This window comes from Triticum aestivum, chromosome 3D (genome assembly GCF_018294505.1).
Source record: "Triticum aestivum cultivar Chinese Spring chromosome 3D, IWGSC CS RefSeq v2.1, whole genome shotgun sequence".
Lineage (NCBI taxonomy): Eukaryota > Viridiplantae > Streptophyta > Magnoliopsida > Poales > Poaceae > Triticum > Triticum aestivum.
The window spans coordinates 562339952-562410201 of NC_057802.1; the positions used below are offsets into that span (position 1 = coordinate 562339952).

At 45.8% G+C, this 70250-nt stretch overlaps 4 protein-coding genes and 1 long non-coding RNA gene across 11 annotated transcripts; 3 read left to right on the forward strand and 2 right to left on the reverse strand.

Moving 5' to 3' along the window:
- The first annotated feature begins 28058 nt into the window (after positions 1-28058).
- Positions 28059-32431, forward strand: LOC123080500 (uncharacterized). Of its 3 annotated transcripts, none has more exons than XM_044503429.1 (4): positions 28059-28347; positions 29062-29164; positions 29251-31734; positions 31852-32431. In XM_044503429.1, the coding sequence occupies exons 3-4, from the start codon at positions 31480-31482 to the stop codon at positions 32251-32253; spliced, it is 657 nt and encodes a 218-aa protein (XP_044359364.1). In that variant the 5' UTR covers positions 28059-28347; positions 29062-29164; positions 29251-31479; the 3' UTR covers positions 32254-32431. The 3 variants fall into 3 exon arrangements, with proteins under 3 accessions (XP_044359364.1, XP_044359366.1, XP_044359363.1); XM_044503431.1 differs by having other exon boundaries at positions 29104-29164; XM_044503428.1 differs by having other exon boundaries at positions 29062-31734.
- Positions 32432-32785: 354 nt separating this feature from the next.
- Positions 32786-36414, forward strand: LOC123080502 (uncharacterized). The gene is made up of 10 exons (XM_044503432.1): positions 32786-32936; positions 33050-33844; positions 33964-34116; positions 34224-34469; positions 34571-34784; positions 34882-34968; positions 35092-35439; positions 35600-35794; positions 35911-36009; positions 36158-36414. The coding sequence occupies exons 1-7, from the start codon at positions 32934-32936 to the stop codon at positions 35268-35270; spliced, it is 1677 nt and encodes a 558-aa protein (XP_044359367.1). The 5' UTR covers positions 32786-32933; the 3' UTR covers positions 35271-35439; positions 35600-35794; positions 35911-36009; positions 36158-36414.
- A 132-nt stretch (positions 36415-36546) lies between these two features.
- LOC123080504 (uncharacterized) lies at positions 36547-43088 on the forward strand. 3 transcript variants are annotated; one of them, XR_006438454.1, is made up of 7 exons: positions 36547-36625; positions 36757-36893; positions 39766-40583; positions 40782-40847; positions 40934-40987; positions 41179-41729; positions 42686-43088. It is a non-coding gene; the product is annotated as an uncharacterized lncRNA (long non-coding RNA). The 3 variants fall into 3 exon arrangements; XR_006438455.1 differs by lacking the exon at positions 41179-41729; XR_006438453.1 differs by lacking the exon at positions 42686-43088 and having other exon boundaries at positions 41179-42102.
- Positions 39981-44020, reverse strand: LOC123080503 (uncharacterized). 2 transcript variants are annotated; one of them, XM_044503434.1, is made up of 14 exons: positions 43880-44020; positions 43561-43732; positions 43114-43407; positions 42879-43013; positions 42296-42757; positions 42131-42205; positions 41860-42048; positions 41583-41753; positions 41449-41508; positions 41067-41333; positions 40901-40975; positions 40666-40827; positions 40340-40561; positions 39981-40219 (listed from the first exon to the last, which is right to left on the reverse strand). In XM_044503434.1, the coding sequence occupies exons 5-14, from the start codon at positions 42576-42578 to the stop codon at positions 40200-40202; spliced, it is 1524 nt and encodes a 507-aa protein (XP_044359369.1). In that variant the 5' UTR covers positions 42579-42757; positions 42879-43013; positions 43114-43407; positions 43561-43732; positions 43880-44020; the 3' UTR covers positions 39981-40199. The 2 variants fall into 2 exon arrangements, with proteins under 2 accessions (XP_044359369.1, XP_044359368.1); XM_044503433.1 differs by lacking the exon at positions 39981-40219 and having other exon boundaries at positions 40302-40561.
- A 2192-nt stretch (positions 44021-46212) lies between these two features.
- LOC123080505 (protein FAR1-RELATED SEQUENCE 5) lies at positions 46213-50231 on the reverse strand. 2 transcript variants are annotated; one of them, XM_044503435.1, is made up of 6 exons: positions 50004-50231; positions 49648-49902; positions 48229-48881; positions 47600-48057; positions 47213-47500; positions 46213-47115 (listed from the first exon to the last, which is right to left on the reverse strand). In XM_044503435.1, the coding sequence occupies exons 1-6, from the start codon at positions 50051-50053 to the stop codon at positions 46453-46455; spliced, it is 2367 nt and encodes a 788-aa protein (XP_044359370.1). In that variant the 5' UTR covers positions 50054-50231; the 3' UTR covers positions 46213-46452. The 2 variants fall into 2 exon arrangements, with proteins under 2 accessions (XP_044359370.1, XP_044359371.1); XM_044503436.1 differs by lacking the exon at positions 50004-50231 and adding an exon at positions 48995-49259.
- Positions 50232-70250: the final 20019 nt, after the last annotated feature.

Sequence of the window (70250 nt, forward strand, 5' to 3'; positions counted from 1 at the left end):
TCATCATCATCATATCATTAACAACTTATCATCATAATACATCATTGTCATATAACACCTCCTCATGATCATCGTTTTCATCAATGAGACATCACATAGCAAGTTGGTCACTAGTCATAATCACAACTACTCCTCGTCATGAACTCTAACACATTGTACCACATAATAAACATATTGTACCTCATAGGACCTACTACATTCTCTTAGGACCTACTATATTCTCTAAGATAAATAGCAAAAAACAAGATAGCCCCTGACTCTCCATTATGGAGAATGGAGATTATCATGTCTCCAATTCAGAGCCATCGGTGTAGTGGGTTTTGTCTACCATCTTCCGCACATTCTTTGAAGAATGAAAATAAGCTGTCAATGTAAATAAGCTGTCAACTATTTTGAAATTAACAAATTTAAATTAGTTAATAACTATGTTTGAGAAACTCACATAGCGGTAGAATCGGAAGCGTATCAACAAGGACCCAAATGTCCATATTGTCTTGCTCGATGTCAGGATCACCAAGATCCATGGTGACAATCATATCCTCATAAAAACCATACATTTTGCAAAGTGCTTTCCAATTTTGGCAACCAAAATGGGCTACGCTCTGAGAATTGTACAGATTTACTTCAAAATCCATATCATGATGGGTCCTTAGGTGTATTTTCTTTGTTTCAAAATTTTCATGGTCTTCAAAACCCATCCTCTCTAAGACATAGCGTCTTGCATGGCATGGGATAAACTAGTCGAATTGTAAAAGATGAAAATTAGACGTTGAAATAGTTGAAGTCGTGCTTAATTATGAAAAAACACTTGTCGTCGTTGCGTACCGTTTCAACATCGAAGGTCTCCTCGAGCTTAATGCTGAAGCGCCAATCTTCGTCCAGGTGAGGCCTGTCGCACAGACCTCGATCATCGTGGCACCAGCTGCACTCCGCCGGGAGACTTTCGTCGTCCGAGTACGACATATCCTACGTTCATAATTCAAAGATTAAACTTGTAGAATTAATTATATGTACTAAAAACCTAAATTAGATCATTATTATTCATCACTGCTTGACTATCGGTCTGTCGAAATGTCGTTTAATTATTTTTCCAGAAAATCTAGGCCACTCGATATTTCCTACATATTCTAGCACAAGTCATGCCAGAATTCACGGTAAAATCCGGCATGACCTTTGCTAAAAAAGGACATATCGAGCGCCTGAAATTTGCCGGAATGGAAATTAACCAACACTCCGGCAAAACATAGGCCACTCGGAGGTGTAACCTGAACATGACCGGCCACTTGGGCAACCACATATCCTATTTGAGCAACACAAGATATATATGTTTTTGTCTACATCATATCTTATATGACTCATATTGACATGGAGATTTGGCTGGTCTCACCTCGAGGTCGGAGGGGGTCGGTGACGGGGACGACGGCGGGGATGATGGAGGGGCTCCTTGATTTCTGCAAAAACAAAAACCCTATAAGTTATCACTTACTAAAAATACATTATACCTTAGTTCTTTCTAAAAATAAAATAGTTCAACTAGTTATATTAATTTTCTTAATAAAAATACATGAGTTCTATTAATTCAACTAGTTCAACTAGTTTATTAATTTACTTACTAAACTAGTTCAACTAAAACTAAACTAGTTCAACTAGTTTATTAATTTACTTACTAATTATTTTAAACACTTACTAAAAACAGTAAAAAAACTACATTATACAATAGTAAAAAACATCTACTATTAACCATACAACCCTAGTTAACTAGTACCATCACTACTACTAATTAACATCTACTACTACTAAAAATCATTATCGATGAACCCTAAATTAACATCTACTACTACTAAAAAACATCTACTAACTAAGCAGAGAGAGAGAGAGGGGGTGGGGGAGGGATGGGGGGCTTACACAAAGAGGGGAGAGACGGTGTCGTGGAGGTGCTCGGCGACGGAGGTAGGGGCGGCGAGGGCGGGCTCGGGATCGGGAGGCGGCGGTCCTGGGCGGGCTCGGGCGGCGGCGGTGAGGTCGAGGGCGGCGACGGTGAGGTCGAGAGTGGCGGCGGGCGGCGGCGGTGAGGTCGAGGGCGGCGACGGTGAGGTCGAGAGTGGCGGCGGGCGGCGGCGGTGAGGGCAGGCTCGGGCTCGGGCGGCGGCGACAGAGGAGTAGGGGAACAGGGGGAAGGAGGACTTAGCAAAATTTTGAGCCCGTGGGTGGTTAAGTCGAACTAGCGCGGGGACCGGCGCTACAGCTAACCCGTAGCAGTAGCGCGTGCACACCCGCGCTACTGCTATACAAGTGTAGCAGCAGCGCGCTTCGTGGAAGCTCGCTACTGCTAATAGCTCTAGCGCGCTTTGCCCGGACGCGCTACTGCTACTGTGGCGTTGCTGTTAACTTTTCTCCACTCGCTACTGCTAATTTTAGTAGTTTTTGTTTTTTTCTGCATATTTGTTTTGTATTTGAACAGGCTTTATACAAGAATCTTTAGCAGATACAAATGTCATCATGGTACACATACAAATGGCTGCGAGATCACAAATGTAATCATAGCATATACATACAAATAGTCTCATCATAATCATCATCCAACACAAAGTGGTATCTCGTCATCATCTCGAAAATAGCGATACATGCAAGTCTCGAATACTTGCAACTACAACGTCATCCATCTAAACAATGGTATACGCGAGAAGAGCTATCACTATGAGTGAGAGCGAGACTATGCAATACATGAGGCGGTGGTTACGAGTCCTCTCTCGCGCTAGCGTGAACCTCAAGTAACTAGCTTCTCCTTCTTGTCTGCTTTTGAAGCCTTTATGGCTGGCGCCCGAGACCCCATTCACTTGCGCCTGGCACTCAGGCCACTCGTTGTACACCCCCGGAACCTTCCCTCTGTACACGACATAGCACCGCCATCTCGCCATCAAGAAACTAGGTACCTGTTAGAGATGCATGCTCATCAAGAGGATGTACAATCATATGCAACAAAATATATTAGAGCAACACGAGAAAGAAAGGGTTAATTAGCAACTAGATGCAACATACAGTACGCAAACTAATTAACTAGAGGTACGCAGGTCATCGTACCCAAACAAACCAAGTAGTGTTACGCAAGTTCGGCAGGGATCGTGGACATCACAAAGTTTCATCGCTACAAAAAGTATACAAGTTCAACCGACACATATCATCATCATCATCGGCATCGTAAATCACTGGAAGTTCCATCCTTCCATATCATCGAGGATGGACCCTAGCTTCTTGAACGGTGTGAGGTCTTGACGTTGCATGCCTATGCGAGTTCAGACGTCAGCTCGCGATATAGGGCCGTTGTCACGCCCAATATGCGATACTATCCTAAAGAGACTCGAAGGTCCCACCAAGGATAGAACCGCATATTGACACGCTTTTGCAAGGTGGATGTCATTACATCAACATTACATAGTATATGGGGATACATACAAGACATACAAATGCCGCAAGAATACATCAATACATCATACATAAGATCCACATCCGACTACGGATGAAACAGAAACAGAAGCTCAAACGACATCCACCCTGCTAGCCCAGGCTGCCGACCTGGAACCTATCCCCTGATCGAAGAAGAAGCAGAAGAAGAACTCCAAAACAAGTAACATCGCTCTCGCGTCATGATCATCGCAAAACCTGTACCTGCAACTGTTGTTGTAGTAATCTGTGAGCCACGAGGACTCAGCAATCCCATTACCATGGGTATCAAGACTAGCAAAGCTTGATGGGTAAGGAAAAAGGGTAAAGTGGTGAGGTTGCAGCAGCGACTAAGCATATATGGTGGCTAACATACGCAAATAAGAGCGAGAAGAGAAGCAACGGAACGGTCGTTAACTCGTAATGATCAAGAAGTGATCCTGAACTCCTACTTATGTCAAACATAACCCAGAAACCGTGTTCACTTCCCGGACTCCGCCGAAAAGAGACCATCACGGCTACACACGCGGTTGATGTGTTTTAGTTAAGTCAAGTGTCAAGTTCTCTACAACCGGACATTAACAAATTCCCATCTGCCACATAACCGCGGGCACGGCTCTCGAAAGTTTATACCCTGCAGGGGTGTCCCAACTTAGCCCATTATAAGCTCTCACGGTCAATGAAGGATATTCCTTCTCCCGGGAAGACCCGATCAGTCTCGGAATCCCGGTTTACAAGACATTTCGACAATGGTAAAACAAGACCAGCAAAGCCGCCAGATGTGCCGACAATCCCGATAGGAGCTGCACATATCTCGTTCTCAGGGCAACACCGGATAAGTCAAGCTACGAGTAAAACTAGGCCTCGAGTTTCCCCGAGGTGGCCCCGCAGGCTGCTCGGTTCGGACCAACACTTAGAGAAGCACAGGCCGGGGGGGGGGGGGTTAAATAAAGATGACCCTCGGGAGCGCGACTCCCAAGGGAAAAGAAGTAGGTGATAGTCAAATGGTAAAACCAAGGTTGGGCCTTGCTGGAGGAGTTTTATTCAAAGCGAACCGTCAAGGGGTCCCCATAACACCCAACCGCGTTAGGAACGCAAAATCAAGGAACATAACACCGGTATGACGGAAACTAGGGCGGCAAGAGTGGAACAAAACACCAGGCATAAGGCCGAGCCTTCCACCCTTTACCAAGTATATAGATGCATTAATTAAATAAGAGATATTGTGATATCCCAACATAAACATAATCCAACATGGAGCAATCTTCATCTTCACCTGCAACTAGCAACGCTATAAGATGGGCTGAACAAAAGCGGTAACATAGCCAAACAACGGTTTGCTAGGAAGGGTGACAAAGGTTAGAGGCTGACATGGCAATTTGGGAGGCTTGATAAACAGGTGATAGGTAGCACATCATAACGATAGAACGAAGCAACTAGCATAGCAATGATAGTAATGAGATCCAAGGTGACGGTCATCTTGCCTGAAATCCCGCTAGGAAGAAGAATGAACCCATGAAGAAGATGAAGCCACGAAGACGAACCAAGCGTAGACGAACGAATCCTCACTATCGCAACGAAACGGGAACTATCGAGAAGAAGCACACAACATGGTAAACGCACCACACATGAACAAGGCATGATGCTCAATCAAGTATGATGCATGACAAGGCTACATGAGGCTACTCATGGCAAGAGATGATGCATACAAGAGCAACACATCAAAGCAAGTTTAAATGAGGCCGGGAACAACATATAACAATTCCGGTAAGTCCTCATATGCAAATTTCGAAATTTGGTCCAGACCTGAATAAACCTTATGTTTAAGTTGTTAAACAGCAAGTTAAGATGCACCAAGATGATCTACATGAAATTCTAGTCAAGTTACATATAAAGTTCATTAGATTCGGAGCTACGGCCTAGAAGATATGAGCAAACCAAGTTCATAGCATTGATGCAAAATGCATGCAAACATCAAGCACACACTCCAAAAAAAGGATGCAACATGATAATATGAAACTACATGCAATTCTAAGCAAGTTACATATAGAACATGCTCAAAACGGAGCAACGGTGCAACACATACACACAATATAAGATATAGCAACAATCTGTCCCAAAACAGCAACTATGCATCTTGCAAGCATCATGCAAATATGCTACAGCACCACAATATGAAAACAAAAGGCATAGACATGATGTACAGGTAAAGCATGACAAAACATGAACAATGTGCTATCTCCAGAAACCACTGAAACATGCTCAAAAGGACATGACAAGATTGCAAATAATAACAGTTTTACAGACTTGGCAGAATTCCAGGACATGGCAGGAATAACATCAGGTTGCAAAGTTTAGAGCTATCAAACAACCTGCTACAGGAACATATCATAGCAAACAAAGGCATGACATGAATCTACTAATTGCATATAACAAAAGTTTCTTACTGATCACGAGCCAAAAAGGCACAGAAGATATGATGGCACTCATGTAAACATAGCAAGTTTCATAAACAGATACAAACTTAGCAGAAAAACTGAGCATGGCATAAACAGAATTATGAAGGCATCTTTGCGAGCTCAAATCACTCATCAAAAAGCATTTCATGGCATGTGAAGGCATCCAATAGTAATATGGAATAATTATGAAGCTAAGCATGGCAAGAGCAAGTTCATAGGGTGCCTGGATCACTAGCAAAACACATGTCAAAACTGAACTTCATGTTAACAGCCTGACAGCAACATTATTTAGTAATTTGAGAGCATGATAACAGCAAGCTACAGCAGGCTATAAATGCAACCAAGGGAATGGATGGATACATCATAACATTTATAACAAAAGACTCTTAGTGAACATCTCCATATTATGCATAGAACTCATGGGGACAGCAGGTTTACAAGGCATCACGATGCTACAGCTATAGACTTAGCAGAAATGACCAAGTCACAGAAATCAACAACATCACGGAGGCTATTTGCAAGCTTGTAAAAACCTACACATGGCATATCATGAAGAGTGGATTGCACCACAGAAAATATGGCATGTTGTAGCTCATAACATATGTAGACATCATGCTCAAAAGAAAATCACACAAAAAGATACAAAAATGACAAATGAGCAAGTTCTGTTAAACTACAGCAGAACAACATCATATTGCAGTCTTGCAACGATGATAAGGACATCAAGATGGACTCAAACAAGCATGGCACAATGGAATGAAATGAAGAGCATCTCATGGTGAACATTTTCATATATTATGCATGCAAAACGAATCTACGGTCAGAGAGTTATGGCATGTTGAAAAGGGCACCAGAATGCTAAAAATCTGGGACTTAGCAGAATTTTACCCCGCGAAAAAAAAACTGGAAGGTCGGGGTTGGCTCCTTCTCTCGTACAGAACCACTCTGGCGGAAGTCAACGGCGATGGTGGGGCGACGTGGGACTCCGGCGAGGGTCGGGGAGGCCGTGAATGGGTAGATCGGGCGCGGGGCAACCCATTCCCGGCGATGGGGCGGCTTGGGGTGGCGCGAGTGCGTAGATCGAGGCAGCCATCCATGGCGGCCTGCAGAGCTCGGGACAGAGAGAGAGATCGTGAGGGAGAGGGAGAAGCACCGGATGGAAGGAGGGAGGAGAGGCAGGGGCGGCACGACCTGGATGTGGTGCTCGCCGGCGGCGGAGGCAACTCCGGCGAGCGGTGCGGCGCCGGCAGGGCGCGGCGACGGGAGACGCGGGAGCACTCGGGCGCAGGCGGCGGGGCGAAGAGCGCTCGGGGAGGGGCGGTTGCGGGCGGCTCGGGCGGATCCGGGCCCGGCGCGGCCCGACGCGGGCTCCAGACGGGCTTCGCGGGCCGGCGGTGGTGGGAGGCGCGGGGTTGGCTGCGGCGGCGGGGCGGACGTGTCCGGCGAGGGGGCGGACATGTCCGGCGGCGCGAGTGGAGCGGGGCTAGGGTTTGGACCCGAAAATGGAGGGGGAGGGGGCGTTTTTATAGGTAGAGGGAGCTAGGGGGGTCCAAATGGGGTGCGGTTTTCGCCCACACGATCGTCATCGAACGACCGAGAGCATGGAGGGGTTTTTGCTGGGTTAGTGGGCTGTGGTGGAGGGGTGCTGGGCTGCAAAGAGAGAGGGGTTTCGGGCCACGCGGTTAACCGTTGGGGCATCAAACGACCTGCAAATGGAACGAAATTTTACGGGCGGTCTACCGGTGATATACCAAGGCCACTCGGCAAAACGCGGCCCATTCCGAGAACGTTTTTCTCCCACTCACAAAACAAGGTCTGAGAGGGGCGACGGGCGCGAGGGAGAGTGTCGGATCGCGAAACGGACAACCGGGGAAAGGACCGGATGCAAGTTTTGAAAAACATGCAGATGAAATGTAGATGATGACATGGCAAAATGCAACACGCAAGCAAATGACATGACAACTACGACGAATAACTGGAAGACACCTGTCGCATCGAATCCGGGGCGTTACAGCCATGGTGGAACATCCCCTTCTCATCGACGACTTCTTTCATGATGATCGTCGCAATATCCCTTTGGATGCGAAAGAAGTCATCTCTAAGTTTATAATCCGCTTCTCCATGAGATTCTAGCCACTTGTGGATATGATCATCATTTCTGCTTGTCATGTGAAGCTTCTGGTGATCCATGTTGAACTCAATCATGAGATGGAGGATGTAGAATTCATCCTTCTTGCTTGGTTTTGGGACATGGATGCAACAGAAGTTAGTTTTATGCGCGAAACCCATCTTCTTGTTCCTTTGTTTCCTGATCTGCATGTGGCCACCTCTAATGCTGAAGCCTTGGAGAGCATCATCTAGAATATTCATTATGTGGGTGTAGTCCTTCTTCTCGTAGTCTCTGGAAGGGTCGAAATATACGGCGTGGGAGACTCACGGGTAAAGAACGATAAGGACAGCGCGCCCGTTGCTGCAGGGAAAAGACACCTCAAATTATTCTCCATATGAGCGAGAAGGAATGATTGAAATGTATGAAAGGGTTGTCCGGAACTGACTTACTTTGGATGATAAGCCAGGAGGACAATTTCCTGGTCCTTATTCTGTACCATGAAGTTTTGGAGGTAGTCCCTAGCAGTTTCACGCTCAAAGTCGCCGAGACTCAAGAAAGACTCGTGCATGTAGTACGGATCCGCCACACAGATTTGCGAGACTTCTTCTCTCTTCATGACGGAGCTCATATGTAGCGCAAAAAGGCGGACGATTGTAAAATCGAGCCGCCTTGTCAGAAACATCTCAAAGATATGGTCAAACTGTAGGAAGAACACCTCCGCAGGCCGTGTGTCAACGTAGCACTTCCCCTCAGGCACACGAGCCGCGTATGTCGGATATCCTGGATCCTTCGAGGCTAGTAGGCTTTTCTCAGTCGACAGCACATGGTCGTGCAGTCTCCTGAGATCCCCTGATAGTGCCTCCAGCGGTTTCGACGGTAGCATCGTCTTGCCCGTGAGATGGAACATGGCCGCACCTTTCACGGGTACACGCTCTTCATAATCCATCATCTGGCTGCTATGTTCTCTGGCTTGTTTGGAGGCAGCTATCTTCCCCGATCTCTTCCTCTCCTTTTTCTTGGGCACACCTTCCAGACCCTTCCTTAACCCCTGCCCCAGTGTTCCCGAGCTAAGCACTGTACGACCCTCGGCTAGTGGAGCCTGTGTTGAGGCGGCATCTTCAGGCGTGTCCTGTGAGGATTTCATGAAGATAGACTTTTTGCAATCCCTGCTATGACCTTCCTGCCCGGGCAGATCATCCATATCCTCATTAGCATGCTGATAGCCCGATTCGTCATATGGTTGACTCATCATATCTATGTCACAGTCATACGCGTTTGTATTGAGGAAACCCATTGGGTCGACCTCCGTCTCATCATCCATTCTATGTTCTACAGGACCGATTACATCAGCCAGTACTATTGCACCCCCTTCATCACGTCGTCCGCCGCTCTCACCCGACACTACAGGAGCTGGTAATTGCGTAGGCGGGGTGGTGGTCTCCGCACATGGTTGTTGATGTGTGGTTATTGGTGTGCTCTCGGCCGGCTCTAGACGAATAAGATTCTTCGGCCATAGCAGCACCCAACCCTTGCAGCTTCCAATCCGCGGCGGGGTCTCGTCATCCTCTCCCACAGGCTGTACTGGAGGACGCAAATGCTCGTGCCCCAATTTCACACTGGACAAGTTAACTCTGAAGTGCCTAGCGGGGATCGGGTGGTTGTGGAACGTGGGTTGCAAGGGGTTCATTATCATCCCCTTTCCCACGTCCACCTTCTGGCCTTTGATCAAGTAGAGTATGGTGCACGGGGTTTCTTCGGCCTGCAAACACATGTCTGTGGCGTAAAACATCCGAAAGGCAACGAAAATGGAATATATATATATATATATATATATATATATATATATATATATATGTTGGTGCGACATGTAATTACCGTGAGGGCGTCGAGCTCAGCCAAAGACGAAGGCCCACCTAGCGCGCCAGAGACTAAGGATGGGCTGCTATGAGCGGGAGCGACTGCGAGAGGATCCCCGGTTGCGTGAGCAAGTGATGGTGCGGTGGTGTTGTTGTTCACGGAGTTGCTCCCGACGAAACTGGGCAACGGGAAATCATGTGCCGTCTTGTCTGGATTTTTCTTCGTCCAGTTGATGATAGCTGGAACCAAGTTAGTAGCAAAATCATTTCTGCAGGCAGTTACAGCTGCATTGACTGCCTGCTGTAGCAACTCATTTTTCTCCTCAGCTGTTTTTTTTCGCATCCTCAGCTGCTTCTTTCTCGACCGCAAGCTTCACCTTCTCATCGATGTCCGCCTGACTAAACTTATTTTTCAGCTTCTTGGCCTCCGGGCCCTCGTTGTAAAACACCTTCCACGTGGCGCCGTCTCCAGCGCCGTGCACACGACCATATTGCGGCCGCTGGCCCAAAGGGAGTCCCTTAAGTTCGTACAAGGCCCGGTTGAGAGGGGTGTCCCATTTGGGCCTCATCAGAGAAGTAGGGCTTTCGGTTGCAAGCTGGTGTTGCTTCTCTTGCAGAAGGAGCGTGAACCGTTTAGGAATGTGTAGTCGACTAGATCTGAAGCTAAATGTAAGGTGGTAAAAGAATAATTACCGGTAGTCTAATCAATTTCCTCGTGATCTGGTCCGTGTAAAAAACCTTCTTTTCCTTGTCCCACTTGTAGAGGGCCCTGATGAAGTCACACTCCAAGGGGTTGGTGAACTTCGCGAAGGGGTCTGGGATACCCGCGGCTTCACGTTCCGCGTCCTCCTTATCCCATATGGGCCTTTTACCGAGGTAGCCACGGCTTCCGAGGCGGTGCTTCCCCGTGTTCCTTTGCTGAAGGCTCTTGAATTTCGCAGCCTTAGACTTGGCTGCCTCGGTAGCGCAAGTGTCCTTGAACTTTTCGAACTCCTCTTCCGTAAGTGTCGGATTTTCCTCCAGAATCTTGGACAGGGGTTCCTCAGCCTCAATAGCTCGTTTCACCCTCCCTTTCCAGGAGGCCAAATCATTACTGAACATGCCCATGGCGTGATTGTTAATCTTTTTCATCTTCAGATCATCCCATGGTTCTTCTATGTTATCATCCTGGTCGGGGAACTTGAATCTCTTGTGCAACTTCGTCAGGAGCAACTGCGTCAAATGTTCTTTACTCCTTAAGTCATCGTCGTTGATGCTCGCGCATTCCCGTAGGATGCATCCTACTTGGTTCCCATAGCACTTGCGAGGTTCTTCCGGCTCTAATGGCTCAAACTTGCCAGGTGCCATCTTTGTGATCACCAGTCGTCCAATCCCTAGTTTGTTAGGTTTTTGTATCCTCTGCTTCTTCTGCTTCTTCCTTTCGGTAGCGGCATCGGCGCCGGTACCTTCCCCGCCGATATCTTCCTCGCCGGTACCTTCCCCGCCGATATCTTCCTCACCGGTACCTTCCCCACCGGTCTCGGCGCCGCCATGGGTCTCGGCGCCGCCATCGGTGCCGGCACCGTCGGTGTCGATGTCGGCGTCAGTACCATCATCGAGGGCGACCTGCAAACCTTGACTTTGCATTTTCTTAGCAGTCAAAAAGTCGAGGTACTCTTGTTCACCCTCATAATCCAGCTCGTCTGCATCTTGGTCAGAAGGCCCAGTTTCTTCATTGTTCGACATGTTTCCTATGATTAAGTCTCCTCGTTTAATTCTAAAACTATGAAAAAAATGAGAAATGACATAAAAAAGAAATCTATGTTTGCCGGAATGTCGTTTCCCAGCACTCGATATGCCTACTATCTAGCACAAATCATGCCAAAATTCACGGAAAATTTCGGCATGACCTTTGCTAAAAAATGGACATATCGAGCGCCAGAAATTCACCGGAACGGAAATGAATCAACATTCCGGCGTAACATAGGCCACGCGGATCATTTACCCTGCACATAATCATCATGTCCAAATGACATGTCCAAATTTCCAAATATGACATGTCCAAAACATCACATGTCCACTTCAAATTTGCATATAAAAGGAAGAAAAATATAGAATTTGAAGAAAAACCTAGCTAAATACATAACTAAATATATAACCTAATTAACCATCTGCCCTAACTAAAACCTAACTAAATTAACCAAAAAACCTAGCTACCAGAGAGAGGAGGAGAGCTGGGGGGCTTACAGAGGGTGCAGGCCCGACGACGGCCGAGGTTGGGAGGGGTGAGGGTCGGGGTCGAGCGCCGGGGCTGGAGCCGGGGTTGGGGTCGGGGCCGGGGCCGTGGGCGAGCGCCGGGGTCGGGGCCGTGGGTGAGCGCCGGGGTTGGGGTCGGGGGCCGGAGCCGGCGCCGGGGTCGATCGGCGTCGAGGTCGGGGGCAAGCGTAGAGGCGTGGCGAGGGCTCCGGCGGCGCGTCGGGGGAAGAGAGAGTGTGGGGATTTGGCGGAAAAGAGGCGGGATGAAGAGAGGAGTGGGGATTTTCGGGGTTAAGTGGGCATAGTAGTAGCGCGTTTAGGCGAAACGCGCTATAGCTACTCTAGGTAGCTATAGCGATTTCGTGTAGAAACCGCTACTGCTACCTTGACTAGCTGTAGCTCTTTTCTCAAAAAAGCGCTGCTGCTATAACCAGTACCTATATAACAGTTTTCCTGTTTGTTTCCTTCTATTTTCTTTTCCTTTATTTTCTCTCACTTTTTTTCCGAGAGCAGTTAACGAAGGGAATTGAAGGCGATATATATTGCATCATTTGACGGTTAAATATGTATACAAAATAGGAACATATATATTACATCATTGGACCCATGCATAATAATGGCTAAGTGTGTATACAAAATAGGAACATATATATTACATCATTTGACCGATAACATACGGTTCCTCAGCGTTGACGTTTTCGTTTTTGAGTCAGCTTCTTTCCCTTCTTGTTCGTTGAAGAATAATTGAGCCCCTCATTGTGACTTTGCCTTTTCCATGGAGTATGATTTTTCTTAGGTAATGTAGTATTGATTCTTTCTTTTGACGTATACTTCAGCATCATCATCATCTTCCCTCATTGGGTTGCCGTACTGATCGTAGTCTTCCTCATTGGCGACTCCATCCATTCCAATGATGTTCCTTTTGCCTCTCCTCACGACAACACGACTGGGATTGCGCGGGTCGGTTATGAAGAAGTATTGTGTCACGTGCTTAGCGTGTACCCATGGCTCATTTTTTGCGATAGCGTTCACGGTAGCGCTCTTGGCGTCGGGTATAGTCATGGTAGTGAAATTCCAGTTTTCTCTTTCGACATTCTTAGCCCATCTGACATGGAACATCGTCGTGTTGTGCAGTCCAGAGTAGTCAAGCTCCTAGATCTCCTCGACCCTTCCGTAAAGTCTTTCAGTTGCGCCGTTGTCGCTGCCGGTCATGCATTCCATCGTCACCCCTGAGTTCTGATCATCACTGTCCATATCTTTGGCCTCCGTGTAGAACGTGTATCCGTTGATATCGTATGCCTGATAGGTTAGGAGGTTGGGCGAGGGGCCATGTGCTAAGGCGTATATGAGCAATCCGTCCTTAGAGCCCTCCTCCGGGGGATTAGCAATAATATGCTCTTTGAACCAATGCAGGAAAGTGGAGTTCTGCTCTCTAGTAACTTCGGCGTCCGTCCTGCATACCCCCCGGTCACGATACTTCTTTGCGATAATTTCTTTGTGCAGTGCCACGAAAGGATCTACCTCGTCTAGGTGTTGTAGCACTACCAAGTTTGCTATGTCAAAGTCGATGCATCGATCTGAGTATGCCACGTGCAGTTCCCTGCGACCGTTGGAGTGACCTTCTCCTTCGAGCCTCCCATCGTGCTTGTTAACGGGCAAACCAACACTAACATCAGGCGGCTGGTCTACGCCATATAGAAAATTCTCGTAGAAAGAGATGCACTCTTGTGTCAGATAGCCCTGGATGATGCTTCCATCCGGACGGGACATGTTACGAACGAATCCTGTGATGATCCCATTCATGCATCCTCTCAAACGGCATCATGTTGTGCAGAAATGACGGCCCCAAGTCTATTATGTCGTCCACAATATGGACACACAGATGCACCATCACGTCAAAGAACGCGGGCGGGAAGTACATCTCAAGATCATTCAGTATCACAACGATCTCTTCCTGTAGCCTCGGAGCTGCTTCGGACTGATCGACTTTCGAGAGATGACGTCGAAAAAGTTGCAGAGACCAATAAACGTGTCACGGATGGGCTTGTCCATTATCCCTCTAAGGGCAACTGGTAGTATCTGCATCATCATCACATGACAGTCATGGGACTTCATCCCGCTGAACATTTTCTTGTCCGTGTCTAGATATCTGCTTATCTTTCCACAGTAACCGGAACTAACTTTGACTCCGGTAAGGCACTTAAAGAATTGATCGATCTCAGCCTGACTTAAGGTGAAGCAAGAAGGGGGGCAATAATCCTCTTTCTTTATTTTCTTGCCCTTCTTCTCCCGCGCCTCTGTCTCCGTCTCTGTCTCGTCTGACTGTTTACGGGGCGGCATGTGCAGATCTTCCCTGATATTCAAATCTTGCAAGTCTTTTCTTGCCTTCGGCCCATCCTTGGTCTTATCCGGCATGTTCATCAGTGTCGCGAGCAAACTCTCAAGGACATTCTTACAGATGTGCATTTGATCAAGGCAATGAGGTGTATCGAGTTTGTGCCAGTACTCCAAGTCCCAGAACACAGGCCTCGTCTTCCATACCTTCAGCAGCGGCTCTGGCGCCTTTTTCATCGTCTTTCCCGGCGCGGGGCACTCCTTCCAGTTTTTCAACAACTCATCGATTTCGGCACCGCTCCGCTTACCTGGAGGTCCTCGATGCTCAGCGTGACCATTGAATAGATCTCCACGGTTTCTCCATGAGTCGTCCTGTTCGAGCCATCTTCGATGCCCCATGTACACGATTTTCCCAGACCCGCCATCATTCCTTGACGTTAGCTGCCGAGACGTCGTATCATCCATGCACTGCGTGCATCCGCAATATCCATGGCACACCTGGCCTGCGACATATCCATAACCGCGATAGTCGTGCACCGTCGTGATCAGCGCGGCTCTCATGTAGAAATACTCGCCTTTGCTGGCATCCCATGTCTTGGCCGGTGTTTTCCATAAAGTGTCTAACTCCTCTTGAAGTAGCCCCAGATACAAATTAATATTATTTCCTGGTTGTTTCGACCCTTGAATAAGCATGCTCATGTGAATGTACTTCGACTTCATGCACAACCAGGGGGAGGTTGTACATCCATACAAACACGGGCCATGTGCTATGGTTGGTGTTCTGGTTGCCAAACGGATTCATGCCATCGGTACACGCGCCGAGCACGATGTTCCTTGCATCACATTTGAAATACCGATAGAAGCTGTTCAACGCTCTCCACTGGCTTCCATCCTTGACGTGTCTCCGCTGCGGATCATCTCCATCGTCGGGCTTCTTCCTCTCTGCGTGCCAGCGCATTAGCTTTGCTTCCTTGGGATCTACGAAATACCGCTGGAGACGGGGAGTGATCGGTAAGTACCATACAACTTTCTGGGGACATTTCTTCCCGGCCTTCTTGTATCGAGAAGCATTGCACACCGGACAGCTTGTTTTTTCCGCGTGCTCCTTCCGATAAATTATGCAATCGTTGATGCATGCATGGTATCTAACATGCGGCAGATCAAGAGGGCACACGATCTTCTTGGCCTCATCAACACTATTAGGACATAGATTCCCCGCGGGAAGAACATCCTTTAGGTACTTGAGATGCTCATCGAGGCTAGTGTCGGTCCATTTTTTTTAGCCTTCGTCTTCAGGAGTTGGAGCGTGAAACTCAAGCGGGTCACCTCAGGATTGCAACCATCATACAATGGAGTGTTCGAGTCTACCACCAGTTGCTCCAGCTTAGCCTCCTCTCTAGAAGCAGCTCTCTCAGTACTCGTCTCCTTGCGAAGTAGTGCTTGAACATGAGGGCCCCGCACGATTGAACTTAGTACCGACGAACTCTGCTGCGTGGAGTCCACGTTCTCTCCGCCGCCATGTCCGGCACCTTCTACTCCACCATGTTCGGCCCCTTCTCCGCCGCCATGTCCGGCCTCTTCCCCTCCGCCATTATCGATCATCTCTTCGTCTTGCCCCGTGTCGTCATTGCCTGCCCCGTCGGCGTCCTCAGCATCGTCATCCTCATCTTCAATTATCCACCAAGTATAGCCATCCATGAAACCAGTCATGAGCAGGTGCGCTTCGACATGACCATCGTCATAAGGGTCGAGCCAAACTATTCCTTTGCATTTTTGACACGGACATAAAACCTATGTCCGGTTATTTTCTTTCATGTCCTGCATCGCCGACCGCAACCACCTGTCCACCATCGTTCCACTGACCATCATGAACGTCTGCACGGTAATAATAAACAAATTGATTATAAAAATGCGTGCATGCATCAAAGTCATACAAAAATTCGGCATGACCTTCCCTAAAAATAGGACATATATAGATCTAGAGTTTGCCCGGAATTCACCGAAACGGAACTAAATCGACATTTCGGCAAAACATAGGCAACTCAAAAGCACAATTTGGCGTCAACACATGCCACACACACAATTTCCATCATATTGACCAATTATCATATCACACACACATACACATATTTCCATTTTGCAAAAGCATGAAATTTTAATCATCTCTATCTCGAGATCAAGCACACGGTGGAGATGATGATGTAGGGAGATCAAAAGTGCACAAAGCTCTTCTTGACAAGATAGATCTAGTTAGGGGGCAAATAGGTCACTTAACTAAATGCTACATCTACCTAGCTAGCTAATTTGGGAGGAGACAACTTCAACTATTGGAGGGGGAAGGAAAAAGAGAAAGGAGATGCATTAATGGAGGTGGTGTAGTTAGCTAGGAGTAATGAAGAGAGAGAAAGGTAGGTTGAAGAGGGAGAGTAATGGGGGGAGAAGTATTGAGGAAGAAGAAGAGTGAGAGAGGGAGGATGTGGGAGGTAGGGGAAAGGGAGGAGAGGAGATGGGGGAGGGGAGGACGGGTGGGAAAAGGTGGTGGGGTGCTGCGTCTTAGCAGTAGCGTGGGAGGAAAAACGCGCTACTGCTACGAGCGTAGCAGCGACACGCTTTTCTCACACGCGCTACTGCTAAACGGGCCAACCGTGTGGACAATTTCAAAATTAGCAGCAGCGACGTGACTAAAAAGCGCGCTACTACTATTGCATTAGCAGTAGGGCGCATCGTGACGCCGCGTTGCTGGTAAACTTAGGTTGTTGTGTACGGTCGGTGGATTTTTGTAGCAGCGCGGTTTAGACATCACGCGCTACTGCTAAATTTACATCAGTAGCGCACTTTTCCTAACCTTGCTACTGCTAATTAGCAGTAGCACCTCTTTTTGTGCCGCGCTGCTGCTAAGATTCTGTGTATAAGGTTTTCCCTAGTAGTGTATAGCGCGTTTTAGAAACAAACGCTACTGCTAAAGGAAGCAGTTATTTCTTTTGTTTATCCCAATATCAGTACCGCTTTGTCCTGGAAAAACGCTATAAGTCTAAGCATGTAAAAACATCAAAAATATACATTGGTCATCATTGATCTTTTTGTGTAGAATCTAAATAGTCAACATGAATCCTCACTGTACCTGTATAGGTACAGGCGAGGATTCATATTGCAGCCACAAATCCTACACATATAGTTCAATGAAGACCAAGTGCTCGAGATAGTTCGAGAAGTAACGTATTTAAGGTGGTAAACACCTTGTTCGCTTAGCAGTATGGGACTAAACTTAATTAGTTGCGGTGATACTTAGCAGCAGCGAGTTTTGAAGAAAAACGTTGCTACTGAGTACTTTAGCAGTAGCGCGTCCAGGAGAAGGGCGCTACTGCTATATCTAGCCTGGAGGCAATGCCGTGGCAATTATAGTAGTAGCGCTTGTTTCACCTAGAGCGCTACTGCTATGTGGGTGTTAGTAGCGCGGTTTACTGGAGCTCGCTACTGCTAATTAGCAGTAGCGTTTGTTTTTAAACCACGCTGCTGCTAAGATTCTGTGTATAAGGTTTTCCCTCATAGTGTAGTGCTGCCAGAAGCATGAATGAGGACTGGTATCCATCTTCAGAAGAGGATGATACAGGCTTTGAAGCTGATGATGATGGCAATGAACCAATGACCTTTGTAATCCCCTCTGGTAGAAGGAGCAGAGCTAAGAAAAGACCACCCAGGGTCTGGTATGATGAGGAGAGGCTGCATCCAGAGCAGCAATTCCAGCTCAGGCTTTGTTTCAGAGATGTTTACCAGTTTAGAGAGGCTCTTGTGAGTTTGCATGTGAAACAACTCAGAAGATACAAATATGACAGAAATTGTAGTGATAGGATAATAGTGTGCTGTGATGGAGAGGGATGTCAGTTCCATATGGTTACAGCAAAGATCAATAATGATCCCACTTTCTGCATTAAGAAGATGATATTGGAGCACACATGTCCCACCCAATTTGAGAAGACAAGGATTAGCTCAATGTGGCTTGGCAACAAAATGCTTGAAACTATCAGATCAGACCCCAACACAACTGTACCTGCTATAGTTGATAAGGCAAAGAGGCAGTTTGGTGTTGAGGTGCCCAAGATGATGGCATGGAGAGCAAAGAGGAAAGCAAAGGAGATTGTGCTTGGAGATCACAAGAGGCAATACAAGAGGCTGAGAGATTATTTGGAGACTGTGAAAGCTACAAATCCTGGATCAAGATGCATTGTCAGTATTGTGAGTGGAAAAACAAGAGAAAATCCAACTGCAGGACCAAGGTTTCATGGTCTTTTTTTCTGTTTGAATGCATGTGTTGAGGGATTTTTGAATGGATGCAGGCCATTCATAGGCCTAGATGTTTGTTTCATTAAGTTAACTAGTGGGGCACAAATACTAGCTGCTACTGGAAGGGATGCAAACAACAATATGTATCCCATAGCATTTGGAGTGGTTGGAGTTGAAGACACACCAAATTGGTCCTGGTTTTTGACTCAACTCAAGTATGCCCTATGAGGGAAGGAAGAGGGAAAATTTGGGAAGTACACATTCATGTCTGATAGACAGAAGGTGAGTTCATCTACATCTTCACTTGTCCCTAAATTAGTAGTATATCCTCTTCATTAATTTGTTGTGCATTTAGTTTAATTAGTTCATTAATTTGTTCTGCATTCAGTTTAATTACTTCACTAATTTGTTCTGCATGTAGTCTAATTAGTTCAGCACTTAGTATAATTAGTTCATTAATTTGTTTTGCATTCAGATTAATTACTTCATTAATCTGTTCTGCATTTAGTCTAATTAGTTCAGCACTTAGTATAATTAGTTCAATAATTTGTTGGGGGAGTCAGTTTAATTAGTTCATTCATTAGTTCTGCATTCAGTGTGATTAGTTCATTAATTAGTTTAGCACTTAGCCTAGTTGGTATGTGTCAAGGGGTAACGTGTCTTGTCGACAATTAGGTCAAGAGGGTCTAGGGTGGCCCAAAAGGGCCAACATAGCCTAACCAACCTTTCGTTGACCCCACCTACCCTAGTTGGTATGTGTCGAGGGGTAACGCGTCTTGTCGACAATTAATTCAAGAGGGTCTAGGGTGGCCCAAAAGGGCCAACATAGCCTAACCAACCTTTCATTGATCCCACCTACCCTAGTTGGCATGTGTCGAGTGGTAACGCGTCTTGTCAACAATTATGTCAAGATAGCTTAGGGTGACACAAAAGGGCCAACCTAGCCCAAGCAACCTTTCTTTGAACCCACCTACCCTAGTTGGCATGTGTCGAGTCGTAACGCATCTTGTCGACACTTCGGTCAAGATAGCCTAGGGTGACCCAAAAGGGCCAACCTAGCCCAAGCAACCTTTCTTTGAACCCACCTACCCTAGTTGGCATGTGTCGAGTGGTAACGCATCTTATCGACACTTCGTTCAAGATAGCCTAGGGTGACCCAAAAGGGCCAACCTAGCCCAAGCAACCTTTCTTTGAACCTACCTACCCTAGTTGGCATGTGTCGAGTGGTAACGCCTCTTGTCGACACTTCGGTCAAGATAGCCCAGGGTGACCCTTATGGGTCACCATAGCCCAATCAACCTTTCTTTGAACCCACCTACCCTAGTTGGCATGTGTCGAGTGGTAACGCGTCTTGTCGACAATTATGTCAAGATAGCCTAGGGTGACCCAAAAGGGCCAACCTAGTCCAAGCAACCTTTCTTCGAACCCACCTACCCTACTTAGGTCAAGATAGCCTAGGTGACCCTTATGGGTCAACAATTAAATGCAAATAATAGTACTACAACAATTAAATTGAATTAAATCTAAATAATATACTACAACAGTTAAATTGAATTAAATCAAAATAATAGTAGTACAATAGTTAAATTGAACTAAATCAAAATAAATCAAAATAAATCAAAATAATTCTTTCATTTTAACAAATTCAAAATCCTTTGCAGGGTCTGTTGAATGCAGTCACAGCGGTCTTTCCAAACTGCCCTCATAGGTACTGCTTGAGGCACATTTATGCTAACTTTCAGAGAGCAGGATTTAGAGGAGAAGACTTGAAGAAATGCATGGATGCAGCTGCATATGCTTACACTGGACATGACTTTTAGTTGGCAATGGCGAGCATAAGGCTGAGTGCAAGGTTGCTTGGGAGTGGATGTCAAGGATTCCTCCAAAAGCTTGGTCAAGACATGCAATGGATACTAACTGCAAAATTGATCTGGTTGTTAATAACTTAAGTGAAGTTTTTAATAAGTACATACTTCATGTAAGAAACAAGCGAATTGTGACCATGATCAATGGGATCAAGGACAAATTTATGGTAAGGTATCAGAAAAAGAGAGAGGGTGGACTAGTTTCAAGATGGGAAATTGCACCAACTTATGCTGAGAAGTTAGAGATGAACAAGAGATATGCAAGGCACTGCAAATCATTGATAGCTGGACCAGGTCTTTTCCAAGTGAGTAGTGGGGACAAGACCTACTCTGTTGACACCTGAAAACATGTGGCTCTAAGAAGTGGGACATCTCTGGAATTCCTTGCAACCATGGTTGTTCTGCCATCTACAGGTCCAAACAACTACCAGAGGACCATGTAAATGTGTTCTTCAAAAAGGCTATGTACTTGGAGTCATACAGGCCCACAATTTACCAAGTTCCTGGTCTGATTGTTGGGTGAAAACGGCAACTCCTGACATTGACCCACCTCAGTTCAGAGAAGACAAGAAGGGACCAGCAGAAGAGAAAAGGAAGAAAGGCATGTTTGAGCCTCCTCAAGCAAAGCAGACATCAAGGATGGCTACAATAACTTGTAGTAACTGCAAGTTGCAGGGCCACAAATACACAAGTTGTGCAAAGCCATTGAGGCCAGATCTGCAAATTAGGAAGAACAAACACATGGTATGTTCTTTTTGATTTCCTTCTCTGTCTCACCATTCATTAAGTATCACTGAAATGTATCCAACAAAAATAATTGCAGGAAAACAGGACAGCCCATGCATGGCAGCAAGGTGGAAGCTCAACAGCTGGTACAACAACTCCTAGGGGTGCAAGCTCTACATATGCTTCAAGGGGTTCATCTGTTGCTGCTTCAAGGGGCAACTCTGCTAGAGCTGCTAGTTCATCTGCTAGAGCTGCTGGTTCATCTGCTAGAGCTGCTGGTTCATCTGCTAGAGCTGCAAAATCTTCTCCTTCTGGTGCTGGTACTGCTGCTGCAAGGAGAGGTGCAAAAACAGGTGCAAGAAGCTTCAATCCTCCAAGAACTACTGCAGAAGCTTCAACTAGCCAACCAACAGGAAATAGGTCCAAAAGGACAAGATACATGAGCAAAAGGATGGAGGGGCACTTCTATGCCAGTGGGAACTACTGAGAGTTCTTGTTTAACTATGTATCCAATTGCATGTGTGCTCCATCAGGCACTAGAGCACTTTATCTATGCCAAGACTACATTTGAACTTATGTAATGCTATGTTGAACCTATGTGTGGCACTAAGAACTACTGTTGTGTACTTCTATCTTGAACCTATGTATGGATCTTGGTTTTATGCTATGAGGAACTGCTACCTATAATTCTTGTGTACTGCTATGTTGGCTTGCATGATCATCATATATCTACCTATAATTCTGTGCTTGCACTGCTATATTTACTCTGTACTGCTATGTTGTTTGCTCTCCCTGATCATCACATTCTGTGCATAATAATAATGCCATAAGTTCCTGGTATACTCATGCCATAAGTTACTAGTATGTCAAATTATGTTGTGCACAATAATTTGACTATCACACTAGTTTCACCTGGAGTGATATAAATATAATAGAGTACTCAATATAATACAAGAGAGAGTACTGCAAATTAAGTACAAATTCATGCCATAAGTTCAAATTCTAGACTTACAGATAAACTGCATAATTCAGTACAAATTTAACCATTCAAACAGTGCAGTGCACTTCTAGTTAGGTTTGATTATTCAGTGCAACAGAGCACAAATACACCGGTACAATACCACATTACATAATTAAAATTCATCACATATATCCTTCAACTTCTTGATCTTGTCCTTGTAGCCATGCTTCTGTTTCAGCAAATCAGAAATGATGTACTCCAGCTTTTTCTTCTCTTCCTTTAGTTGGTCTCTCTCTGTGAGCACTTGGTCTCTCTCTACCACAAGCTTGTCCCTCTCCTTCTCTGCCTTTGCCCTGAGTAAGTGATGTAGATTTGTGCTACCATGGTCTGCCAGCTTCTTCTCCATCTCCTCTTTCAGATCACTAGGAGCCAACCTAGCATTGCCCAGCTGAGTAATAGCCTCCTCCTTGTCAGCCACCATCTTTGCAAAATCAAGTTTGAAAAATCTCAGCCCTTCCTCCATCTTCCTCTTTTCTCCAACAAATTTGAAATTGTGGTCACCAAGCTTAACATTGTCTCTCACCCTGTCCTCGTTTTCTTTGTCATACATGCTCCACAATTCAGTTAGGCAGAACTGCAAAGCCACTGACCACTCAGGGTCTATCCACTCCAGATAGTTGCATTTTAGTTCAGGCTAAAATTCAGAAAAAATATTGTCAATCATACTACAAAAGAGATGTTCTCAATAAGAAACTGTGATCATTTAAGAGCAGAAACAATTATGAAGCCTATGAAATTAATATGTGCTGTCAATAAGAAATTATTGCCAATTTTAACAGCATATTACCTAAATATATGTTGTCAATAATTATAAAAACAACTATATTATGTCCACCAAATTATTTAATATAGCATAATTTCCTACTGGCATTAACAATTTGTACACTACTAAATTATTTGGAGCAAATTACACTGGCAGAGCATAATTTCCTACTGCCAAAGCATCATTTCCTACTGTCAGAGCATAACCACCAAATTATATCCAACTGTGGGCAGTGATAATTCTTTACACTAATAAGCAGCAGAGCAAAATTCCCTTGTGGCAATTGAATGGAGCAGAAACTAACTATGATTAACTGTACTAAGCAACATACCTTCTGCTGAGCACAAGCAAGAAAACATCGGCCAGTGTCAGTAGATTGAAATGCTACTAGCCTGAGGCAAGGCTCTCGATGCAGACAGCGAGAGGAGAGCTCATGAGCAATGCCACTCCATTCATAGCATGGGGTAGTCCTAGGAAGCTAAAAACCCAAGAGATTGAACAAATCAGCGAGTTGGTAAGAAATCCCCAACTCAAGAACCCTAACCCTAACCCTAAATGCTGGAATCCCCAAATGAACGTACCTAGCTAGTCACTGACTCGTTGTCCGAAGACGAAGAGCTTGACCCCTCGCTCCAGGAAACCATGGCGGAGCGGCGGACGGCGGCGAGACGACGGTGGCGGCGCCGGCGGTCGTCGAGGTCGAGACAGAGCGGTCGGATGTGCTCTGGTGCGGTCTAGTCCGACCAGCGACCCGCGCGGCCAACTAATACACGGGCGCGGAAACGGCCGTCACCCTCCGTCTAACGGCGTCCGTCAGCCCGCGCCACGTAGACCCGACAGGTGGGTCCCACCTGTCGGTTTCGCTGTTTACGCGGCCAAATCGGCCCGTCGGTGCTCCGTGTTACCGGTTAGTCTCAGAGTTGGTGGTTTTTTGTGATATGGCTCAAATCTGGTACTGACCTGTTACCCTAGCCCCAAGTGTGGTGGTTTTAGGTAAATTACTCCTCAAGAGACTACCACAATTGAGGAGTTAGAACAAATCAACGTACGCCATCGTGTCCTTGGCCATGGCCCATGGCTAGCAAAAGCAGCTTCAAGTATAATAAGGCCCACTTCCTGGTGATGACTCGAGCAATTGCCTTTGAGATCTACAAGAATAAGTATCACTTGAAACTCCTGGCAACGAACGATGTGAAGTGAGAAAACAAACTAAGAAGAACATGAGTAACATTGGCATCAGGAACACACCAGCACCAGCTGGTCAGAAGATCGACTAGTTCATCCGTTGTCCCGCTGAAAAATTATCACTCGCACGCCTCCGATGCACTGCTTCAGCTGTTCTCCTGGTGGCACAGCATATATCAATAGAAACATCTTCAGGCAGGGTGCCCAAGTTAGTCCACAAAAGCCAAAGAGAACAAAAGAAACAAATAAAGAGGGCACATGCATCATTCATTCATGCACTTGTGCAGATGAGAATCCAATGTCCAGCCTGGATCGCCCAGAACTGTTGGATATACTCCATTGGCGATTTGGCGTCTATATTAAGCACCATGATAGTTTGACAAAAGATAGGGAGGTTGTTAGATAGTTTGACTATAATAATTAGGTACAAGGATTCCAACTACTCCGTAACTAGCAACTGAAAGTCTGCACAAGAAACCTTAATGGCAGGTGTACTTTTTCAACAGGAAACTACTGCTACTGAAACTAAAAATCGAAATGGCATCATGGAAGAACGGAAAGGTGCGACAGCACCCGGTAGCCCCGGCACCCTCTTATCCTGGTCGTACAGCGGTTTCATGATTCGTGCTACCTACTGTCCAGTTGCAGACAATTTGTAGGTCCAGATTAATTAACCGCTTTTGTTAAACAGACAAACAGCGACGGGTGAGAGGATGTAGCATGCAGCATGCAGAGATAGACCTGAGAGGACTAGGTATGCTAGTATAGGTCTACTCGGTCCAGTAGACGGGTGAAGTGACAACATATAGAAAGTATGACCTGACCATGCCGGTTGATGGGAGAGTGGGGGCCAGATTAGCTGTTTTCACGCCATGATGAGACAGAAAGATGCTAGCTTAATAAATATTATTCAAACATCCATCAGTGCACTGTTCAAACACATCTGGGTATCAAATAGAAGCCGAGTACTTTGAGTATGGAGTGGTGTTAGCCTAATCAAATTTAATTAGTTTTTGGTGGCTAAAATTTAAATGAGAACTTGTGAAAATTAGTTGATATGTTAAATCTTGGTATCTTGATAATTGAGAATTTGACCCCATTATCTCACTGAGTTGTACTAGTTTGTTAATGTGCTTTGAAGGTCAGCCTCTAGGGAGCAGTCTTGAAATGATCCAATAAAGAACGGTGAAATGTCATGTCCAGGTCTCGGTTACTGGGGAATCAAACCTATAGGCACCGTGACATACTAGGCCTAGCACCATTTGATTTACAACCGACCGCCTCCATTTAGCAAACAGTAGGCCTGCTAATAGTTTACTCGCTACAGTATATGGCACATATCACTATGAGCTGGATTCTGGGCCAACGGTGAGATAACGGGGTGCCTAGGCCCCCGGGTGCTAAAAATCTATTCTCCACGAGCAATTATTTTGACGAGACAAAAGGTCAAGGGTCAACATTTACCATTATTACAAAACCAGGGCGAAAGCCGTTCTCGGGTAAACTATCAACTGAATATCATTACTTGAGGAAACACATTGCTTGGTACGTACTTTTGGTTGGCCATTGATCAATCGCAGCCATATACGAGGAAAAAGGAAATATGCAGCAACTTGATACTGGAGGCACAAGAAGAAGAACCGGCAGTTGGGCACTCTGTCCACCTTGATGATTATTTCGGTGTACAGATGGAGGTTCCTGATGCATTTCTTGAGAAACTACTACGTACCATGGAGGCTTACAACAGATCAAAGTACACCATCGTGTCCTTGGCCATGACCAGCAACAGCAGCTGGGAGTATATCAAAGCCCATTGCGTCGACAAAGGGGTAGAAACATAAAACACCCTAAATATTGACTAGTAGGAAGACTATATTAGATTAAAAAAAGAAGGAAAATTCAGTTCTTCAGTTCAGGAAATAATGACATGAGGCATATAGATTGCTAACAGATTTGGTACTAGTAAACCACTAGTTAATTAAAATAAAGCAAAATCAATACCTCAGACCAAGAAAATACACACATGAGTCGGTTCAGTCGGCACATATTTCAAAAGCAGAGCAAAATTACTTTGTAATTTTAGCATCAACACAGCATTACTCGTTTCAGCCCAAACGATACCATATGACAAGCATATAATTCGTGGAAGCACATAACAGTTAGTCTCCTATCAATATTTGTATGCATCAATGCAAAAGGAAGAGGAGGCCAGCAGGACTACTCGATCCAATTCATAGATACTGATATACAACATCTAGGCCTTGAAGAAGAACTGCCTCACTTACCAGGCGTTAGATGAAAGGCGAAGCGTTCATAGCATAACCATCTAGAGCCGGAAAGAAGGTGTGTTGAATAAGACTCTGCTTGAGCCGAGCTCCAGGCGCACAGAAGCTTTGGCGACCACGACGGAAACTGGCAATCAATTTGCCATCACAATCAACATGAAGCAGCCACCCATAACCACCGATCAACAAGCGCACACCACCATCCACCGAAACAACGTCCACATTCCAATAGCCGTCACAACCTTCAAACTTCCGCCTGATTTCCGCAACCGGCAATTTGACTCGGTACTTTAATTCCCAAACCTCGGTGTCGTAGTTTTGCAACACCCATATATCAACATATTTCGTGGCAATGCTTTGGCTGTAGAAGCCAAGCGTGTCACCCATCTCGAAGATATACGAGTTGGTGGGAACAAACGGAGCACGCATCGTTCGGAACGACTCCGCAATGGTGTCGAACACTATTACCACTGGTTCGCTGTCACTCTGATCATGCTTCGGATGCCAGTGCAGGCTATCATGCAGCCTGGCAGGTAAGTTGAGGAGGTACGCCGACAATGTTTCCGGCCACGCGATGGACCTCGGCGACTGGTCGACGGAGCCCAACGAAAGGATATAGCAGCAAGTTTGGTGTTTGGGTAAGCCCTTGATGAAGCTCCTCCGCTGCAGTAAGAGGCGGTACTCGCCGGTAGGCCGGTGCAGGTACATCCCCAAGGTCTTGATGATGTCCCATGGCGGCAGCCTGAGGTTGGCATGCTCACGCATGGCCGGGTTGCAGACGGAGAAGGTTCGAGAGAGAGTCGGGTGGTTGAACTCGGAGAGGACGAGGAGGCCGTCGCAGGAGGCCTCGAGATCGAAGCCCTTGTCAAACCGGGCGACGGTGTGGAGCTGGGCGTCGGCGGCGGCCCGGTGGTCGAAGGCGAGGAATCGAGGATACTATTGTACTTGATGCCGAAGCTGTCGTCGGGGAAGATGGGGAGGGGGGGCTAGCGGGCATGGTGCGCCATGAGGAAGCGGCGGGTGGAGGTGGCGTGGCGCTAGGTCCGGCGGACGGCGCGGCAGCGGAAGAGAGTTTTCTGGTCCAGGTGGACGAGGATCTCCCAGATGATGATCTCATCTGGGAGGAAAGGCATCGCTCCTCCGGCTGCTGCCTCCTCAGCCATGATCGCCGGCTGGGAGCTCCTCCTGGAGGTGTGCTGGTGGCGGCCGATCGAGAGGAGGGGTGTAGCTTTATAACATGGACGGCAGATCTTTTAAGGTGAAAATAGAAACGGACTTGAGCTGGGCTCGTTTGCAAGTTCCAAACCCTACACGAGATTCCTTGTAAGGAAAGAAAAACAAACAGTTTTACTATTTTTCAGACGTCTTTTTTCAAATTCGGCTCAGGCCGTTTTTCTGTCCGTCGGATCCACACGAATCTCCGCCCGTTGGTTTGTCCTCAGCCTCCGCGTACCGGGTCGTCCTGTCGCTGTTTTCTGTTTAGTCGTTGGGGGGCGGCCGCTTTTGTCTTGTCTGAGGAGGGGATTGGAGGAGGGGCGGAGACGGCGGAGGGAAGGTGGGGCTCCTCGCCGGTGATTAGCGGCAGGTCGGCCAGTCGGAGCTGGGGCGCGGCGGGTCCCCAGCAAGGAGCGCTTGAATGCGGGAGGTGTACTTCACAGGGACGGCCACAAGTACGGGAGATGTTGGTCTGGAGAGGAGCTCGGCGGATAGTAGCTCTCCCGTCGTGCTCGCCACCAGCGCCCGTCGATGGGGGAGGTAGTAGTCGCCGGAGGCGGTGGGGGGCAAGGTACTTTTCCCCCGGTTTCCCTGCTGTTATCGCTCTTCCCAATTTGTCCCTGTGTTGCTCGATGTGATATGCCTCTCCCCGCGTTCGATTCAGTTCATCGTCATGGTCGCCGGTCATAGAGCTCGTCGCAGGTGTCGCTCAGTTAGTTGTTCTTTTGGCCAGGAATATTTTTGATGGCTTAGTTCATCAGGAACGCTCCTGAAATTTCAGTCTGTAGTTGATTCACTCATTTATCACAATAATTCATCAGTTTTGTATATGCGAAGTGCTCTCAGCTCTTATGTTTCTCATTCTTCAAGCTTACATCATTCTTTAGTCATTCAGTCCTGAGATTTTAGTTATATATCATTCTTCACACAGTTATTTTAGCTTCCATTTGTTCATTTTTCAGTCACTCTGAAATGGAGCTTCCAAAATCTTTGGTTCTCATTTCATTAATGTTTCATTTAGTTGAATACTGTGTGTTCTCTCTTCAGTTTCAGTATTTCAGTTTTAGTAATTGCTCAGATCATCTTCACATCTTCTGCTAGCCTAAATTCTGTATCATGTTCATTAGTAGTATCAGCCAATGTTCAGAGAGTTGACTCATCAGTCAATGTTCAGAGAGCATGCATCATTGTTCAGTTGTTCATTCAATCATATAATATTATTATGAGTATCTTCAGTTCACTCTAGTGTTTCTTCAGTCTTTTTTTTTTGTTTTGCTGTCTCCAGTCTCTCTTCTTTCCAGAACTGATAGTTGGAAGTTCATCTTAGCTATACACGGGCATCAAGGACCAAGTGTAGTATCTGCAACCCAGTGCAGGATTCAATATTTGTACCCGAACTATTCAGGTTTAAGTTTTAGCAGTGTAGTATTTGTACCCAAGTTCTTCAGGTTTCAGTTTCTTTAACAAGGAGCAGCTTGTGGAGGTCCATGGCGCGTGGCGAGGCGCTCGCAAGCAGCGCTTGTATTCGTGAGGGTTTGTTCCCTACAACGGTGGGGGGAAGCAGAGATGCAGGTATGGAGAGGAGCTCAGCGGAGCTGTCCCGTCGGGCTCGCCATCAGCCAGCAGCCGTTGTGGGGTGTGTGGAGGTGGTAGTCATCGGCACCGCTCGAGCGGTAGGTATTGTTGTGTGTGATTTTCTACTTCCTGCTTTCCACCTCTGGTTATAGGTTGTGCCAGCTTGGGCGGGTGCGTCGGGGAGGGTGGTCTCAGATTCATTCCGCTCGATTATGTTTTGTAATTTCCCTGAATTTTTTGCGTTCAGTATCTGCTACTCTCGATCAGTATCTGCTACTCTCGATCAGTTCATGTGGTTGATTTAGTTCAATTTTTAACTGGCCCTGAATATGTGCATTTAGTATTCTCTAATTCTCCATTTAGTTCATGCACTTGATTAATTCAGCAAAACGGTCATTGTACATGTGTGTTCAGCAACTAGTGATTCATTGATTTGTAGAGTCCTCTCTATATGTTCTGGTTCAGTATATATCGCCATGTTTACATGGCTCAAGTGTTTTTTGCTTTGTCTTGGTTGAGGAGTGGCAAGTAATTCCCCCTGGACTAATATAATGACAACTATGTTTTTAGCCACTCTTTTTTTGTATGGTACCACAAAATAGAAGATGGTTTGTGATTTTAGTCCTTAGTCCTCAGTACAAGTGTGAGACCTTCTGTTAAATTGTTCAATGTTCATTATTTCATTTTCAGTGTTAGTATTCATTATTTAGTATAAGTGTTCGGTCAGTTACCAGAACTTCAGTTTTAAGCTTGTCTCCATTGTTTAGTATAAGTGTCCAGACCTCCTTCATTGTTTTGTTTTTTTAGTATCATTTCAGTTCATTTTATAATTGTTTATCTTATTTATTCATTTTATCATTCAGTGATCATAGTTTCTTTCATCGGTCATTATTAGGTAGGCTAGTTATCATAAGTATCAGTTCCTTCAGTTATCATATCAGTGTTTCTCTTATTCTTGTTTTTCTAGTCTTCTCATTCTTCATTCATATCAAATTATTATTTTCCAGTCACTTCTCAGTCTTGTGTTTCAGTTATCAGTGTCTCATTTTTTGTGATTCAGATTTTCTTTGTGTTAGTTGTCGTCAGTCTTGAGACATTGTATTGGTAGAATTAGTCCTTAATTTTTTGTTTTCCACTCTTACTCATTCCTTTTAGTTATCTCTGTCTTTCATCCCTTAGTCTTCAGTTATCATTCCTGCTGTAGATTTAATTATTCTTCAGTTCCATCCATGTTCATTATCTTGATATTGATCATTCTTTTGCTGTTAGATAACTAATATTTAGTGCAACCCCTTCACCAAGTAAAAACTGGCATGATCAGATTTGTCTATGACCTTAGTTTGTCCTCAGTCATCTTCATTGCAACTTTTGTATTTGTTAAACATTTGATTTCGCATCAGTTTTGTCTATGACCTTAGTTTTGTCATCTTCATCATTCTATCTACACAACTTGCTCATTTTTATTTCTTCATTCTTTTTGGTTAGTTTCGAAAGTGATATTAGCTACCAAGTTGTCATCATGTGGATGCCCTTTTAAGGTAGCCTCCAGCTTGCGGACCACCCCGACGGTAGGCATGGCAGGAATATGCCTTGGGGGATGGATTGTAAGCACTGCCGCGTACAAGACAGTAGCAGATGGTCGTATCGCTTTTCAACAAGGATTTCTGGGAGGAATTCCTGGAGGAGAACTACCTAGCATTGACAGAGCGTTGCTAATCACCATCAGGAACAGTGCACTAGACGAACTGAACATGATGGTTGTCTTCAACGAGATCTAATTATGAGATTGTCAGGAATAAGCGAAAATCTGCTTCTGTGCTCGGGCTCAGCTGATCCCGCAATCCACACCGATCGGTTTGCATTAGGATTTGTGCGTCTGTCGGTATTTTCTGTCGTATGTCTCTTTCTCTGGAGTGGAGCACCGTAAGCATTTATTGCGACAGAGCGTTTCGCTGCCGTTGCGGGACAGAGAGAGGCTCGAGGGCTCGTTTTCTTATCTGTGCTAACGTCGTCCTGGGACAGCTATACCATTGATGGCTCGCCACTTTATCTGAGCCACCATGAGCCGTATGGGCTAACTTCTCCTATCGACGGCGTCAACACGACTGCAAACATAAAATGCATTCCCATGCTCACAGCCCATCTGCCCATCGCTCTCATTAACTTCCCCATCTCCCTCCAACATCTCTTTTGCTCTCCCATATCCTCCTCCGTCCTCGTCTCCGGCGACATGTCCGCTTCATCTTCATCATCTCTCCTCGTCCCGGCGGACTGGCTGCTACCCCTGATGGCATGTCCACTCTGCGGCCACGAGTTAGTGACAGCCGTCGCAAGGAGTGGGAACAACGTTGGGCATCGATTCTACAAGTGCATTCGCTACGATGTAAGTACTTTTTGATCCGATCTTGCGAGATTTTCCTTATTGAATCAACTTTTCGCACACATTTCGACCCTTTTCACGTTCTCATGCGAACTTGTCGTCCCTTCCATGTTCTTTCAGTCAAGGCAGTGCCGTTTCTTCGAGTTCCAGCGTGCGTACTGCATGAGGATGACTCATGAGCAGATCCTGGCTGTGCAGCACCAGGCCGGATGGCACCCACCCGGGTTTGGATTTGCGCCCCAGCAGGGCAATGGTCCTTCTCAGATGGTTCCTGCTGCCATCCAGCCCCAGATCCAGGCGCAATTGCAGCCGCAGATGCAGCCGCAGACGCAGCCTCAGATCCAGGCTCCGATGCAGCAGCTTCCCCCGGCGGGCAACAATATGATAGCTGACGCTGGAAGGCCTGCTGCCGGAGTCGGAGCAGCTTATGGAGCACAAGGCCTAGCTGCAGTTGTCGTTCTTATGGCTGCAGTGAACATCATGCTAACTGTTCTGCTGTTGATGGTTGTGTTAGCTAAGTAATTTCCATAGGTATTCTAGGGCACTCCTTTATTAATAGCACTATGCAAGTTCTAACTATTTTAGTGTAACCAAGGGTGGCTCCCTTTACCGCTAAGCCTATTTAAGACGACGACCCAGGTTTAGAGCTGTTGTGCTATTCGACAACCAACTATGTAATGCTTTATCAGACCTTACTTAAGCTCCCGTTTTTTATTATTTTGCTGGGTTCAGATTGTATGAATTTTTACATCTCCCCCTATGCAACGGGGTTAGTTGAGCTAACACTCTCAGAAACACATCATGTGTGCGAATCAACAGCTCAACGAAGCTGCCATGTTTTCTCATCACAAACCATTAATCTCTAGCGTGCACGCCCATCCAACCCAGTATAAATGCTGAACCATGTTTGACATATCAACGTCTAGGAGAGGTTCACCGTTTCGTTATGCCACACGTCCTAGTACACGCGTCTCCCCTCGCCGCACCGTTTCCTTTATTTTTTTGGATTCGCGAGGGCAGAACCGTCATTTCTATTCAGCACGCATTATATCCCTATCCCACGGTTCCACCCACACCATCACTCATATCCTGCCCATTTCTTCCCCACCCGCCGCCGGAGAGCAGTACCAGCTATTCTACGGGTCGATCCCGGCGCAAATTCAGCTCTTGCATGATTCAGGCCCCTCATCGGTCATACCACCATGGTAAGCCGCAGATTTTACCTTTTTTTTTCTACAGCTCTTTTGTATCTAGTTTGATAGATTGTATGCCTGGATCTGAATCTTGTCCGGGTCTTCCCTTTTTTTCTTGCTCGCAGGATGATAGTAGTTCGCAGTCTGGCAGCTGCGGAGCAGCGGACGCTCGTTATGTTAAGGACGTCGCTCACGCAGCTGCGCCTTGCCCTCTTGTTCACCCAGAGGGCTCATCTTCAAGTGCTAAGTCGGCAGATCCACCTGCACCAACATCACGCATCTCCATCAAGCATGCAGCTTGTGTCATTCAGAAGTTTGACGACTACAAGAAATGGTTAGTAGAGCAGATTGGTTTTGGTGGTATGCTGAAGCTCCCAGCCGTGCAGAAGCTGAGTTTGAAGTGCAGCGCCTGGATAATGAGTAGAGTCAGCGTTAGCCGTAGGGAGATTAAACTTAGGGATAACAAGGTACTCAGGTTTTTCACCGAGGATGTGCACAAGGTTTTTGGGATCCCATGTGGTCACCGCAGTGTGAAAGGCAGGGATGCAATCATCAATCCTGAAGCTGTTCATTTCATAAAGACAATACTTCAAATGGATAAAACCGGCGTGCACAGCTTGCGGGCTGCTGAAAATTTTCTGTTGCGCGATATCAATGAGAATTCAAGCAAGTTGGAGAAGGATTGTTTCCAGATTGCATTTGTCATCTTTGTTATGGGTCATGTACTAGCACCAACTACTAAGCACAACTATGCCACCATCGACTACTGGGGGGCGATTGCAAATACGGAGGCCATAGTTCAGTTCAATTGGTGTGAGTATGTTCTGTTACAACTTCTGGATGCAGTCAAGAAGCTGAAGAGTGACATGCTGGCCAACAATCAGTCCACCAATCTAACGGGTTGCCATTTTTTCTTCCAGGCAAGTGAACAATTTAACATACAAGCGCAACTTTTCTGAATGAGATGATGCACAGCAAGTTATGTCAGATTTTGTTTTTGTTATATGTTCCATTGAACGACATGTTTTTTGCTATGCAGATTTTCTTGTTGGACAACCTTGATCTCGGCATTTTAAACAAGCATCATAATGTGCTCCCAAGGATATCTGACTTCGACCCAGAGTCATTTCATAAAATGTTGATTATGGCTGCTGATCCAGTGAAAGGAGCTACGTCATATTCTCATGCAAATGTAGTACAATTTTTATTGGATCAACACCCTTTTTCTGATATTTTTTATGAGTTCTGATGTAATGTTGAAAATGCTAATCGGCCCCCACATTCTTTTATCTAACACAGCTGAGAGATGCGTCGATGGTCTGCTACATACGGCAGAAGTTTCCCTCATCTGTTCCGTCGTCAACAACTAGTAGAAGGCTGCCGAGGGGATGTGCCACGCCTGCAATAGGAAACCTTCAATTCACAACTCCCCTAGCACATTGCGACGCTGGTCATCAGGTTAACACTGACGGAGCAATGCCATCTGCTGCAGCTCCTGGTCCATTGGAATTCGCAAAGTACTTACGTGAGAAGTACCCACATCTTGTATGTCTTTCATCATTTTTGCCTTGGTTATTTGTACACTACTTATTTTTCCTCGCCCATGCTAGTAATCCGTATCGTCACCTCGTGTTTCGGCTTCGCAGGTAGCGGACGAGATCACAATGATTATAAAACAGCAGTACGCATGGGGCCTTATGCAGTTGACACAAGCCAGCAATTCTATCCAGCAGGCTTTGTTACAAGCAAAAAATGGTTTGCAACTGGATATGTACAAGTTTTCAAACCAAGTAATCAACTCAGTGTCTACCCGCTGTGTATGTTGTCGTGTGCGTGGTTTCACTGATTGCCCTCCCTCAGGTCGTCATAAAATCCTATGCATGTTATACATTTTATGCCTGTGTTATCTCTCGATATGCCATGCAATATAATTGTTTTTTATTGTTTCCATCATCAGGCACTGCTAATTCCAAATCGGTACGTTTTACCACGCCGGTGGCTCACAAAATTCAGGGGAAAAGGCTAGAACTATCTGAATCCGAAGGTTAGGCTCCACTTGATATTCTGCCTTGTTGGTTTGTTCCTTCCTTATATTCTAGCCTTTCTAGTCTTTGCTGATCTCAGATCACTCCATTCTCACTCCATTTTTTCCGATTAATTGTGGCAGCTACATCGCCTGTAGCACAAAATGTTTCGTCGCGCAAGAGATCCGCTAATATGGAGGACTCCGTATCTAGCAGCAAAAAAAGACGTCAGCAGCATCTTGCAATGTCCTCAATCACTTCAAGTCTTGCCTCATGTCCCTCGCTGAAATGTATGCTGACCTTCCTGCCAACCCCCCTATAACTGTATTTGGCCAATGTTCCAACAACCTTCAGAAGAGGAAATACATATTCCAGCACGGTTTCGCAACTGATCCGTGGTGCAGGGGAGTTGCGCCGCATCCCCCACATCCACCAACCACGGACCTTATTGCTGCTCATTTCTTGGAGCTGTCACAGCAAGATCTGCGGAGGTGAGTCATTGTATCCGTGTGGGGCTCCTTTTGTTTCGTTTTTGTAGAGTTGCGCTCATTTTCCCTTTTAAACTTTCTCCATACTTTTTCTCCAACATATTCAATGTTGATTCTCATAGCCCAATATGTTCACCCATCTAAGTATACTTGTCATAAGCAGGCACTACATTGTACACGCCAGTCCTAGGCTTATCCGCATTACTGGGATGGCTATGCTTGATCAGCTAATTGGGTCGCGCCCCTTCAGCACGAGCTTGCCTCTATAATCATGAGAAGGTATTCTCAGTCTGATCAGGAAGCCAATTTGGAGTGCCCCTACATGAATTGGAGGCACAATATCGAACCTGAATTTGCGGTATAACAGCCAGCCACACGTTTGTTGTGTATTTTAGTATTTTACTTCTTTTGTCCAGAAAAACATGCTGACACTGCCTGTATTCATGTTTTTTCTCATGCAATTTTCCATTAAAGACCATCGTTCTTGCCGACCAAGAATACTTGACAAACATCTCAATTCAGAAGCAGCTTGTTGGAAACGACATCCCATATGACATTACATCATGCCAGATGGTATGTCTACACTGCTTTTCCCCCAATCATAATATTATGCAATACTAATTTTCATGTTTGTTGACTTCCTACTTGACTTAACAATTGCCTTATCAAACTTATCTCATTTAAATGTATGTTGGTTTCAAACACCTGTTTCTTGACTCAGTTCTTCCTGCCTGCCCCCCTCGAGGACGGTTGGATAGTGATCATGTGGGACATGATGTCAAGGAAGCTCCATGTACTGGACCCGCTCATCAGGGGAGAAGGTCCACCTGACGCAACGAGAGATAAGCATGAGATGATTGTCTGGAAGCTACATCATGCACTTTTCCAATGCCTTAATGAGTATTATGCTGGGTGGCCAACGCAAGACGGACAATGGGCAACCAAATACCCCGTAATAGCTGAAGAAACATTCTGCAGGCAAGATTTTTTCTACTGTTCCTAATCACACATTCAGAGCTACATGGCAGCACGAAATTTACTTCAGTTTTCTGAAATTAAACTTGTTTTCATCTTTCCATTTTTCTGATCCATTTTTCGCTATCTTACGAACAGAGATAAAAGTGGTCGGTGTGCTCTCCATATAATTAGGCACTACGATGGCCAGAAGCTCAAAATCCCCCTAACCAAGGTGACGCCTTTTCCCCATTTTTCTTTTTTTCTGTTATTAATTTATTTCCATTGTAGTCGATACGGATCCAGCATCGTTGATTTCTGTATCACATCCTGAAGCAAAATACAATTTTCTGTATTTTTTTACAGTACAATGCTGGCAGAACAAAAAGGCAAGCACTTCATGAGTACATCAAGCTGCAGGGGAACTCATCAAAGTTGGCGCATGAGGCTCTGTGGACTGTCCTGGCGCCAACGGACTCATGGGTTGATTCAATCCACTCCGGGTAAAGGCCACATCGATTTTATTTTTAAATAAATTTGCCAATGTGGTATGTGCGGTAACAGCTGTGAAATCTGAATCTTCGAACCTAGTTCTATGAAATCATGTACCCTAAGTACTTTTTTTCATTCAAGAACCAGGCCCCCAAATAATGTAACGCTCGAGACCGTTTGCGTTAAGCCATGCTCGTTTCGTAGTTTTTCAGTCAGCAACTATGTTTTCTTAACCTAGTACGGACCATTTCTCTTTGCTTTTCAATCGCCCAGCCTTTTTTCTTTTATATCCGGTGATAGCTTTTCGTTACTAGCATTCTATGTGCATCCATACGGTTAGTTACCGCCTTTGTGAAACATCTGAATTTGTTACCTCATCCGGTCCAAAATGTTGCCTTAATCGAAGCTCACGAGCCAAACACAAAGTACAACTCTTTTCTTCCCGTAAATCTATACAATCAAACCTTTTTAGGTGACATTGTTTTACCAAACCAAACATGGCATATTATGTCAACAGCACAGAAAATAAAAAATAAAAAATCATGTACAATCCCGTTTTACACTTAGAGTATCGAAAAAGGCAATCTCCATTATTTACAGTCAGACAAAATCGATCCGCACCTTTTTTCCCACAGTTCATGCAAGTTTATTAATGATCCAGCACGTACAGTTCTCATTAGGAGCTACAAAATCGATTATGTCTTCTTTTTTCTTATATTAAATTTTAAATTTTTTTATTTTTCTAGCACAACTATGATCACAATGATATTAATCTAGTAGCGAAAGTCCTACTTTGCCGACAAGCCCGTATGAGCTGCAGTCTGTCGGGTTAATCATTATTACTCGGCCAAAATCGGCACCGAAGATCGAGTCACTTACTAGTCCACAATGCAGTGTACCAAGGCCCGAAGTTCCAAGTCATTGTCTTCTATTCAATATTTATTTCACTTATAATCCGCTTCAAGGCCAAATGCTACTTAAGTAGCAACGTATTAGTTTTTCCCTATGGATCTCGTGCCGTGCTTCAAGGCCAAGTATATTTGAATAGATTTCTTAGCATGCAGTCTTATAGTTTTGAACTCGTTTAACCTTGCCGTCTCGCGCGCACATAATGCATTTAGCTCAACTTAAACTCAACAACTCTTGTACACAGCTAAAATGCAAATTTTGATCCACAAGGCACAGGTGTGCATCAAGCTACTTAGTGCATTCATACATGACATTCGTTCCACTTAGGTCTTAATCGGTACTTAGGTTTTACATACCATTCGTTGGAAACTACACCTATAGATCACTCAAATCATGCTAGGTTTTTGCAGTCCATTAGATTATATTCGAACCAAAACGATACGGCGGCGCACTCATTGCGAATTTAGTTCTACCACGTTCACATCCAAAAGGTCTTCTCAGTCTGCGTTCGCTCTTCCTTAGTCACACAAACGCTTTGCCGCTCCTCAATCTATGATCACGTCGTACACGAACTCTGGAATGTCCCCTTTGTTCCCTTTCATTGTCACAATCTCGTACGCTAGCTTCGCCCGTAGACGGTCTATCTGCCCCTAAATGAAAGCAATCAAAGCAGCATGAGTTCAATATTTTTTCGTATGTCCACTGAATAACTTAGATATCCTCAATTGGATTGTTGCACAAGGCAATTACATTTGTTTTTTTTTTGCAACAACTAACCTGGTTCAGTGATGAACGCAGGTACAGGCCGGTGAATTCAGTGTAGTAGTGTGCGATGTAGATCCCACTTTCCTCCCTGTCATTTTAAATTTTCTTGTCAGTACTCCATAACTAGTAAATTTCAACGTTTTTAATACACTCATCGGGTAGGGTGTGAACAGACCTGCTGCACGGCGCATGCTGTGCCACTAGTGGATACTTGAATGTCCATCCTTCAGTTTCAATCAAGCCGTTGCCGAAGAAATTGTTGAACAGAGAACAGAACCTGCGCTGGAACTTTTTTGCACGGCCTTCATGTTTGATTTTCATCTCATCCATTTCATCTGTCTCCGTTGGGTCCAGGACCATCACCATTTTTTCATCCTTATCCAGCAGGTACATCGACCAGCAGTGCATAAAATCGACTGGGAACCAGAACTGTCCAGCAATTTCTTTTTGTCAGAAATAGGTTATGACAAGAATTTATAATATTTACGTGTCCAGATGTTAGTGGAAATTCACCTTTTTCAGCCAGTCAATCCTGTACCCAGCCTTTTCTGAATTCATCATATCCTCGATGTAATCCCAGTCAGTTTCTCCATCATCCCTGCAGACCTCATCCTGTAATTTGAAAAGTACATTTTTTCATCAGTGCCTTTCGATAGTATAGTAATTAATACTCACATCCAATTCAGACTTTTTAAGTTTTATTTTTACTCACAACAAATTTGGGGTCGAACAGCCCTCTGAATCTATCCAGCCACCCGCGGTATATGCCATTATCTTTCTCGCGTAGCATGCGTTGAACACACCTCCACATGTTCATTGTTACCTCACCACCTGGCGTCAATTCATCTTTCATATCTTGCCCAGATGCAACTGCCAGTATTGGATCGTAATGCTTAACCCATTTCCTGCATTTCAATGTTCCTTCATTTATCAGTATTTTTCTTCTGTTTATGCACCCAACGAATGACACCCAGTAATATTAAATGCTTACCTATTCAGTATCGGTCCCTCGCATGCAAGCAAATTAGAGTTGAATTTGAAAATGCATTCATCACTGGGCTCTGAGTGGTTCAACCCAATTGAGGGGGGATATTTATCACCCCAAGCTTTCCTGTCAGTGATATGCCCAGTTTTGTGTCCATCGATATGCGATGGATTCAGTGTCTTCCCCCTGTTACTAACCGTGTGTTTGATGCCGCACTTCCACAGATATTCCAGGACAACTTGTTGGAACTGCGTCAGCCGAACATGACTTCCTGTTTCGAAACCTTTTGCTCTCCCCTGGCCGTCACCGCCATCTGTGCGACATAGTCAGGTGCAACAATCATTAAAATGGACAACGAAATTCATAGTGGGATATCAGGTTGACATTTATGGACATTTACCTCCATCATCCCGACGGAAAGAAGGACCAGGATGGCAGTTTGTTTGGACATCCAACACATGTGCTCGAGCTGGTTCTGGCTGCTCTGTATGGGCAACATCTCTGGCAGATGTAGGAGGTGCTGCAATTGCATCCGAGGAGGTCAGCTGGCATGCATTACTCCTATGTCCACCTGTAGTCCTTCCACCCTCGTTGGCACCGCTACAGCTGTGAAGGTACATGAGGACAGCTTGCTGTAATGTGGATGCCGAACCACCACCTATAGTGGACAATCCGCTTCTACGAGGTTCACCGTCATCCGTATCCGTGTCAGACGACCAAATGATCATTTTCCATTAGAACTCAAATAAATGACAAGAGGGAGACACTAAATGCACGGTGTAATTTTGCGGCAATTACCTCCGTTTTCACGATGAAAGGAAAGACCAGGATGACAGGTTGCAGCAATATCAAAGGCACGTGCACGTGCCCTCCGTTGCTCAAGGGAACGGTTCTCATTTCCGTCGCGTTCACCATCTGAATTGTCATTAACACCATGACCGCCTAGCAAGATGAGGCCGTTCAACGGTGGGTCTTCGTCCAACTCATCTCCTTCCCTTCCGCTTCCAACTACCAACACGGCTGCATTTTGCACAAAAACCAGGTAAGTTCTCTCCACTATAGTCTAAATACGTTGTTTCAAGTGTGAACAACATGTTTTCGAAATATATGATAGTAGTAATCACCTCCGATCCACGCAATCCACCGGATGCATGTGTTCAATGAAGCTAGTAAATCAGTTAAATTATTTAATCCCATCAAATTTGATCCATCCTCCATTTTCTCATCTTCTTCCATGTAGTGGATCGGCACTTGTGATGCCACGGCAAGGAACTCTTCATCCAAGTCTGGAACAAACATTGTCTCGGTGATCATCTTGCGTACTTTTAAATCATATATTATTTCTTTTTACCATCATACCCGTTGATTCATCTTCATCGATTATGTATTCAGTAGGCACCCCTGGTGGAACATCTGATGACTCGTCGTCTGCATCTGCAAAACCAGGTCAACATTTTACTTGCATCGAAGCAAAATGTTCATTGCATTTCATTCTATACATTACTTAAGATAAGCACTCAATTACCATCCTCGTCAAACAAGGGCAGTAGATTCCTTCCATCTATGTTGTTAAATTTCTCATAAAACAGACTCCGACTCGTCGCTGCCTGCTCACTTGCTTTCACAATTGCTCTTAGGTTGCTGTCAGTGACAATCAATGCCCCCACAGCCTGACTACTGATATGTTGACGGTGTTCCTGGCTGCTATGTTCCAGCTCTTCCCAGTTGATGCGATCATCATCATCTCTCTGTGGCGTGTTGTTCCCATTTGCGTCAACTCCCGTTCCATGATCTGCATGATTGAAGATTTTAGTATCAATGACAATTTTTGGTTTTTTAGCTACTATATATCCCAAAACAAATTAAGAAAGACCCACTGCATCCTTTATTGTTTTTAACGACATTACCTTCGTTGTACCCTTCCACTCCTAGGTCTGATAGCATCAACCGAGCCTGCTCAAAGATGCCTGTGTACACGCAACCAAGCTGGTTCATATGATGTCAGCCTTCAACCATCAGCTTAAACAGGAATGCTATGTACCTTCAAAAAGTTCTGGATTGCCAATTGCTTGTTCTACCACAGCTAGTGCAGCGGCAGATAAGCTCCGCACGCGCTCCCTCCTTTCTGGTTCAGATTCTCCCTCGGCATTCATGTCAACTGCGGCAGATGATGATCCTCTACGAGATGGTAGAATTCCATGAATTGCCCCGTCTGTCAAAAACAGTGCAACACAAATTATTTTTTCGAAATGCATTAGTGCTGACTGGTTCATACTTGCACCTTCAACTAAGTAGAAGGATCAAGTTTCTGAACTCACATTCAAGGTCTGCTTTCGCTTTAGCCTCGAGTTCTTGTAGCTCGGCTCTGAGGTAGTCCCCCCTGCTACGAAGCATTGCAACTCTGCATGAGGTCTGAGCAGAGAATCGGGCCATGTTTGACACAGTTTCACCACCATTGCTGATCCTAGGCTGTAGCCGTTGCCTGAGCCGGTTCATGCTACGTGGGCCTGTAATGTTACCAATCTTATCATCAGGCTATGGAACGTCCGATATTATATTTACTGTCGAGACACAATTATTTTAACATACCTGTAACGCGGGCTCGGCCTAGATCATCTCCAATCATAATGCCGGTGGGCGCGTTCTGTGCTAGGTTGGGTCCCCCTGCAAATTTTTTCCAGCAATTTAGTACCGGCACACTAAGGACATCCTTTTGGTGTGTATGCTGCTAATGTAAATCCATCTTCCACAAACCTCTCCTGTCAGTCCTCGTCAAATTAAGGCCAAGCCCAACACTAGGGTCCATCGGTTCATCATCGCTATCGCTGTTTGATGGATCTGAACTTTCTTCTGCTATCCCTTTTCCTTTGGCATCAGCTTGTTTCGCTGTAGTCCTTACTACTGAGTTTTCGGTTTGCCATTCTGGTGCTTGCATTTCTCCACTCATATTGATGTGCTGCTCGTAGCGGGGTGCTTTGCTGCTGTAGTCATCTACCTGTTGTGCTGCTCGCAGCGCCTCCAATTGCGTTGTTTGCATCAAATAGACAACAACTAGTTTGTCAGCTAGTGGTTTTTACAAACCAATACCTCTAATTTTTATTATGCATGACTAATGTTGTTGCCTCTCTTACCCGGATGTCGCAGGATTCCTCCAGGACCCCCAACCACAGCATGCCAGACATTGTTATCCTGGTTGAATGCATCAGAAGGCCTTGTCTGCCGGATAATAACACATCAAGTTAAAATGAATATCAGTTTCCATGATCGCCAAGTCTTTTTTCATAGCTTCCCATTGTTTTCATGTGCTACTTAATTGCAAAAACACAGCAGCACTTACAGGGAATATAGTTGGGTACTCTCTTGTAAGGTAGATTAGCCTCCTGAACACCTGCCCGGTGTAAACGCTGATACGGGGGAGAGTGTATGGCTCTACACTATCTGGCCCAAAGTCCATCCAGTCGAAGAACCATGGCTGCAAACAATCATGGGGAACAATTAGTTACATAACTATCAAATGCAGTGCCCTATAGGGTTCATGTTAACACAAGACATGTGTTTTTGGATACACTTACAATGAGAGCCAAATGGCAGCCTCCTACAATTAGAGTTCTGACCCCAGCTGCTAGATCTTTATGTATTTTTTTCACAGCTGCTCTGATGATCTCAAATACCCAGTCGGCTAGGTCGTACTCGCCAGTCCCATGATTGCATAGGACACACGCTAGCAGCTCCCAATTGATCGACGTGTACGACTGTCTGGGGCCAAAATATGTACCACCGGCTAACAGCGAGAACACTATTAAACGAGCCCCGTATCCTTTTCCGGCCAGCACGGCTGACCATCTCCGGTTCTTCGCAGCCGCGTCCTACATCCAAAAATTGACCCAGCGGCACAAGTCAGCCCTCTTTTCTTTATGACCCAATGAAAGACAAATGAGAAAGATTAGGAAAAGACGGAACAAGCAGATGGCAATACAGATGTACGCCCAAATCATTTTCTATCTACTAAACGAGCTTACCGATGCATTGGGGGCGCCGAGTGGAGTGTCGTCGCCACCAGTAGCGTCGCCATCGATGGATCCTTCCATTTTGCCACTGGATGGTGGCTTTTTGTTCTGTCCGTCACCACCACCTTGTCCACATGGCAGATCCCTTTTTCGTGGTGGATCCGGTGGTTCCATGCTCACTAATCTGGAAAGGCAATCATGGATGGGAGTTAGAAAAAGACATCACCAACCAATAGAACTCCACTCACAAAGCCGAGGTGATGGATAACAAAAAAGCTAGCCAAGAAAGCAGCGCCTCCACATATTCGATCGCCATATCGGGAAACCTCACCTCTAGCTGTTTGGCTGCTGACGCAGATGAACCGGTCGCCGTCTTCACCCGTCCGCCTCCAGATCCGGTTTGCCTTGAATAGTGTATACGAGACGGGGTGGGGATAGAGTTGTGGTGGAGAGGACGAAGTGAGCAGTGGCTGGTGGGGGGGGGAAGTAGTACTCCTTTTGCTGGGGGGCTGCGAGCCACCTCCTGGTAAATGAGGCGTCGAGCTGTCTCTCGCTCGCGCACAGCGACGAGTCAAGTCTCTGTTACTGCTAGCTGACCCGTGCCGCCCAAGACTACTTTACCCCCGCTTTCTATCATTATGCCCCGTTTTTTTTTGGGATCCTTTAGCTGCGGAGCCGCGTTACATGATTCACACGGTCGTTTTGCATGCATTCTTCTCTTGTGTGCATTTTATTTTTCGTGCATCAAATTTTCTTAGCACAACAGGCTGCACGTAGATATGATCCCGTCGTCAAATATCACCCGTCACGGAGAGCATATGCTCACTTTTTTTTAGTTATACATCTGCTTATTAGCGTGGCCCATCTGAGGCCGCATAATAAATTAGCTCGCCCGCGCACAGGAGATGAAGCCATGTACTTTTCTCCGCACAAACAGATGTTCCAAGCTGAACTGCCTCCGGTCGGAACAGTACAATCACTGTTCGATGCGGCCCATGCCAAAAGGAGAGAATATTGCCCAGTGCGGGGCTGCCTCACCTGCATGTCTCGGTGGGCACGGCATGCATGCCAACCACCACCAACCTTGCATTGAATTGGCTTGCCCATTTTTGGTTTGCTCGCTGGTCCGGCTGCCTAATCCATTAGTGATTAAACACACCCCGCACCAGACGTACGAATCCTTTTGCCACGTAATGTATGAATTATCGTCCGGTTTCCTAATCCATCTTATACTAATTTACTCATTTCATTTTGTTTTTAATTTTTTTTGACATTCTGCAAATGATGAATTCCACATAATGTCAGAGGAAAAAATACGGAAATTATGTACTTTTAACTAGCCCGACAAATATCTCGCCCGTCAAAGGGACCACACATTTTCATTACTGCAACACAAAACATTGGCAATTGACACAGTACATTACATCTCACATAACTCCACCTACCGAAGCTAGTTCCTAGAGCGTACTTCTGCTAGATCTACTCTATCATGCGGCGTCTCTTACTGAAACGGCTGCTAGTTGCATCCTCATCGAAAGAATCTTCCCCCTCCTCCGCGCCCCGGATTTCAGGTATGGCGTTGATGACCAAGCCTCCATTGCTGTTCGTCGATTCGCCAGCGCCAACTGGATCATAATCGCCGAATCCTTCCTCTATTGATTCTTGCTTGTCCTCTGCCCCTTCTACCTGGTTCAGTGACAGAATCATGCGCTCATCCCGTTGGACGACATCGCCCTGCATAACGAGATTGAAGGCCTTTGAATGAAAATTTATCTTCCCTGCACATTTACTTGTAATTGCCAGCAGCGCAACTCACCGCCCCGTTGCCGTCGTCGTCTTCGTCCGGCAGATCTGTGGTGCTCCAAGCGCTAGCTGCCGACTCAACATAGGAAGGAGACGACGGCTGCAGTACCCGAAAACTCATTCAAAAACAATGCGGCCGAGATTTTATCGATACATCGGAGACGAGCAAGAAACGCACTGATGGGTGGGAAAATTTACCAGATCAGGCAACGTCGGTAACGCATCGTCATCTTCACCTCTGGTCGTCCCACTAGTCCCTGATTCAGCAAGAGATCGCCCCATCGAATGCAGGGCAGTGATTTTTTTCAAATCAACCTTAGCTAGTTGGGCAAGGAGAAGGCGAAGGAAAGCAGCTCACCCATCGCCCCTGTTTTTATACCACAACATGGTGACGCAACAGGGCGCCTATACATGCAGTTATTTCACCGATTCGAATTTTGAATCCTGAAGAGGGGCGGGGAGACCACCACGCGTTCGATCGATGCATGTTAATTGTCCAAGCGTCCGCACCTGACACGATTTTTACATTGCACGAAGATACTGTAAAAACAAAGCCCTCAAGTTCTCAACGACGCTGCTACTACGGTTCTGCATCACATACAGTTAAAATGTTCAACTGAAGTTGCTCCCCCCTAGAAACATAATCATTAAACCATGATCATCGATAGAAAGCGCAATAAAACTGGTACAACCAATGTAAATTTAGTTTTAGCTATCAAACAGATATGTCGTCCCCTGAAAACTATATATGATTCAAACGAACATACATCTGGAATATTTTTTTACATATCAAATATTGCACAAAAATCCAAAAAATGGTAACATGCCTCATTGTCACGCACCCATATGAGAGCAAAACAGTTCTTCTAAATAACATATTAGCTACCAAATTATTCAGAAACCGATAAATTCTTATTTATGCTCAAGGACACAAATATCCATCTCTACAAACATGGACAGTACAACTCACACTAAATAACATTTTCTTCGCACAACATTACTTCTTTTTCCTGCTTGCAACATGAAAGCAAGATCAGGAAAATAAGACATACGACTCATGAAAAACTAGAATACATAGTCATTGAACGAAAATTGCACTGCTCAGCTCTCGGCAAACCCAAGAGGCCTCTTGCATGTGTTCCGCCGGTGTCCCTCTATTCCACAGTTCTTGCATTTGCCTGGTTTCCGTGGCTTCTTCGGAGCATCCCCTCGATCTGGACATGTTGTCCTCTTGTGTCCCTCGCGGCGGCAAATGCTGCAGAACCTGGTTCTCTTACTCAGCCCTTCGTATGGTGCCTTCTCCCTGCTGCTTGTCGGCCTGCCAGCACCTCTACGCTTTTCTGGTGCTGAGAGGCAGCGAAGTTCATTCATGCCAACAGAATTCACAGCACTATTGCATTGCTCAGCCTCCTGATCTGCATTAGCAATCTGGCCGTTGCACGCTGCACTAGCATTGCCATTGTCAAGGAGACGATCCTCGAATGCCAATCCATCCCGCACGACCGCTAGAGGCGCTCCACCCCGCAGCAGGGAGTCCAGTCCAGAATTCATATAGTCATAGCATGTAGCACTTGCGTCCCCCATCCGAACAGCTTCCATGGCTTTAAAATATAATGTTGAATGCCTGTAAGTGAATGACAAATTATGCGATTTGTCTTTCTGGTACTGAATCAGGTGCTCCGGGAGTACATCCCTAGCATCTCTTGTCCACCTTTTCAGGATATGGTACTTAGGGATTTCATCCAGATGCAGAATCTCCATCACCTACAATTTTCCACAGGCCACAAATGTTGCTGAGTCATTGCCTTTTTTTTGGGTGCCAAAAATAAATTCTTCACATCAGTAAATTCATGCAGCTTACCCTCAAAGCATGGCAACAAAGCATGCCTGTATGCTCAAACTGTCCACATTCGCACGTGAATATTGATTTGTCTTCGTTAACTGTCACCTCGTACTCCACCCTGCTCCACTTCTCTCTTTTGGCTGCATTATTGTGAGTTGTTATATATTTCCTCATATTTTCTTTTTCAGTAACATTGTATGCAGTTCCTTCTATTAGTAGGCGGCCAAATTCCTCAAACATATTCCTAGTATATATTTTGCTTGCATGCCGCTCTATTGCAAGGTTAGTCCGCCGCACAGCGCCGCCCTGCCACAATGAAAGCAATCAAATGAACGAGATCAGTTCATTGTTCAGATATCATGAAAAACTTAAAACAATCTACTAGGATGGGAGCAACTTATTTACAATCATTGTTCTCTTCTCCTCGTAGCTTTCATCACGCTCACGGTCGAATTGAAGCCTCATGTATTGACGGACGAAAACATGCATCGGGCTTGCAGGGGGCATGTAAGACTTCAGCATGTGGTTTGCGCTCTCACTCCTCTGTGTACTTGTCATCTTTGCACAAAACACTCCTCTGAAGTATGGTTTTGCCCATTTATGTCTTGTCTCATATATTTGGGTCATATAGTTATGCGCCATCAAGTTGTACTTATAAAGCAGCCCGGCCCAGGCTGTTTCAAATTCTTCCTCGGTTAACATGTGATTAACAACTTTGTGAAATTCAGCCTGGAAATCACTCTTCTTCGTGTAAAACGGCCCAAGTGTTTCCTTCGCCTTCTTCAGAACATGCCACTTACACCAACGGTGGATAGTGTTTGGATAAATTTTCTTGATTGCAACCTCCATAGCCCTGCATTGGTCTGCTCATTGAAAAAACATTCTGAATCAGAACTAAAACATTGAATAAACGGGGGACACTGTGTCCGTATCATTTTTTCATGTCATAAATCATTTTTTCTTCCATTCCATCTTGGGTGGAGATAGAAACAACTTATCTACAAGCAAGTTACATTTAGTGCTAAATCATTCACCTGTGAGTATTGTTTTTGGAGCAGGTCCGCCCATCATGCAAATGAATTCTGTAAACACCCATTCGAAGCTTTCTTCTTGCTCGTCACACATCAAAACTCCTGCCAGGATGATACTCTGATAGTGATTGTTAACTACAACGAAAAGACCGAATGGCATGTCATACAGATTTGTCCTGTACGTGGTGTCGAATGTCACCACGTCACCAAAGAACCTGTACTGCATCCTGCTGCTCCCATTTTCCCACATGAGATTCTTCACCTTGCTGTCCTTCTCAGCCAGAACCACATACGAGAAGTCAGGGTCATTCGACCGGATGTCGGCGAACACCTGGAGTGTCTTCCGTACATCATCTTCAGCTTGCTCGCGACTTATCTTCCCACATATGTTCCTCGGTGTCCTTTTAGTGAAAGGAACCTTCTCAATTGATCCAAAGAAGCTCCCAATTATGCTGTAAACCTTGCCTAGGTTCACGTTGTTCTGCCTCAACTGCCTTATTAAGTCTTTGGTGTAGATGTCTATGTGTTTATGAGATGGCCAGTGCACTTTCTCTCCCATTGTAAGCGACATAGAATGATTGTGGCTTGCTTGATGCTCCGTTATGTACCAACTGTTGTCTGATGAACAAAGCAGTCTGATTAGAGCCGGGTTTTCCCTGCAGACAATCCAAGAAAGCTAGTCAAATATCTTCCCAGCAGTTTCATATATGCAACCAAGCTCGCTTTGTAATCTACTTTTCACGGTAGCTGGATCTGATAGCCCACTTACCGAACATCCACATACTATCTCCTGCATTGTTTTCATCCTCTCGGCATTTAGCCTGCTTTTTCCATATCTTATTCCAAAACCAATTTCCCAGGAGTACAAGTTGTAGAAATCATACGCCTCACCCAGTGAATCAAAACTAAGACCTAGCTCAGGTCGCACCACACTCTTGTCTGGTTCCTCTGCGTATTTACGCATTGATAGCTCCAGGGCGCTCATCCTGGATGGACAAGGCACACGGTCTGGTGGCGCACTCCCCGGACGAAGCCTGAATCAAGTTGCAAACCCAAAATCTTAAATTGTTGAATTCTTTGTAACACTATAAAACCACACAATTGACAGTTCCCCCACTACATTCGTCAACATCCCAGCTTATCAACTTTTTTCTAGAACCATAATTTTTTCTTATTTCCAAATTCAAATCATAGTTCATCAACTAACAAGATTACAAGACCCAACTTTTACAGACAATACCCGTACCTTGATGGTTTACTAGGCTTTTATTTATTCATCTTTTTCAGAAGTTTTTGTTGCCACAAATAATTCCCCCCGCCCAACAACACCCACACTCAAGGTTTGCATCATATAAATATCAATCCGAATATCTAACTGACGTCTACTTGCAAGGGCAGTAACACTAGATTCAGGAGAGTCACCTTTTAGTCCAGCCGGGGGCCTGAGGATTTACTCTGCCAGTCGATTGGGCAGACCTCGTCGGCGATTCTTCACGTCTACGCTGCCCACTCACCTGACCCTCGGTGAGCAAACCATCTCCCACCATCTCAGCTGCCGCAGAATCAACATCCGCGTGGTCATCATCCTGATTAGCAGTAACCTTATCCAGTAGGTACATCAGCGGGACTGGATCTGGGTGTTCAAGATTGTCAGCAAACTCCTCCCGCACCGGGAACCTGCATACACAACGGCGATTCAGTCTGACATAAATTTCGTATCCATCACACGATAATAGGCTGCTTGGAGAAAAACATAACAGATCTGCGCGGAAACGAACCTGTCGACCGCATCTAGTAGGAATTCCATTCCCTCGCTCTCCCCCTGCATCCAACTCGACGGTCAACCACCGTTGACGGCGGCGGCCCCGCCGACCCGCTACAGCAGCCTCGGCGAACTCTGTCCTTTGTTCTTCTTCCACGGCGGCGAGGGATGTCTAGAACGGACGACGGGAAGGGAATCATATATCTAACATTTTTTTAATAACATGCGCACGGGGGGTGCCCCGCCGGCCGACAAGCGGCTCAGACAGCGTACTCTATCATGGACTCCTTATCTGATCCAGGCCCAGACAAAAAGTCTAACGTCCTGCTCCACGGCCTATTATAGAATGAACGTTCCTAGCCCACGGCCCATTCAGAGAAGCCGCGACGTCCGTCCCACCCCACTGGGCCAGCCCCACTCGCGGTGCACTGTTTGCTACCGTATTGCCAGGTTATCTACATTTACAAACTTTCGCACAGGACAGGCCAGTTGGCTTCCTCCAGATCCCCAGATTGCAGCGAACGACCCAGATTATGCGTGTAGCTGAGCTCGAGCTCCAAATCGACGCACTCAGGAATAAGGCTCATTTAAGTTACCGCAGTTTGTTATGTTGTCTATTATCCATGTCGCGCCGGCAGATTGACGAACTATGCTTTGTTTCTTTTTATTTTTTACTTGGTGGTATGCACAGTGAACAACTATGTAATATCGAGTCTGAAGACTTCTTGTGCTTTTTTTGTGTGGCACTTGATTATTATAAGTGACCAGTAATCATGTTTATCTCTTTTATTTATTTTTTCTAAGTTCTTCTGTTGTGGCCATAGTTTGTGTTTCATTTTGAATTTTTGGACCGAACATTTTCAATGTTTTGGGAGTACCCTTTCAATTCTCTATTTTGAGTCGACGGTCATTTATCAGTGTTATTCATTCTATTGTATTAGTTTTATCCTGTCGAACAAGCAGACTTTCAAGTAAGTTCATGCTATCAGTGTTACTCACTGTCACACTTCAGTTCTGTGGAGAAGAAGTCCAGATAGTGCAGTCTGGGGATTGATCATGTTTTTATTCGTCTATGTATTTTTTTGTTCGGGCTGATACACAACTTAGAAGGTCCAAGAGGGGAAGAGCGAGGAGGGGGTAGAATATGACCTGAGAAGAGACGAAAACAAATGTTCTTTTCTAGCCGAGGATGGACTGAGTACCACACGTGTCATTAGGGGATTGGAAGAAAAAAAGGGCCTGAACCAAATTTAAAATCAGACGTTTGATGGATAGTCACTCCCACAAACAAATTATGTGTTTTTTTGGTCTATACTATATGTACGGTAATGTAGACTAGCAATTATGTGTTCACTTTGAGATCAGAGAATAACTTTTGGCCGGTGCATGTTCATCAAGCTTACGCATTCGCTTTCTTTCTTCCTCTCGAAGAAACAAAAGGTGATCTTTTTTAGAAAAGGAGGAAGACCCCCAGCCTCTGCATCTGGACGATGCATGCAGCCATATTATTAATTGTTCACACAAGACCTTACAAAGTAATACAACCGTAAGACTAAAGCCACCGTCTAGGCAACATCTGTGGCCACTCTTATCCAATTGATGAAGGGATGCCGATAGTCCGGGCCTAATACCAAACAGACCTCACAGCCAAACCTACCATCTAAGACCTGAGGTCCCATCCAGGACGCCTGTCGGGTATGGGGCACCCACCGGTCTGGCGCACTCCTCAACTAGGATGCCTGTCGGGTATGAGGCTGCTGCAGCCACCTGCCACCAATCCATCTTCAGAACTATACTGTTGCATCTACCTTACCCGGTCAGTTATCAGAACTTCAGTTTTAAGCTTGTCTCCATTGTTTAGTATAAGTGTCCAGACCTCCTTCATTGTTTTGTTTTTTTAGTATCATTTCAGTTCATTTTATATTTCTTTCTCTTATTTATTCATTTTATCATTCAGTGATCATAGTTTCTTTCATTGGTCATTGTTAGGTAGCTTAGTTATCATAAGTATTTCAGTTCCTTCAGTTATCATATCAGTGTTTCTCTTATTCTTGTTTTTCTAGTCTTCTCATTCTTCATTCATATCAAATTATTATTTTCCAGTCACTTCTCAGTCTTGTGTTTCAGTTATCAGTGTCTCATTTTTTGTGATTCAGATTTTCTTTTTCGTATCATTTCAGTTCATTTTATATTTGTTTCTCTTATTTATTCATTTTATCATTCAGTGATCATAGTTTCTTTCATTGGTCATTGTTAGGTAGGCTAGTTATCATAAGTATTTCAGTTCCTTCAGTTATCATATCAGTGTTTCTCTTATTCTTGTTTTTCTAGTCTTCTCATTCTTCATTCATATCAAATTATTATTTTCCAGTCACTTCTCAGTCTTGTGTTTCAGTTATCAGTGTCTCATTTTTTGTGATTCAGATTTTCTTTGTGTTAGTTGTCGTCAGTCTTGAGACATTGTATTGGTAGAATTAGTCCTTAATTTTTTGTTTTCCCCTCTTACTCATTCCTTTTAGTTATCTCTGTCTTTCATCCCTTAGTCTTCAGTTATCATTCCCGCTGTAGATTTAATTATTCTTCAGTTCCATCCATGTTCATTATCTTGATATTGATCATTCTTTTGCTGTTAGATAACTAATATTTAGTGCAACCCCTTCACCAAGTAAAAACTGGCATGATCAGATTTGTCTATGACCTTAGTTTGTCCTCAGTCATCTTCATTGCAACTTTTGTATTTGTTAAACATTTGATTTCGCATCAGTTTTGTCTATGACCTTAGTTTTGTCATCTTCATCATTCTATCTACACAACTTGCTCATTTTTATTTCTTCATTCTTTTTGGTTAGTTTCGAAAGTGATATTAGCTACCAAGTTGTCATCATGTGGATGCCCTTTTAAGGTAGCCTCCAGCTTGCGGACCACCCCGACGGTAGGCATGGCAGGAATATGCCTTGGGGGATGGATTGTAAGCACTGCCGCGTACAAGACAGTAGCAGATGGTCGTATCGCTTTTCAACAAGGATTTCTGGGAGGAATTCCTGGAGGAGAACTACCTAGCATTGACAGAGCGTTGCTAATCACCATCAGGAACAGTGCACTAGACGAACTGAACATGATGGTTGTCTTCAACGAGATCTAATTATGAGATTGCCAGGAATAAGGCTCATTTAAGTTACCGCAGTTTGTTATGTTGTCTATTATCCATGTCGCGCCAGCAGATTGACGAACTATGCTTTGTTTCTTTTTATTTTTTACTTGGTGGTATGCACAGTGAACAACTATGTAATATCGAGTCTGAAAACTTCTTGTGCTTTTTTTGTGTGGCACTTGATTATTATAAGTGACCAGTAATCATGTTTCTCCCTTTTATTTATTTTTTCTAAGTTCTTCTGTTGTGGCCATAGTTTGTCTTTCATTTTGAATTTTTGGACCGAACATTTTCAATGGTTTGGGAGTACCCTTTCAATTCTCTATTTTGAGTCGACGATCATTTATCAGTGTTATTCATTCTATTGTATTAGTTTTATCCTGTCATACTTCAGTTCTGTGGAGAAGAAGTCCAGATAGTACAGTCTGGGGATTGATCATGTTTTTATTCGTCTATGTATTTTTTTGTTTGGGCTGATACACAACTTAGAAGGTCCAAGAGGGGAAGAGCGAGGAGGGGGTACAATATGACCTGAGGAAGAGACGAAAACAAATGTTCTTTTCTAGCCGAGGATGGACTGAGTACCACACGTGTCATTAGCGGATTGGAAGAAAAAAGGGCCTGAACCAAATTTAAAATCAGACGTCTGATGAATAGTCACTCCCACAAACAAATTATGTGTTTTTTTGGTCTATACTATATGTACGGTAATGTAGACTAGCAATTATGTGTTCACTTTGAGATCAGAGAATAACTTTTGGCCGGTGCATATTCATCAAGCTTACGCGTTCGCTTTCTTTCTTCCTCTCGAAGAAACAAAAGGTGATCTTTTTTTAGAAAAGGAGGAAAACCCCCGGCCTCTGCATCTGGACGATGCATGCAGCAATTTTATTAATTGTTCACACAAGACCTTACAAAGTAATACAACCGTAAGACTAAAGCCACCGTCTAGGCAACATCTGTCGCTACTCCTATCCAATTGATGAAGGGATGCCGATAGTCCGGGCCTAATACCAAATAGACCTCATAACCAAACCTACCATCTAAGACCTGAGGTCCCATCCAGGACGCCTTTTGGGTATGGGGCACCCACCGGTCCGGCGCACTCCTCAACCAGGACGCCTGTCGGGTATGAGGCTGCTGCAGCCACCTGCCACCAATCCATCTTCAAAACTATACTGTTGCATCTACCTTACCCGGTGTAGCTGTCGTCGACGCCACCACGACGCCAGACTGTCACGACCGGTTTTTCAATAAAATATTTATTGAGAGACCAATCCCTTTTACGGACCAGTAAGGAAGAATTCCTTCTCACTGATAGACAATATCTTGGTCACAGAAGAAAAATACCAGGAGTACTGAATATAATACAAGGTTGGGCGGAGACTGCTCAACAATTTATTACAAACACGCCGATAAAACATAACGGCGGATAGGGTGGCATAACTACTAACTCACGATAACAACGGTGGTGGAAATATCACAGCGGAGAGGGTGATATGACTCCTAAAAACTACAGCTCTTCGAGGGTCGGGGTGAGGCTCGAGGAGACTTATTGCGGGTGGCGGAAGCGTATATAATACAAGTGACCAATATCCAAGATCGCACAGGACTGACTGGGACTCCTCTAGGCGTCGGACGCACTATCAAACTCTTCATCCAAGAGATCGCCTTCGTCAACATCTGGCCAAATCAACAAGCCAGGTGAGTACTATGAAAGTACTCGCAAGACAGTTTGGACATAAGATATAACAAATGTAAACATGAAGCATATGAGCAGAATAACAAGTGCGTTCAGACATAGAGATCAACAATGCATGGGGGTAATCACAGAGAAGTCGGGCGGTAGTCCTCCCGAAATCCCAAAATAAATACTGGGTGCCAAACGAGGGTCTGAATGACTCCTCGAGAGGAAACTGCAAGAATAAAAGTACCGGTGCCAAACGAGGGTCTGAATGACTCCTCGAGAGGAAACTGCAAGAATAATAATACCGGTGCCAAACGAGGGTCTGAATGACTCCTCGAGAGGAAACTGCAAGAATAATAATAATACCGGTGCCAAACGAGGGTCTGAATGACTCCTCGAGAGGAAACTGCAAGAATAATAATGCCGCGGTCGGGCGTCAGGGCGACACCACATAAAGGGCTTATAACAGAAATAAAAGGCAAACATGCCACAGTCGGACGTCTGAGCGACATCACATACAGGGCTTACATTGTAGCTCAATAATTCAGTAGCTCGAGAGCATAAATTATTACAAGTACGAGACAAACATATGATTAGTCCATCCGCAGGAATAACAATTAAACTGGGTTTACCACTTGAGCTTGTTCACCGGGGATAAAATTCCAGGAGGATAGATATGTATATACTGATCACGATACTTGACCATGGATACGACGACTCGAAAGGATTTGACTCTGCAGAGTTTGTACTTAACCACAGCCAACGGATTTCAGTAGTCACGGGGACTAGTTCCGTTTACGGTGTTTTGGAAGAAACACGTCTAACCAGTACACACCCATTCAACATTCCGAAGCCAGGGATCACCCTCGGCAACGTTCAAGAAAAACCTTGAGACGGGGAGGCTACAACCTCGCGTAGCATGGGATCAAATTTCTATACGCGCGCTCTAAGGGGGTGCCCCCCCTCTCGGTCCCAACCGGAAACACCCATGCCCCCTGACCGGATGACTGGCTTTAATCCAGGGCCATGGTACCATCATCCCGGCCCCTCTGTTTGGTGTGTACACGGAAAGAGGTTACCAACTTACTAAACCGCATCCTGGCAAAGAAACATGTGGTAGCACGGAAGGGAAAAGAACGATAACGTGACTTCTTCCACGTTAACGTCGGAATTTGTCGGATGACGCAAGGCTGGTATGCTACAACAGTACCACCTTGCTGCCCTTCATGTCACCACATGATTAGGCCATCTCTCATCAGAGATCATCGCAACTATGGAACATGCGAGTAGTTGCCTCACAAGCAACGAGGTACTCACCGACACTCATATGCCACGCACAAACTCTCACGCAAACATGCAAAGCATCTATCATATCAAAGGTTCAAACATGCTTGCCTGGTTTGGAGAAGTCGGAGTCTAGCTCGGCGAAGTTCGCGGCTCCGTCACCTCTTCCGGAACCTACGGCATAACGAAAAACGGGCACTAACGTGAAAACTAACGCGTGCATAAAAAATTCTCCAAAAAATTTCCAAATAAATCCCATAAAAAACTAGACAAAATTTTAAGACTGTCAGAAAAAGAATCACTCAAAAATCACTTTTTATTAAAAAGTTATAAAGGTTTCTGTCCAGGGACTCATCTAGAATGAAACAGAAAAGTTTCAGGGGTTTAACTGAGAAAACAGAAAACGGTTCGAATAGAAAAGCGCAAGCCCAAAGAGAAAGCGTATTTGCCCGAAGGCGCCAACAGAAAACGTTTCGTGTGGGAAAAGAATAGAGGCTGACAGGGGGGTCCACATGTCAGGTTTAAAAAGAGCTCGCCGGCGCCTGAAGACTGCGGTGGTCGCCGGCGTCGAACCACGGCGAGACAGGGAGATCGGAGTGTACCAAGAGCTTCAGCGTGTCCTTCCGCATCGGTGGGTGGTGGACGCGAGCGTCGGAGAGCACCACGTCGACGGCGACACTTTCTCCGGCGGACGGCGGCTCGGGTGATGGTGGAGAACTCCGATGGGTGCTGCAAACTTCGAATTTAAGCGCGGGTCAGAAAGAGGGATGCACTAGAGGGCTACTGGCAAGAGTAGGGAGGCAGAGGTGCACGCACGGGAGCGAATCGAGCTGGATCCCGTGGCGGGTCGCGGCGGCCGGAGTCGGGGAAGAAAGCTCCCTCGGGGCTCTACCAGTGGCTTGGCGAGGTCTAGGTGGAGTGCAGAGGTGGTGTGGGTTCGAGTTGAAGCTCGGGGCCTCTATTTATAGGCGGATCGAGGGGGTGGCCGTGAACGGAGAATCTCCGGCGAGCAATTACGGCGATGTAGTGGATTGGTAAGAGGTTTAGATGGCCAAGCAACATCAGTGGGAGTTACTGGTGTCGTTCCCCCGCAAATCCCGATCGGTCTTGGCGTAACGGCGCCGGTCCACGGTGGGGTGGCCGCACGGGCACGACGGCGGCAGAGAGCGCGCTCCGCGCTCCGCGGTTCACGACGAGGGTGGCAGCGCGCATGGGGGAGTGGAAGACCACGCGGCGACCTTCGGTGGCTTGGGCGGCGCTGGACGGCGCCGTCTGCGCTGCGCCTCCCTTCTGACGGCCGCAAAGCCGCCGCTGGCGTCTGTCACGGGGCGGCGCACCTCCTGCTGCTCGTCGCCGACGTCCGCAAGCTGCCAGGCGTTCGTGCGGTGCAGGAACAAGGGGGAGGGGACGAGGAACAAGGCGACATCGGGGCACTGTCGAGATCGACAACAAGTTCTGAAGAAAACGACAGTAGATCACTGAACTGTTCTCTGAATTTCTGAACTTGACATTGGCAAAGCACTGCAGGTGTTCGACAGAATGATTTGGTGTGAAGAAAAAATTTCCTGGGGCTGGGACTTGGTGAGGTGACCTCTCAATGTACCCAGAGGCTGCCTGATTTTATTCAGAATTTTTGGAGAAGGATTTGAATGAATTTCACCAAATTTGACAAATCTGGTCCAAACTTGCAGCAAGTGTAGTTTAAAAAAATTTGAACTGAAGACCAGTGGATCTTCATGGATCTTGGTTGAGGGTTCAAAGGACTAGGTAGGGAAAAAGGTTTGGGGGCAAAAATCAAAACAGAAAGGGTAGCTCCTTTGTAAATCTCCAAGAGCTAGAATAGAAGATAGAAATTGTTTTGATAAGGTTTTAAAGGAAAATAATCATATGGGGTGGTTCAACTTGCTGTATTTGATGCAAATCAAGATCCAAAGATGAGGGAAGGTTTAGGAGAGTGGATTTGTACTAAGGTCATGGTAAGAGGGATTTGTTGAAAGTGGTAAAGGGTTTTTTCCAAAAGCCACAGTGCATTTTCAAAGAGATTTTCAAAAGGCATTTTTCCCAAGTGAAAAGCATTTTGGTTTGAGTCCAAATAAAAGCAAGAACCTCCAAGACTAAAAACAAGTCTTGGGTGAATCCAAATAAAACTCTTGCCATAAAGATATTTTGAAAGGGAGGGTTCTTTTGAAGAAAAATTAAATCACCTCCCTCAAGTCAAATAAATTTTTTTGAAAAATCCAAATAAAATTTTGGGTGTCACAACACCTACCCCCTTAGGAAAAATCTCGTCCTCGAGATTTCAGCTGATCCTCGAATAGATATGGATATTCTGTCTGGAGAAAATCTTCCCTTTCCCATGTAGCTTCATCCTCAGTGTGGTTGCTCCACTGAACTTTGAAAAATTTAGTTGTTTTCTGACGGGTCCTCCTTTCAGACTCTTCCAGTATCTTTACTGGCCGCTCTCTGTAGGTGAGATCTGGTTGCACGTCAATGCTCTCGTGAGATACATGCTTCTCCGGGTTACTCACACATTTTCTCAATTGGGAGACGTGGAATACGTCATGGACATCTGACAGCTCCTTGGGTAAGTCTAGTTTGTAGGCTACCATGCCTCTTCGTGCAACTACACAGAATGGTCCAATAAATCTCGGGGCTAGCTTCCCTTTAATTTTGAACCGTTGCAGGCCCCTCATAGGAGACACTCGTAGGTATACGGAATCACCGGGTTCAAACCTGACCTCACGATGCTTTTGATCGTAGTAGCTCTTTTGTCGGCTCTGCGCTGTCTTGAGTCTGTCCCTCATCTGCTTAACTTTCTCCTCGGCCTCTTTAAGCATGTCTGGGCCGAAGATGCGACTGTCACCTGTTTCTGACCAATTTAGTGGGGTACGACACCTCCGTCCGTACAATGCTTCAAAGGGTGCCATTTGCAAGCTGGCTTGGTAACTGTTGTTGTAAGCAAATTCGGCATACGGCAAACTCTCTTCCCAACTGGATCCATAGGTGAGCACACAGGCTCTCAGCATATCCTCTAGGATTTGGTTCACACGTTCCGTTTGTCCATTAGTCTGAGGGTGGTACGCTGTACTGAAAGCTAGCTGCGTGCCCAGAGCTTTTTGCAGGTGATCCCAAAATTTGGAGACAAATTGTGTGCCTCGGTCGGATATTATAGTCTTTGGGACCCCATTCAAACAAACTATACGGGAGAGATAAAGTTTGGCCAGTCTTTGAGTGGAGTAGGTAGTCTTCACGGGAATGAAATGAGCAACCTTGGTTAGTCGGTCTGCGATGACCCATATGGCGTCATTTCCGCGTTGTGATCGAGGTAATCCGACAATGAAGTCCATTCCTATTTCATCCCATTTCCACTCCGGTATCTTGTTTGGCTGGAGTAGCCCTGCTGGCTTTTGATGCTCGGCCTTGATGCGCTGACATGAATCGCAACATGCAATAAATGCGGCTATATCCCTTTTCATACCGTGCCACCAAAATCTTTCCTGAATGTCTTTGTACATTTTGGTTCCTCCAGGATGGATCGAGTATGGTGCGGTGTGGCTTTCGGTTAGGATTTGTTGCTTGAGTTCCTCAATGTTAGGTACGCAAAGTCTGTCTCCGTACCATAATATTCCTTCACTGTCCGTGACGAACTCTGAAGCCTTACCAAGGTTCATTTTCTTCTTTATACCTTCGATGCTGGGATGCCCCTGTTGAGCCTTCTTAATTTGTTCCACTAGGGTGGGTTGTATCTCCAGATTTGATATGGTGCCTTCAGAGACTAACACCATGTTGAGCCTAGCGAACTCTTGCTAAAACTCAGGCCTCAAGTTTTTCGGACCGTCGTTGTCCGGGCTGGGGTTTCGACTAAGGGCATCAGCCACTACATTTGCTTTCCCTGGATGGTAGTGAATGCCGACATCATAGTCCTTGACCAATTCCAACCAGCGTCGTTGGCGTAAATTTAGCTCTGGCTGTGTGAAAATATATTTGAGGCTCTTATGGTCCGTATATATTTCACAGCGATTTCCCAACAGAAAATGCCTCCACTCCTTGAGTGCATGTATGACTGCTGCTAGCTCCAAGTCATGGGTTGGGTAATTTTCCTCATGTTTTCGCAGCTGCCTGGAGGCATATGCGACAACCTTGCCATCCTGCATTAGTACACATCCGAGGCCTTTTCGGGACGCGTCACAATATACTTCAAAACTCTTGTGTATGTCTGGCACGGTTAAGACCGGTGCGGTTGTTAATTTCTTCTTGAGTTCTTGGAAGCTTTTCTCGCATGCTTCCGTCCATACAAATTTCTTGTCTTTCTTGAGCAACTGTGTTATTGGTTTTGCCACAGTGGAGAATCCTTCAATAAATCTTCTGTAATATCCGGCCATTCCCAGGAAACTCCGCACATCTGTAACGTTGGCGGGTGGCTTCCAGTCAAGTATGGCTTTGACTTTTTCTGGGTCTACGGCCACGCCTTCTTGGTTCAACATATGGCCTGGGAAACCAACTTGCCTTAGCCAAAATTCACACTTGCTAAATTTGGCGTACAACTGATGTTTCCTTAATTCTCCCAAAACAATTTTGAGATGCTTAGCATGCTCTTCTGGTGTCCTTGAGTAAACCAGAATATTTTCAATGAATACCACAACAAATTTGTCCATGAATTTCATGAACACTTTGTTCATGAGGTGGACGAAATATGCGGGGGCGTTCGTTAGTCCAAAAGGCATCACTGTGAATTCATATAACCCATATCTGGACGTGAAAGCTGTCTTGGGGATATCTTCTGTCCGTACTTTCAATTGGTGATATCCCGATCTCAAATCAATTTTTGAGAACACCTTGGCTTGTGCGAGCTGGTCAAACAAATCATTTATCCGTGGCATCGGATATTTGTTTTTGATGGTGACCATATTGAGAGCTCGATAGTCTATACACAATCTCAGTGTCCCATCCTTTTTCTTGGCGAATAATACTGGCGAACCCCATGGTGAGGAGCTGGCTCGAATAAATCCTTTGTCCAATAATTCCTTTATCTGCTTCTTCAACTCCACCAATTCTGAGGGTGCCATCCTATAAGGTTTCTTATAGATGGGAGCGGTGCCAGGTGCTAGTTCGATGCTGAACTCTATCTCTCGATCTGGTGGCATGCCTGCTGGTAGTTCTTCAGGGAATACATCAGGAAACTCGCATACCACTGGAACTTTTCTCAGTTCTGAAATGTCCACTTTGTTCAGTTTTGGTTGTCGTGACCGTGGTCTTTCTTGAGTTGTAACCTTTATTGTCTTGCCATGATGGTGGGTGAGAATCACGGTCCGATTGAAACAGTCAATGAATCCTTTGTTGGTGGTCAACCAGTCCATCCCTAGGATGACATCCAGTCCTTTATTTTCCAATACGATGAGATTTGCTTGGAACTGTAGTCCTTCGAACTCAATGACCACTCCTTGGCAGTAACTCTGCGCGATTTGCTTATTTCCGGGGGACTTGATGATCATAGATTTTTCCAAGGGAAGTATCGGAAAACCATGTTGCAAAACAAAACTCTTCGAAATGAACGAATGGGAAGCTCCAGAATCAAACAAAACCGTGGCAGGTACTGTGTTGACAGGGAACGTACCGAGCACGATGTCTGGGGCATTTTGCGCTTCTTCCCTGGTCACGTGGTTCAGGTGACCCTTCCTGTGGTTGTTGTTGGGATTGAAATTGTTGCGCTTGGGAGCTGGATTGTTTCCACCATTGTTCGGCTTGGGGGCCGAGTTCCTCGGTTTTGGGCACTGTTTAGCATAGTGCCCTTCTTCACCACAAGCATAGCACGTGACCCCTGGACGGTACGTGAACTCTTTGTCCCTGGCATGAAACTGTCTGACGGGTCTTGGATCAGTAGTCGTGGATCTCCTTGCTTCTGTCCTTGGAACCTCAGTCTTGCTTCGGTTGTTGCGAGCAAGAGTCGTTTTGTCCCTCTTTCGCTTACGGATATCTTCCAGACTACGGCGCTCATTCTCCAAGGTAATGGCCTTGTCAACCAGGGTTTTAAAATCCGGGAAGGTGTGTACAATCAGTTGGCATCTTAGTGCTGGTGCCAGGCCGTCCAGGAATTTTTCCATCTTCTTGTTCTCTGTCATGTGCTCGTCGTAGGCATAACGAGATAGCTGGGTACTGACCGTTGTATTCTGTCACTGACATGCCTCTTTGCTTCAGGTCATCAAATTCCCTCTTCTTGATTTTTCTGATGCTCCTGGGGATGTGTGCCCCACGGAAGCCCTCCTTGAACTCTTCCCAGGTGATGTTGTGTTCACTGGGATGCATGTGTAGGAAGTTTTCCCACCATGTTGCAGCTGCTCCAGTAAGGTAGTGTGGTGCATAGAGCACCTTCTCATTATCTGAGCACTGAGCAATAATCAGCTTTCTCTCGATATCACGAAGCCAATCATCGGCTTCTAGCGGTCTATCGGTGTGAGCAAACGTTGAAGGGCGAGTCTTCTGTAATTCAGATAACTTGGAATGAGGCTGATAGGGTTCACGGTGGTTTCCCATATTGATGACGTGATTCATCATCTCTTGGTGCTGTTGCTGGCTTTGTTCGAAGAGACGGCATACTTGAGACAAGGCTGCTTCGCTGTCCTGTTGACTGGACTGACCCTGAGTGAAATTGTTGCTAGTCTGCGTCCCATAAACTTCTTCTGGCTGATTGGGCATGGAGCGAGTCCACGGGCGAGACATTTTTCCAGTCTGGGGTATTATTATGCAAAACCCATGAGAAGAATTGAGTGGCACAAGGAAAATCTTGCAAAGGCAACAATTTAAAAGACCTCAAGATTTTCAAGAAAACATAAACGATTTTGCACGGAGAAAAAGACTGCTTAACACAAAACTTACACGTGAAAAGCAAACACAAGATACAGCACTCAGGATGTGTGTACACAATCCTGACATGTTATTTAGACTAGCGCAGCTCTCCGGAAAGCAGCGAACACACTAATACAAACTAGCGTACAGATAAAACACATCATACAAGCAGACATAACGCGCGGCTACTCGGCGCTCTCAGTCGGAGATGGTGACGATGTCCTTTCCCTTGCCGAGGGCAAGACTCAGCGGTCCAGGAGAATCAACGTCCACCTCCTCTCTAGCTGGCTCCTGGCGCGTAACACTGCGCTGCGGTGATGGCGCAGGGGCGACAAGTGGCAGAGCGGGTGCGGCAGGCGGTGCAGCCCTGACTGGAGTAGGAGCGATGACTCGGTCGAACTCCTCAGTGGTGGGCAGACGGCGAGCAGTAGCCAAAATGGCCGGTGCATAAGAGGCTGAAGACGAGACGAAAGTCAGAGGCGGTGCCGTGTGGAGAAGCTCCTTCCTGCTGGCAGGACCGCCCCGGACTAAGTCCATGCGGGCAGCCACAAGATCGTCCACGAGGTTGTCGAAAGACTCCTCCAGAGCCTTGAGGTACTCAACAACCATCTCGATGGCTTCATCTCGCTCTCCCCGATGGCAGGCGAATGCGTAGTGACAAGTGTAGGGCACATGGCATGGGAGATAGCGGTAGCGACGAGTCTTCATCATAGGAAGGATGTCCCGAAGGCGAGCTATCGCCTCGCGGGCAGCCATCTGCATGGCATGCCTCTCCGTAGGCATGGCCCTTCCCACAAAATGGAAGTGGCGAGACGCAGAACGTCCTCCCTTGAATTGCACCACGGCCTGGTGCATAGACACGTCGTCGCTGAGCTTGTGCTGATAAAGCGTGAACTCCGGACGAGTCGCTGGCCCGATTGCGAGCTTGGTGATGGAGACGAGGAGCTTGACAAAACCCTCGGGCACGTTCGTGAACACTCGATTCTCGCAGCTGCTGCCAGCCATCTACAAAAGTAGGCAAAAGTTCTGAGTAGTCATGTCATAAATTTATGATGACCAACAGAAAATAGCTACAATTGCGAAATGCTGAAAAAGCACAAAGACGCTAATAACTGATTAGCGATCGCACCTAGTGGCTTCCTACAGTCAGCCTGGCTCTGATACCAAGCTTGTCACGACCGGTTTTTCAATAAAATATTTATTGAGAGACCAATCCCTTTTACGGACCAGTAAGGAAGAATTCCTTCTCACTGATAGACAATATCTTGGTCACAGAAGAAAAATACCAGGAGTACTGAATATAATACAAGGTTGGGCGGAGACTGCTCAACAATTTATTACAAACACGCCGATAAAACATAACGGCGGATAGGGTGGCATAACTACTAACTCACGATAACAACGGTGGTGGAAATATCACAGCGGAGAGGGTGATATGACTCCTGAAAACTACAGCTCTTCGAGGGTCGGGGTGAGGCTCGAGGAGACTTATTGCGGGTGGCGGAAGCGTATATAATACAAGTGACCAATATCCAAGATCGCACAGGACTGACTGGGACTCCTCTAGGCGTCGGACGCACTATCAAACTCTTCATCCAAGAGATCGCCTTCGTCAACATCTGGCCAAATCAACAAGCCAGGTGAGTACTATGAAAGTACTCGCAAGACAGTTTGGACATAAGATATAACAAATGTAAACATGTAGCATATGAGCAGAATAACAAGTTCGTTCAGACATAGAGATCAACAATGCATGGGGGTAATCACAGAGAAGTCGGGCGGTAGTCCTCCCGAAATCCCAAAATAAATACTGGGTGCCAAACGAGGGTCTGAATGACTCCTCGAGAGGAAACTGCAAGAATAAAAGTACCGGTGGCAAACGAGGGTCTGAATGACTCCTTGAGAGGAAACTGCAAGAATAATAATACCGGTGCCAAACGAGGGTCTGAATGACTCCTCGAGAGGAAACTGCAAGAATAATAATAATACCGGTGCCAAACGAGGGTCTGAATGACTCCTCGAGAGGAAACTGCAAGAATAATAATGCCGCGGTCGGGCGTCAGGGCGACACCACATAAAGGGCTTATAACAGAAATAAAAGACAAACATGCCACAGTCGGACGTCTGAGCGACATCACATACAGGGCTTACATTGTAGCTCAATAATTCAGTAGCTCAAGAGCATAAATTATTACAAGTACGAGACAAATATATGATTAGTCCATCCGCAGGAATAACAATTAAACTGGGTTTACCACTTGAGCTTGTTCACCGGGGATAAAATTCCAGGAGGATAGATATGTATATACTGATCACGATACTTGACCATGGATACGACGACTCGAAAGGATTTGACTCTGCAGAGATTGTACTTAACCACAGCCAACGGATTTCAGTAGTCACGGGGACTAGTTCCGTTTACGGTGTTTTGGAAGAAACACGTCTAACCAGTACACACCCATTCAACATTCCGAAGCCAGGGATCACCCTCGGCAACGTTCAAGAAAAACCTTGAGACGGGGAGGCTACAACCTCGCGTAGCATGGGATCAAATTTCTATACGCGCGCTCTAAGGGGGTGCCCCCCCTCTCGGTCCCAACCGGAAACACCCATGTCCCCTGACCGGATGACTGGCTTTAATCCAGGGCCATGGTACCATCATCCCGGCCCCTCTGTTTGGTGTGTACACGGAAAGAGGTTACCAACTTACTAAACCGCATCCTGGCAAAGAAACATGTGGTAGCACGGAAGGGAAAAGAACGATAACGTGACTTCGTCCACGTTAACGTCGGAATTTGTCGGATGACGCAAGGCTGGTATGCTACAACAGTACCACCTTGCTGCCCTTCATGTCACCACATGATTAGGCCATCTCTCATCAGAGATCATCGCAACTATGGAACATGCGAGTAGTTGCCTCACAAGCAACGAGGTACTCACCGACACTCATATGCCACGCACAAACTCTCACGCAAACATGCAAAGCATCTATCATATCAAAGGTTCAAACATGCTTGCCTGGTTCGGAGAAGTCGGAGTCTAGCTCGGCGAAGTTCGCGGCTCCGTCACCTCTTCCGGAACCTACGGCATAACGAAAAACGGGCACTAACGTGAAAACTAACGCGTGCATAAAAACTTCTCCAAATTTTTTCCAAATAAATCCCATAAAAAACTAGACAAAATTTTAAGACTGTCAGAAAAAGAATCACTCAAAAATCACTTTTTATTAAAAAGTTATAAAGTTTCTCTCCAGGGAGTCATCTGTAATGAAACAGAAAAGTTCCAGGGGTTTAACTGAGAAAACAGAAAACGGTTTGAATAGAAAAGCGCAAGCCCAAAGAGAAAGCGTATTTTCCCGAAGGCGCCAACAGAAAACGTTTCGCGTGGGAAAAGAATAGAGGCTGACAGGGGGGTCCACATGTCAGGTTTAAAAAGAGCTCGCCGGCGCCCGAAGACTGCGGTGGTCGCCGGCGTCGAACCACGGCGAGACAGGGAGATCGGAGTGTACCAAGAGCTTCAGCGTGTCGTTCCGCGTCGGTGGGTGGTGGACTCGAGCGTCGGAGAGCACCACGTCGACGGCGACACTTTCTCCGGCGGACGGCGGCTCGGGTGATGGTGGAGAACTCCGGTGGGTGCTGCAAACTTCGAATTGAAGCGCGGGTCAGAAAGAGGGATGCACTAGAGGGCTACTGGCAAGAGTAGGGAGGCAGAGGTGCACGCACGGGAGCGAATCGAGCTGGATCCCGTGGCGGGTCGCGGCGGCCGGAGTCGGGGAAGAAAGCTCCCTCGGGGCTCTACCAGTGGCTTGGCGAGGTCTAGGTGGAGTGCAGAGGTGGTGTGGGTTCGAGTTGAAGCTCGGGGCCTCTATTTATAGGCGGATCGAGGGGGTGGCCGTGAACGGAGAATCTCCGGCGAGCAATTACGGCGATGTAGTGGATTGGCAAGAGGTTTAGGTGGCCAAGCAGCATCAGTGGGAGTTACTGGTGTCGTTCCCCCACAAATCCCGATCGGTCTTGGCGTAACGGCGCCGGTCCACGGTGGGGTGGCCGCACGGGCACGACGGCGGCAGAGAGCGCGCTCCGCGGTTCACGACGAGGGTGGCAGCGCGCATGGGGGAGTGGAAGACCACGCGGCGACCTTCGGTGGCTTGGGCGGCGCTGGACGGCGCCGTCTGCGCTGCGCCTCCCTTCTGACGGCCGCAAAGCCGCCGCTGGCGTTGGTCATTGGGCGGCGCACCTCCTGCTGCTCGTCGCCGACGTCCGCAAGCTGCCAGGCGTTCGCGCGATGCAGGAACAAGGGGGAGGGGACGAGGAACAAGGCGACATCGGGGCACTGTCGAGATCGACAACAAGTTCTGAAGAAAACGACAGTAGATCACTGAACTGTTCTCTGAATTTCTAAACTTGACATTGACAAAGCACTGCAGGTGTTCGACAGAATGATTTGGTGTGAAGAAAAAATTTCCTGGGGCTGGGACTTGGTGAGGTGACCTCTCAATGTACCCAGAGGCTGCCTGATTTTATTCAGAATTTTTGGAGAAGGATTTGAATGAATTTCACCAAATTTGACAAATCTGGTCCAAACTTGCAGCAAGTGTAGTTTAAAAAAATTTGAACTGAAGACCAGTGGATCTTCATGGATCTTGGTTGAGGGTTCAAAGGACTAGGTAGGGAAAAAGGTTTGGGGGCAAAAATCAAAACAGAAAGGGTAGCTCCTTTGTAAATCTCCAAGAGCTAGAATAGAAGATAGAAATTGTTTTGATAAGGTTTTAAAGGAAAATAATCATATGGGGAGGTTCAACTTGCTGTATTTGATGCAAATCAAGATCCAAAGATGAGGGAAGGTTTAGGAGAGTGGATTTGTACTAAGGTCATGGTAAGAGGGATTTGTTGAAAGTGGTAAAGGGTTTTTTCCAAAAGCCATAGTGCATTTTCAAAGAGATTTTCAAAAGGCATTTTTTCCAAGTGAAAAGCATTTTGGTTTGAGTCCAAATAAAAGCAAGAACCTCCAAGACTAAAAACAAGTCTTGGGTGAATCCAAATAAAACTCTTGCCATAAAGATATTTTGAAAGGGAGGGTTCTTTTGAAGAAAAATTTAAATCACCTCCCTCAAGTCAAATAATTTTTTTTGAAAAATCCAAATAAAATTTTGGGTGTCACACAGACCGCGTCACGCTCCTGCGCGAGTCCATCTCCCCGCATCGAACACCGAGTCACCACAGCGCCATGCCGCCGAGATCAGCCGCCAGCAATGAGTGAGATGAAGCACCGCTCCAACAAAGAATCCGTCCTCTGGTTCCTCGATCACGTGTGCACCTCCAAGAATGACGCCCCAAAGGGGGGAACGGCATTATCTTGATATTGATCATTCTTTTGCTGTTAGATAACTAATCTTTAGTGCAACCCCTTCACCAAGTAAAAACTGGCATGATCAGATTTGTCTATGAACTTAGTTTGTCCTCAGTCATCTTCATTGTAACTTTTGTATTTGTTAAACATTTGATTTCGCATCAGTTTTGTCTATGCCCTTAGTTTTGTCATCTTCATTATTCTATCTACACAACTTGCTCATTCTTATTTCTTCATTCTTTTTGGTTAGTTTCGAAAGTGATATTAGCTACCAAGTTGTCATCATGTGGATGCCCTTTTAAGGTAGCCTCCAGCTTGCGGACCACCCCGACGGTAGGCATGGCAGGAATATGCCTTGGGGGATGGATTGTAAGCACTGCCGCGTACAAGACAGTAGCAGATGGTCGTATCGCTTTTCAACAAGGATGTCTGGGAGGAATTCCTGGAGGAGAACTACCTAGCATTGACAGAGCGTTGCTAATCACCATCAGGAACAGTGCACTAGACGAACTGAACATGATGGTTGTCTTCAACGAGATCTAATTATGAGATTGTCAGGAATAAGGCTCATTTAAGTTACCGCAGTTTGTTATGTTGTCTATTATCCATGTCGCGCCGGCAGATTGACGAACTATGCTTTGTTTCTTTTTATTTTTTACTTGGTGGTATGCACAGTGAACAACTATGTAATATCGAGTCTGAAAACTTCTTGTGCTTTTTTTTGTGTGGCACTTGATTATTATAAGTGACCAGTAATCATGTTTCTCCCTTTTATTTATTTTTTCTAAGTTCTTCTGTTGTGGCCATAGTTTGTGTTTCATTTTGAATTTTTGGACCGAACATTTTCAATGGTTTGGGAGTACCCTTTCAATTCTCTAATTTGAGTCGACGATCATTTATCAGTGTTATTCATTCTATTGTATTAGTTTTATCCTGTCGAACAAGCAGACTTTCAAGTAAGTTCATGCTATCAGTGTTACTCACTGTCACACTTCAGTTCTGTGGAGAAGAAGTCCAGATAGTGCAGTCTGGGGATTGGTCATGTTTTTATTCGTCTGTGTATTTTTTTTGTTCGGGCTGATACACAACTTAGAAGGTCCAAGAGGGGAAGAGCGAGGAGGGGGTAGAATATGACCTGAGGAAGAGACGAAAACAAATGTTCCTTTCTAGCCGACGATGGACTGAGTACCACACGTGTCATTAGGGGATTGGAAGAAAAAAAGGGCCTGAACCAAATTTAAAATCAGACGTCTGATGGATAGTCACTCCCACAAACAAGTTATGTGTTTTTTTGGTCTATACTATATGTACGGTAATGTAGACTAGCAATTATGTGTTCACTTTGAGATCAGAGAATAACTTTTGGCCGGTGCATGTTCATCAAGCTTACGCGTTCGCTTTCTTTCTTCCTCTCGAAGAAACAAAAGGTGATCTTTTTTTTAGAAAAGGAGGAAGACCCCCGGCCTCTGCATCTGAACGATGCATGCAGCCATTTTATTAATTGTTCACACAAGACTATACAAAGTAATACAACCGTAAGACTAAAGCCACCGTCTAGGCAACATCTGTCGCTACTCCTATCCAATTGATGAAGGGATTCCGATAGTCCGGGCCTAATACCAAACAGACCTCACGGCCAAACCTACCATCTAAGACCTGAGGTCCCATCCAGGACGCCTGTCGGGTATGGGGCACCCACCAGTCCGGCGCACTCCTCAACCAGGACGCCTGTTGGGTATGAGGCTGCCGCAGCCACCTGCCACCAATCCTTCTTCAGAACTATACTGTTGCATCTACCTTACCCGGTCTAGCTGCCGTCGACGCCACCACGACGCGAGACCGCGTCACCCTCCTGCGCGAGTCCATCTCCGCGCATCGGACACCGAGTCACCACAGCGCCATGCCGCCGAGATCAGCCGCCATCAATGAGTGAGATGAAGCACCGCTCC

Coding starts and splice junctions, on each gene's coding strand:
- LOC123080500 (XM_044503428.1), top strand. CDS start 31,480: ATGCTCACAGCCCATCTGCCCATCGCTCTCATTAACTTCCCCATCTCC. Junction 31,735..31,851: donor ACAAGTGCATTCGCTACGAT/GTAAGTACTTTT, acceptor ATGTTCTTTCAG/TCAAGGCAGTGCCGTTTCTT.
- LOC123080502 (XM_044503432.1), top strand. Junction 34,470..34,570: donor GTGAGAAGTACCCACATCTT/GTATGTCTTTCA, acceptor TCGGCTTCGCAG/GTAGCGGACGAGATCACAAT. Junction 34,969..35,091: donor AGAACTATCTGAATCCGAAG/GTTAGGCTCCAC, acceptor TAATTGTGGCAG/CTACATCGCCTGTAGCACAA.
- LOC123080503 (XM_044503433.1), bottom strand. CDS start 42,578: ATGCAAACAACGCAATTGGAGGCGCTGCGAGCAGCACAACAGGTAGAT. Junction 42,049..42,130: donor AGGCCGAGCCCGCGTTACAG/GTATGTTAAAAT, acceptor GTAACATTACAG/GCCCACGTAGCATGAACCGG. Junction 40,828..40,900: donor CGATGAAGATGAATCAACGG/GTATGATGGTAA, acceptor TGTTTGTTCCAG/ACTTGGATGAAGAGTTCCTT.
- LOC123080505 (XM_044503435.1), bottom strand. CDS start 50,053: ATGCAGGGGGAGAGCGAGGGAATGGAATTCCTACTAGATGCGGTCGAC. Junction 49,903..50,003: donor CTACTAGATGCGGTCGACAG/GTTCGTTTCCGC, acceptor TTGTGTATGCAG/GTTCCCGGTGCGGGAGGAGT. Junction 48,882..49,647: donor GCCCCCGGCTGGACTAAAAG/GTGACTCTCCTG, acceptor GATTGTCTGCAG/GGAAAACCCGGCTCTAATCA.